Raw genomic sequence first — 72,089 nt, 5'->3', positions numbered from 1 at the left:
TTGAGAATTGTGGTTGCCCTCCATTGATGAAGCTCTTGTTGGCACCATAAATTGGTTTTGCTTCACACTATCTTGATTAAGAGTGTGTGAAGCTTTTGAGAATTGTGGTTGAATTCCTTTGATGAAGCTTTTATTTGCACCATAAATTGGTTTTGCTTCACACTGTCTTGATTAAGAGTGTGTGAATCTTTTGAGAATTGTAGTTGAACTCATTTGATGAAGTTTTTGTTGGCACCATAAATTGGTTTTGTTTCACACTGTCTTGATCAAGAGTGTGTGAAGCTTTTGAGAATTGTGGTTACCTTCCATTGATGAAGCTCTTGTTGGCACCATAAATTGGTTTTGCTTCACACTGTCTTGATCAAGAATGTGTGAAGCTTTTGAGAATTGTGGTTGAACTCCTTTGATGAAGCTTTTCTTGGCACCATAAATTAGTTTTGCTTCACACTGTCTTGATCAAGAGTGTGTGAAGCTTTTGAGAATTGTGGTTGCCCTCCATTAATGAAGCTCTTGTTGGCACCATAAATTGGTTTTGTTTCACACTGTCTTGATTAAGAGTGTGTGAAATTTTTTAGAATTGTGGTTATACTCCATTGATGAAGCTCTTGTTGGCACTATAAATTGGTTTTGCTTCACACTGTCTTGATCAAGAGTGTATGAAGCTTTTGAGAATTGTGGTTGAACTTCTTTGATGAAGCTCTTGTTGGCACCATAAATTGATTTTGCTTCACACTGTCTTGATCAAGAGTGTGAAGTTTTCTACGAGTTGTAGTGTTTGCATTATTACAGAGGGGAAATGTCTGAAGCAAATACAATAGGGCTGAATAACATGATCTTCGTATGCCATGCACTGAAGTTGTTATTAGCTTGCAATAAGGCTTTGTTGGTGACTATAACTCTTGTTGGGCATAAGTGCTCCCCTAGTTGAGTTGTCAAGCTTGAGGGTTTCTGATTATTTGTGAATGTTAGGAGTTCATATGTACAAGTTGTAACACTCGTCTTCTGGTAGGTGGAATGAATGGTAAGTTGATTTCATCACTTAGTTGGTGGTACGAATGTGAGTTCCTTCATCACCTTTCATCACCTTTCATCACATTTCATCACCTGGTTGGTGGCACGAGGATGAGTTCCTTGTTCACCTGCTTGGTGGCATGAATGGCAAGTTGCTAAATGATATTAGAGTACAGGTTGTACATTTCATCACCTACTTTGTGGCATGAAGGAGAGTACGAGTTGTACATTTCATCACCTGGTTGGTGGCATGAAGATAAGTTCTTTCTTCACCTGGTTGGTGGCATGAGTGGTAAGTTACCAAATGATATTAGAGTACTGGTTGTACATTTCATCACCTGGTTGGTGGCATGAAGGAGAGTACGGGTTGTACATTTCATCACCTGGTTGGTGGCATGAAAATAAGTTCTTTCTTCACCTAGTTGGTGGCATGAATGGTAAGTTGTCAAATGATATTAGAGTATTGGTTGTACATTTCATCACCTGGTTGGTGGCATGAAGATGAGTTCCTTTTTCATCTGGTTGGTGGCATAAGTGACAAGTTGCCAAATGATATTAGAGTACGGGTTGTACATTTCATCACCTAGTTGGTGGCATGAAGGAGAGTACGGGTTGTACATTTTATCACCTGGTTGGTGACATGAAGAAGAATATGGGTTGTACATTTCATCGCCTGGTTGATGGCATGAAGGAGAGTACGGGTTGTACATTTCATCATCTGGTTAGTGGCATAAAGATGAGTTCCTTCTTCACCTGGTTGGTGGCATGAGTGGAAAGTTGCCAAATGATATTAGAGTACGGGTTGTACATTTCATCACCTGGTTGGTGGCATGAAGGAGAGTACGGGTTATACATTTATCACCTGGTTGGTGGCATGAAGATGAGCTCATTCTTCACATTTCATCACCTGGTTGGTGAGAATAAGGGCATGGTGTCGAGGGACATTGTAGCAAGTGTCGAAGACACAAAATATGTTGAACCCTTTCAAAGCACAGTTGGCTTATATATGAATGTGTTGGAATGTATGATGTTTATGTATGAATGTGTTGGAATGTATAATGTTTATGTTGATTGATATGAGTGATGCTTATGAATGTTTTGCTATGCATGAAGGAATCCATGCTTTTGATATGTGAACCATGTTGGTTGTAACACTTAGTATCACATACTTTGTGTCAAAGTACGCATGTTGAAGCTCTGAGTTTGAGTATAAGGGTAGGCCAGCGTAGACCAAGTGTTCCAGTGCTTGGAACGCAAAAGACTCGGAAGAAGTTGTCTGAATTCCATCTTCTTTAAATATTTTTCGAATGGCTTGTATGACTAAAGATCTCAAGCGGTTGAGAATCAAAACATTTGTAATGTGTATGCCTTATTATAATAGCATTTCCTTCAATATCTAGTCCTTCACTTTGAAAGAGTGATGCTTGGCCCCATAGTCATAATAGTCGATGGTACGTTCACCCCTGGTTGTCTTGATACGAACTTTTATCCCTCTTGTTGTAATGGGCTTGCTGAGACTAAAAATCTTTCCTCTTACCAAGAGACAGATACGTTTGGTGACTTAGCGAGTAGCTAAATAAGGCAAGAAATGATGCAATGGGTGTCAGAATGGCCAATATCTCCTCACTTGGTAGAACTTGACTTCCACTTCCCATTTGTTGATAGGGGTTAACCATATAGGGGTTCCCTTGGTATGTCCTTGCTTCGGCGGATGCGTGGTTGTAAGCTTGTGCCATCACCTCAGAGTAAGTCTTCCAAGTGTTGGCATTGATCATGTACTTGAAGAAACAATCATGTAGGCCTGTCATTAAGGCCTTGAAGGCGGTCTTGTCATCTGCCTTAGCGCAACGAGAATATTCATGGCTGAAGCGACCGGCATACTCTCGTAGTGACTCGTCCGGCTTCTGGTGAATAGTGTACAAGTCATCTGCAGAATGCAAGTGATCGGTATGGAAGATGTGTTGAGAGACAAACAGTTTCCTCAATTTCTCAAATGAGTCTACTGTCTCAGGTGGAAGACGGCAATACCAGTTTAGAGCTCCGCCAAAGAGGCTGGAGGGGAAGAGAAGACATCGTTCTTCGTCGGTGTGCATCCGATATACCATGGTGGACTCAAAGAGGTTAAGGTGTTCAATTGGATCCTCCATTCCAATATAGAGTTGTAAACCAAGCTTTTGTTTTGTCTTTGCTTAAATGGGGTGTCGATGATCCTTCTTGTGAGAGGGTCAGGCCTGGGTTAGTTCCAGTCAGGTATCTCGTCCTGACGTTCGGCCTTTAACTTGTTTACTTCCTCAATGAGCTGTAGGATAATGAGGTCATGAGTGGAGTTATGTACCACTGGAATTTTCTTTCGTAATTCTCCATTGCCTCTTGGAAGTAGGAAAGTTTGAGCATGGGCGTGTGGTTTTTTCTTGGACTCGCTGTACTGACTTCTAGGGTGAGTCTGTCGAAATACCTCAAAATCCTCCGTACCTTCATGTTCCTCTAGGACCTGTCGTTCCTTCCTAGATTGGCAGCTGGCATGGGTCGTGGGAGGGGACCGAGTCTTTCAGAAACCCTTGGGTCATTGATTTTCGAGCATATGTGGAGGGGATTTTCTCGACGTTGCTTTTAGAAGTCTCGGCAGTCATGATAAACGACTTTCGATCCTTCCAACCCTTCTGCAAGGAGGTGTCTTCCTCCACTTCTTCTACTTCGGGTTGAAGCATCTGGGTTGAGAGAAGTCTCATGTTGATCAATGTTTTGATGATTAGCTCACTCCTCATCAGGGATACCCATGTCGAAGGGAGGTGACCCTCCTTGTTGAGGCACCCAGATGATGGTTGATGTCCACAGGGGCAATGAGCTTGCGTGTTTGAGTATGCCTAGTTTTGTGGAGCGTCTCAAAATGCTTCTCATACTGCTCCTAGAGGACCTCATTCTTCATTGCTATCTTGTTGTTCTGAGCTTCTAACTCATCGACTTTAGCTTGAAGAGCAACCCTTTTTCCTTATTTCTTTCGTTGCTTCGCACTAGGTGCAAGATATGTGTCATTCTGTGTGTTGTGGCTTCCTTCGCTCCCCATGTTGGAAAGAGATGTCTGGTCAAAAGAAAGTGTACGAATGGTGGAAATCAGCTTGGCAAAGCTGAAGAGAGTGGGAATAAGTGTCGTTCCCACAGACGGCGCCAAATGTTGATGCACAAAATCAGCGAGGACTTTGGTACAACAGAAAGTGTTAAGTTTGTTACCTTCGCTAGATTGCTCCGGTAACTAGTGTGGATAAGTAAGTAAATGGATAGGGATAGGGAAGCAAACACAAGATGTACATGGTTCACCCAGATTGGCTACATCCACGAAGTAGATGAGTTCTCATTAATTGTGAAGGGTTTACACAAGTACATAGGTTCAAACTCTCCTTTAGTGAGTACTAGTGAATGATTTAGTACAAATGACATTAGGAAATATTGTGAAAGAATGACTCGATTTATAGAATAAAGTTTCTAGTTTCATTCTGACATTGACACGTGTCGGTTGTGATTGGTTTTTTATGTTGACACGTGTTGCGCTATGATTGGCTTCTAATGTCGACACGTGTCGCGCTGTGATTGGCCTATTAGTTGGAGGGAAACTCTTTTGGGTCCTTGATGGTATAACGTTAATCGATGCTCAGTAGTTTCGGGATTGGTCAAGTATGGTACAAACAAACTCGATCTTTAATTTAAAATATTTACACTAGTGGATACCACAAAATTTTATGTTATACTTAATGAAACTATGAATAAACTCTTAAGTGTTAGTGAATCTATTGTTTTGATGGGATATTCATTCTACGAAACTAGTTTCAACGATCCAACCGTCAAACATGTTTGTATATACTTCGAGATCGCATACACCAAAAATTGAAAAAAAAACAAACATTCAGAGATCAAGTAAAAGGACAAAACTTTTCGACAGTTATAAACGAAAAATCATGATTTAATAGTTATTTTAACTCCGATTTTGATGATTTTTTTACAGCTACACTCATTGACCCTATATAAATACAATGAATGAATTAGATCTTCAATTTAAAATATTTACACTAGTGGATACCACAAAATCTTATGTTATACTTAATAAAAGTATGAATAAATTCTGTAAGTGTTAGTGAATCTATCATTTTGATGGAATACGCATTTTATGAAACTAATTTCAATGATCCAACTGTCAAACTTGTTTGTATATGCTTCACGATCGCATACTCCAAAAATCGCAAAAAATAAACATTTAGAGATCAAGTAATGGGACAAATTTTTTTAACGGTTATCAACAAAAAAATCACGATTTAACGGTTATTTTAACTCCGATTTTGATGATTTTTTTTACAATTACACTCCTTGACCCTATATGAATACAATGAATGAACTCGATCTTCAATTAAAAATATTTACACTATCTTATGTTATACTTAATGAAAGTATGAATAAACTTTTAAATGTTAGTGAATCTATTGTTTTGATGGGATACGCATTCTATGAAACTAGTTTCAACGATCCAATCACCAAACATGTTTGTATATACTTCAAGATCGCATATGGCAAAAATTGCAAAAAACAAACATTCAGAGATCAAATAACGGGACAAAACTTTTCAACGGCTATCAACGAAAAATCACAATTTAACGGTTATTTTAACTCCGATTTTGATGATTTTTTGCAGCTACACTCCTTAACCCTATATGAATACAATGAATGAACTCAATCTTCAATTTAAAATATTTACACTAGTGGATACCACAAAATCTTATATTATACTTAATAAAAGTATGAATAAACTCTTAAGTGTTAGTGAATCTATCATTTTGATGGGATACGTATTATACGAAACTAATTTCAACGAAACCGTCAAACTTGTTTGTATATGCTTCGAGATCGCATACGCCAAAAAAAGCAAAAAAAAAAAAACACACTTAGAGATCAAGTTACGGAACAAAACCTTTCGACAATTATCAACGAAAAATCACGATTTAACGGTTATTTTAACTCCGATTTTGATGATTTTTTACAGCTACACTCCTTGACCCTATATAAATACAATGAATGAACTTGATCTTCAATTGAAAATATTTACACTAGTGGATACCACAAAATCTTATGTTATACTTAATGAAAGTATGAATAAATTCTTAAGTGTTAGTGAATATATTGTTTTGATGGGATACGCATTCTACAAAGCTAGTTTCAATGATTCATCCATCAAACATGTTTGTATATACTTCGAGATCACATACGCCAAAAATTGCAAAAAACAAACATTCAGAGATCAAGTAATGGGACAAAACTTTTCGACGATTATCAACGAAAATTCACGATTTAAGGGTTATTTTAACTCCGACTTTGATGATTTTTTACAACTACACTCCTTGACCCTATATGAATATAATGAATGAATTCGATCTTCAATTGTAATATTTACACTAATGGATACCACAAAATCATATGTTATACTTAATGAAAATATAAATAAACTCCAAGTGTTAGTGAATCTATCGTTTTGATGGAATACGCATACTACGAAACTAATTTCAACGATCCAACCGTCAAACTAGTTTGTATATACTTTAAGATTACATACACCAAAAATTGCTAAAAACAACATTCAGATATCAAGTAACAGGACAAAACTTTTCGACGATTATCAATGAAAAATCACGATTTAACGGTTACTTTAACTCCGATTTTGATGATTTTTTACAGCTACACTCCTTGACCCTATATGAATATAATTACTGAATTTGATCTTCAATTTAAAATATTTACACTAGTGGATACCACAAAATCTTATGTCATGATGATAGGTGAATATTTGAGGATTTTGTAAAAGGAATTGCATGCAAGCTTTGAGTTCCATTGGCAAGGTTTAAACTTTTGAGAAAGGCTTTACAACCTTGAAAACAAAAATTCTTTCATTTTGCATATCCTTGCACATTTAATTTTTTGTAATAGACGAGGAGTATATGGATGTTCGTTTATTAGGCTTTTATTTTCGAGTGTAGATGTAGTACTTAAACGACAAATGTGTTTTAATGTTTTGAAGTAATATTTATGTGGCAATGTGTGGTATGTGCAAATTTAAGAATTTTTTTTTTCTTAACGGGTCCGGTCACTTTACCCGTTGGGTAAAGTGACCCGACCGGTTAAGGACCCGTTAAGATAACGGGTGTGACATGACACGACCTGTTAAGATTATAGGTGTTGCATGAAAATGACACGAACATGATAGACATGACCCGTTTGTCAGGCCTAGTTTTAGGGTTCGAAACTCACTGGACCATTAACTTTGGATTTTTTTAAACCCAACCTCAACCAACCTACAACCTTTTGTTTTTTATTTTGTTTATTTAAACCCAACCTAAACCAACCTACAACCTTTTGTTTTTTATTTTTTAATCCAACCTTATAACTAAGCTTCTGTTATACCATATAAAAATTTATTTTCTTTTTATGGTCTATACAATATAGAAGAATATCCAATTATGTTGAAAGAAAAATCTCATAGGAATAGTTTTGATTCTTGATCTTAAATTTTTGTTTAAGCCTAATCCCTTTTTATCAAAACTCACAAAGAAATTATTTCTTATAATATAATCTTTGTAATACCAAATTTTTCATACAAAGTTTAAAGATCCATCACATGACACACCCCGACCGAGATCAAGGCATGCTGGCGGTCACGTGAGAGTGACGTAGTCATGCGCACAGTGCGGAAGCAATAAAGATAAGAATTATAGGAATAATTAAAAACCGAATTACTAGAGTGCACTACTAAACAGGAAGTGATAGGAGTTAGTTACAACAGTAAACACTCCTAAGCAAAGCATAATAAGTCTAGGTGCAGTCCGGTAGGACAAGTACCAATTATACAGTACCAAAAATGTCCTACTATTATTTAGATAGGTCAGAACCGCCGACGTCCTCAAGCCACCAACAACAAGCTTACTTAAAACCTAGAGGGGCGCAAAACAGAAAACGTGAGTGGGCAAAAACAAGTGTTTTACAAAATCATTTTCTTTATCAACATATCTAACCACTCACTGTAAAACATGTATAATTTTTTCCAGAATCCGAATATAAGCATATACATAATATATAATCATATCAATTTAACTCATGCTTCACATAATCATATTCAAATATATGTCATGCTAATATATAATAGAGTAAGCAATTCAGGTAAGAATAAATTCATAGAAATATGATATGTTAGTCGGAACCCCTGTGGTAGTCTGTACGGCTGAATTCATAGCTTTAAGTCAATCTAGCCGGAGTTACTACAATGACCTATATGGCAATATACTACACATAAGTTGGAACCCACTAAAAAGGTCTGTACGACAAGATTGGGTATAATATAATGCTCAATTTTACTCTCTCATAATAGCCGGGCGATAAATCGCTAGTCACCTACGAGTTGGAACCATAATCAAGGTCTGTACGACAAGACCGTGCACTTAAGTTGGATCCAATATGAGCATATAGTGCGGGAGGTGACATAAATAAACAGACTTGTACTTCATATCCCTAGCTAAATTACAATCATCCTAAGTGCAATTTTATGAGCTCAACATCAATCCATCACATACTACATCATCGATGATTCACATAGCCAAACATAACTTACCTGAACTTACATGTACCTCCACATCACCACATATATATATATATATATATATATATATATATATGTAACCACGAAATGCGTATTCAGAATATAAAAGCATTTGGTATATTATTTCAAAGCATACTTTCCTTAAAAATGCATTTCTGGGAAATATATCAAGTATATAAATATATACTGATAACAAAAGCCCACTCACTGGTATGTCGACGGGTCGTAACCCCCGAGTCGCCCGTGGATACGCTCATCCTCGGGATAAGTCTCACCTATATGCAAATTAACTATAAAAACGTTATTTTAAAGCACATAGACAAAACTAGCTAATAACTTCTCATACATTGCTCAAAATAGGTATATGAATATACCATAGTGACCTACACAACCTCAGGATCATCCCCAAATTTTTAGATTAATTTTTGGACCCCTCACGCGCCGCCATGCGCCGGCGAGCACATGGCAAAACGCGCGGCCACGCGCAGGGAATCCTAACAGATTCCCTAACAGCCGTTAGGAATATTCTTCGAAATATTCCTTTAAGTCCAACTGTAACCGTCCAAACTAACTGACAGCGTCAGCATATTCCATCAAAACTGACGGAATATTCCCCTTTTTTCTCCGGTGAGTCGCCGGTCGCTGGAAAACTGGGTAAAACTTCAAAACCTTTGTTCTCACTCGATTATTCACTAAAACTTATGAAATTTGAACCATTGGAAAGCTAATAACATGAAGAATCACGTTATACCATTTTTAAGCCTTGAAATCCACTAGAATTTACCTAAGGAAGCTCGATAATCCGGTCAACTTTGAAACTAGCTATCTCGATGTCCAAATTTATCCAACGAACCACCCTGAGCCTCCTTAGGACCTCCTAAAGCTCTCTAAGAGCTTGAAATTCCCTAAAATCAACATATTTACGTCCCCATGAATAGTGACCAAAATCGAGGCTAGGGTTTCCACGTGAAATCAAAGGTTTCCTTACTAGAAATTGATACCTTTGAACTCGTAGGGTCCTCACGAATACAATGGTACCATTTTCTTCCTCGATCTATGAGGTTTGAAAGGTCCTTGGTGTTCGTCCGTACAAGAAGAATGAGAGAGAGAGAGAGTCTGAGAGAAGAGAGAGAGAGCATGGGAAGAAGAGAGAATGAGTGAGTGTAGTGTGTGTGTGATCCACGTGGTCACCAATTCAAGACCACATAACAACCTCTAAGTCTCAATATGTCCCACATACACACTACCATTTTCCCGTCCAAGGATAAAGCTGTCATTTTACATCACTGATAAATGAATTTCGGGATGGGCTGTGACATCACATTTGTTTGATTAACATTTTCCATGTAAAAAAAAAACTTAGTTTTTCTCCAATTAATTATGTTCCTATATTTTGTCTAATTTTTTTCATATGGCTTAAAGGCCCCTCCTGGGATCGATTTCTAGCTCCGCCACTGCTGTCACCTCACAATTTAACTTTAATTCACGCGCCAACATTATAGAATATTGTGCAAAAAATATGAGGTGACAGAGAGTCCACGAAGAGTCAAGGTTCTAAAAAGCGTTAGTCACTAGTCAGACGCCGGGCATGAGGCTAAGGTTTTTTTTTTTTTTTAATTTTAAATAAATTTATCATATATATATATATATATATATTTGGAAACATAAATGTAAATTTTAAGGATACATAAATTTTAAAGCTACAATTGAATGAATATATAAAAAGTTGAACCGCCTAGGATTGCTTAGGGCCGCCAGACTTCACTGATTCCTGAACGTCTAGGCCCCAATCGGGAAGGCCGGCCTCCACCTAATGCCTAGGCCGGTTTTTCAAATAGTGGTTAAAATGTCCCCCCAATCAAAACTCTTTTTTCATAAAGTGATATTTTATCTGAAATTTGTAGGGACAAAGATTCAGACTCTGGTGTAGATAAAGCACATTGTTTTAGCCAATTTAACTAGGTCCAAATTATTTAACACTAATATACATTAGGAACATAAAATGGAGAAATGATTTCGATAACGTAACTTTTCTCCTTATACACAACTCTACTGTAGGGGAGAAAAAATGTGTGCACCCATAGAATTTGTCATTTTCATTTTGTCCAATATTTTTTATATACACAAGTGATATTCATCTTTTAAGTTAATCTAAATTGTGGACTGGATCACTATTGTTTATGGGGTTTTGATGCTTTGATGTTGTTTTTTTCTCCTTTGAAGAGGGCTCTAAAATTTAATTTGTTGCGAGGATGAAAAACTGTAAAAGAGCTTGCTGCTTGATAAAGTGGTTAGCTATAATAACTTACTAGTAATTTTAAACAATGTTGTTAACATGGATAAAGTAAGATCCTCAAACCAACAACGCTTGACAAGCTTTATCTCACTATTTTCATCAATTTCGTTCTTTGAGTTTACTGTATAAGCAACTTATGAAATTTGTAAAACACTAACCCTAAAACCTAATTCCCACAATCAGTTCCGTACTATGCTTTGCGAGAACTGTACGTTTGTGATTAATTTAAGTTTGTAGCAAATTAACCTTCACTACTACATAAAACAGTTATGGCAACGAATAAGAAATTGTCGTGAAAATAAGAAATTTGCCCCCTAAAATTATAAACGACGAAAACTTCATCGCCCCAAGTTGGTTGCACAAGGCTCATAAAGAAAGGTATTGCGTGACAAAAAGAAAACACTTCGTCGAGCAAACAGTTTTACAAGACGAAAAACTATGTCATCGGTTAAATTGAAAAGGGGCGAAGACAATTCGTCTTATATACCTATAGGCGCGACGAAACTGAACTCGTCGCATGAGATTAGAGGAAGAAAGGGTTTCGTGCTGCAAGAAGAGAGCGACAAAGATATCTTTCGTCGCATAAAGTTTTAAGGGACAAAGGTTTCTTTATCGTAAGATTTAATTCTGTTGTTAGTGATGACGAATTATTGCATCGCGTAAACAATTTTTAATTTTTTTTTAAATTGTTTATAAACTGAATTTCAAAACAAAATAATTTTATGTGGTTAAATTTAATTAGGAACAGTAATTGATAAAGAAGAATATTAATTTAAAATAAATATGGAAAATGTATGTACAATCGGGGAAATTTTTTAAATGTACGAATGTTTAATTAAAAAAAACTACAATAAAAAGTCATCAGAGTCAGCTCTTGCGGTCGGCTGTGCTGGGTCGGGGGCCTAGGAGGTCGAAGTAGTAGGAGGAGGTGTAGCGGCAGGGATGTTGAAGCCGGACAGCTGAAGCGCGACAATAATTTAGGCCATCTTAGACTCTTGGGCAACAATATGAGCTTCCTGGGTGGCGATGTGGGTAGACTGCGTCGCCATGTGCTTATGTTGGACCGCCACTTGCTGCTCGAGTTCCGCTACTTTCTCCTTCAATGATGCGACCTGTCCTGAGGTAGAGGTGGAAGAGGAGTCTCTAGTCTCACGATGGCGAGCATTTTCCATGCCCCGATACACTTTCCCTCGCCTAGGATCGAGTCTCTGGTCGAGGGTGTCCGTCATGATACAAAGAACCATATCCTCAGGGGGAGGGCATCTCATCCATCGGGGTGTCAGGGGGAAGCTGGGAAGCCACTTCCTCAATGATAGCATGACTCTTCTCCACCATAGTAGCCTATAATTATAAAAGCAAGTTAATTAATATTTATATAACATTTATTTAAAATAAATAAGAATTATAAATTTAAAAATTACAAAAACTTACATAGAGCTCCTCCGTTAACTTAGCCTCGAGCCTCACGTACACCTCATTGAACTTGTCAATCTTTGGAAACTTTGACCCCGCACGTACACCTCATTGAACGTGTCAATCTCTGGAAACTTCGACCCTGCCTGCATTAAAAAAAAATTAAAAATTAGTTATTAGTTGTGTAATTTAGAGTAAGAGTATTAACGTCTTTTTTTTTTAATGTGATTACCTGACATCGCTCCTCCATCCTATATGAAAAGCGTCGAGAGCCGGAGTGGTGGAGAAGCTTCTTCTTCAACCTATTTATTGCATTGGCCTTGGCTCTTTTCTCTTAAAAAGAAACCAACCGTATTAGTGCTAATATTAATTATAAAGTGTTAAAATAAATTAATAAATGGAATTGAAGTATTAATAAAATATTATTAATCTATAATAATTTATATAATTCACTTACCAAGTATTTTTCGTCCTAAAAATGGGTGCTGAGCCAGGCCCAATTTTTAGGGCGCTTCACCAACTCCAAGGGGCACCCATGTGCTAGAGCGTCAGCCGAATCGTCGAATCTCTCGAAATACTTGTGGAGGTCGCTCTTCCACCGAGTGAACCGGCCAGTGAAAAGTTATTGGATGTACTTGGCTTGATTGGAATCAAGGTCCTTGAGGTCATAGTGATGCTTCAAATACGAAACTAATTAAGCAAAGTTAACAGTTATTAAATTTCACAACTTTACTTACAAAATAATGAAAACAAAAACTTTGCTAACCGATAGCTCATGAAAAACGGAGTCCTTGGTCTCTTATGGGACAAGTCTCCAAGACTCCCACTGCATGGGGCAGTGGTGATGCACAATGGAGCCAACGTCGTGGACTAAACGATTGTGCTGCTCCTTTGTTGATGCGCCCCGATGTCGAGCATACCACGTAATCTTTATACACTCCTAGGTGGTGCAGGTGAGCTGTGATGTGCTCATGAGTCTACATGGACCCCTAGTTTTTTTACAACTTGCAAAATGAAATAAGTTAGTGTAAAAACAATTGAAATAATCTACAGAAAATTCGACAGAATGTCGTACCCAGTGCACAAGGCTCCCGCTTTACGCAGGGTCTGGGAGAGGTGAATGTCGGCTAGCCTTATCCCCATTTATGGAGAGGCTGCTCCCAACAACACAAGTACACAACAATTCACAAATAGAGGAACCGAATAAAAGTATATTAAATTTATGAAATTAAAAATTTAGAGAAAATAATGTATTACCTGTGTCTGAGATGGAAGTTGGAACGGAAGGATGAAGAAACCATGGAGGAAGAAATGGAAGAAAACAATTGATTGACTGTAAACCCTAGCTGGTAACTGTACTCTCTTTGTGGGGTTTAGGAGCAAATTTTTCATATATCCTTCCCTTTTTTAACTGTAAACCCTAGCTGGTAGATGTACTTTCTTTGTAATATCCTTCCCTTTGCTCTATGGACAAGGATTGTCTGCCCTCCCACTTCCGGTGCTCTTTCGTGCCCTCTCTTTTTTATGTGGTCACGGTTAAGCCAAGTCAACATTTTATATTGTTTTTTTTTATGGAGATAATAAGACAAAAATGAATAGTAATATAAAATGTTGAGGTGGTTTAACCGTGATCACACAAACAGGAGGGCGCGGGAGGGCACCGGAAGTGAGAGGGCAGACAATCCTTGTCCTTGTTATATAATATTTGATTTTGATTGTACAGCCGCACCACTTGTCACATCTATTTAAACTAAGTTTTGTAAATTATATGATGTGATTGTTGATAATTGGATTATAATTAACGTATTTTTTTTTAGTAGTGATACATCACATGGTTTACAAATTTAGTCTACCTAACATTACTTTTTTTTATAGTAATAGCATTTAAAGTGCAATTTGCATTATTTGGTAGAATTATGAGAGCACCTAGCACGGTAGCTTGCTACCCTTATTTTTCGTTCATCATTTTAGTTCTTTGTTCTCTGTTCCAGGTGGCCATAACGACTTTGTGGTAGTTGTGTAGCTTATTTGATGGAGATGGTTGCTTTACTTTTTCAAGTCTAGTTTCTTTTGTGGTATTCGACTTTTGTTTGCTATCCTAAACTCTCTTTGAGTTATCCTTATCTTACACTAGTTTTTTCTTGCAATGAAATTAACTTTGTTTGACAAAAAAGAAGTGCAAAACGTTTGGCGATCAACCACCAATTAGGTCAAATATTTAATGATAAATATCACTGATACTATTCACACTTAACCATATATCGTTATGCATGAGATTTATCATAAAAGACTTCTATGATATAAAAAATAAAATATCTTATATATAAGTCATATTGTATTTTGTGGAAAAGGATCTTTGTCAGATCATTTTCTTGATGATCCTAGTGATTCTGTGATCGTGAATGTTCATCGTACATCGTGCAGTTAGTTTTCGTTAGATACTATTTATATTTAATTTTAAATTTTGAAATGATTTTTTATCGCACGATGTACGATGAACAATCACAATCACAGAATTCTTAGAATTCCCAGAAAAAGGATCCGTTGAAGATCCCTTTCCGTATTTTGTCATATGTTCGATGTCACATCGCATTAGCGAACATCGTGGTTTATATTGCATGCCTGGATTTGTAACCTGGTAAAATCATTGTGGTCAATTTGAGTTTTTTCAATGAAGAAGAGCATGCCAAAAGCAAAAGGGTGTTTTGTATAATTGTATTGTATCCGCCGCTCTGCATGCTAAAGGAGAAATTATAAAAAGAAGTAAAAGCTATATATATTTAGCTCCCCTGTGGACCATATGAATTGTGATTTTTATATGTTCATATATGATATGAAATGATCATCCATTGACATTGTAGTAGCTGGCATGCATGCAGCCGTACAAAATGTTAGCTTTGATTTCTCATCTGGCGCAGATTGTGGAAGAATTTGGAGAGATTTGGAAGAGGAGCAGAAGTACCTTTTAGCTCAGCGTCCTTAAATGATAGTAATGTTCACTACTTTATTTATAAAATAGTTTAAATTTTAAGATTTATGTTTAGCTTAGCGTCCTTAAATGGTAGTAATGCTCACTATCCTGTTTGTGAAATAGTTTAATTTTCGAGATTTGTGTAGATGATTTACACAAATTTTGAAATTTAAATTCATTTAACGGTAATAAATAGAGTAGTGAACATCATCATCACTTAAGGATGATTAGCAAAAATATTCTCGGAGGAAGGGTGGGGGGGTGGGGGTGGGGGTAGGGGGCACCAATTAGGGTTTATGGGATTTAAGTTTGTATATAATGTGGGGTGGCATGTGACTGTTTATGATTGATTGCACCACAATTATAGGCTGCAAAGCAGCATCATTGCAAACACCACGTTTAACCATCTCTCATAATTATTACATATTTTGTGTGCATGTTTGCACGCCTCTTATGATTGATTAATATTACATTGATTAATTACTTAAGCAGGGTAAATATTCAAGTGTCAATAGCCGTCTACAAACTATCTTTAGTCCTTATTACCCTTCTCTCTTTGTCCTTTTGTGGGAAATTTTAAAACTATGATTATTTTCATTTCTCAATTGTTAAAATGATCAATTTTTAGCAAATCGTCTAAATTTGATGGTTACATCATCAATATTTAACTGATATAACTACTTGATTGATATATTGTCGACATTGATTTCGATTAATTCAACAATTGAGATTTGATTTCTAATCATTTTAGTCAATTTCTCAAAACTCAATTGTTTAAAAACTGATTTCTAATCAGTTTTTCTTACTTTTAGAACTTTAACCACTCGAAGGGGGTTTAAAAACTGCTCGAGGAGTCTCGAAAAGGGTGGGTCGAGTTTTGCTTGGGGGAATCAAGCAACTATATTTCTGATTCTTAAAAATGAATTGGCTGATAACTGTTATGAACCATCACTATAGCATATTGCTAAGTATTTTTCTTCTCAAATTCACCAACTATTACGAAATGTCTCATTTACTGTTTACATTATTGATCACATCTCTCTTAGTACAAAACTCTTCACAACAAAGTTGCTAAATTAAGGTTAAAAAAATGGTAGCTAAATTTACAAAAGAAGACCTTTGATTGAGTGGGATTTGACATGATAACCGGCGTTCTAATGATTATTATTTGGAGAGGGATTCTCACTGACCCCCCCCCCATCATGCCTACTTTTTTTCCTCTCTTTTGATTTTTGAAATTGAGAAAATTGTAGCAATAATTTTTCAATTTTAACTCAATTAAAGCAATGAGCTCTCAACTAAAAATCTATGATTATAAGTTCCTTAATTCATCAAAATGTGTAGCTATAATTATTTTTGTCAACACAGTTAAAATTTCTGTCAAAATGAGTCACGTGTCACGCACGTGAAGTTAATCAAGAAGCAAATATAGATTACCAAATGAAAAACAATTTAGATTTGTTCCCTCAACTTTAACCCAATTAGAGAAATTGTCCCTCAACGTTAACTCAATTATAACAATGGTCCTCCCAACATGAATCATTTTGATTAAATTCTGATAGAGTTGATAAAGAAAGACCATAACTATACTTTTTAATGAATTAGATGACTAATAGTCATAATTTTTTAAGAGTGATACTAAACCCACCCCATTGTCTTACTTCCCCACCCTATTTTATTTTTCCACCGATCAAAAATGTTATTAGAAGAAAACACTATTTTCTCACCCATCATCATTCCTAAAATACCCTGTGATATCGACCATCGACACCCCAACTCCGCTGCAATGCCGCACCAACTTCCAACACCTAACCCAGGTCCCCAACCATCGGAACACCACCATGGCAACAAAACTGCCTCACCACCCATCTTCTTGTTCCCTGCATAGTCTGAATATTTTATTTTTCCTATGAATTTCAAGTCTTGCAGATTGCAATGGAATTCAATGAGTGGGTTATGTATTTATAGTTTTAGAAAGAAGGGAAACGAAGGAGAAGGGAGGTAAGGTTTGGGTCGGGATTAGAAGCAGTGATGGGTGATATACAATTAGTTGGTTCGTATTTGATTTGATCCCTGAAATTAGGATTTTAGAGAAAGAAAAAATGGACGTAGAAAAAATTGTTTAAAAGAGATGGCATTTCGTCCCAAAAGGCACAATAATTGAATTGAAAGAGAGAAGAATTTTTATCTTTCAGAGAGATGGTGAACAGACATAAGGAAATGGGCAATCTGGTTATGTGTAGTAGGCATAAAATGACATTTTTGTTTTGGTCCTTACATGTCATTTCACAAGAGGGTAAAATTGATATTAAAATTTATACTAAAATGTGAGCGGAAAAATAAAACAATGAGATAAGCTTATCATCACATCATCACTTATTTTTAATTGAAAGACTATTGCTATCCTAACACAAAAAGAAAAGCTAAGCTAGCCAGTGCTAATAGCAACAAATACTTCCATCGCTAGACTATAAAACTAGGCCTCTATTGTCTATTCCTTCATTGGTAATTGGATTTACTGCAGCCATGGCTGGAGGTAACTTGAAGAATGCAGTGATAGCATTTCTCGCTCCCCTTCCCTCCATTCTCTTCTACCTCATATTCCTCAGCAACCACCATAGCCAAACTAATGAGAGCTTTCTCTCTCCTCTCTGGGCATGGTGCTATCACCACCCTCTTCTCCTAGCCAACGTCTTCTTCTTCCTCAACGTCAACGTCCTCTTCTGGGTCATCAGCCAAGCTCTTTCCAGCCACTGGGTACGTTGATTTTTCGTTCAAAATCTGATCTTTTTGGGTCTTAATTGCAAATTTGAATTTTTTATGAATTGGGTTGGTGCAGATGATCGATTTGTACTGGACTGTGATCCCTGTAATGCTCGTTCACTACTATCGATGTCACCCTCTGGCGGATTACAACCGGTGGCGGTCGACGATTGCAATTTCGCTGACTTGGGTTTGGAGCCTCAGGCTTTCCCACAACTACTTTAGGCGGGAAAATTGGCAATGGGGTGCCAGGGAGGACTGGCGGTTCACCGATATGAGCTCACAGTACGGCAAGCACTGGTGGTGGGTTTCCTTCTTCGCCGTTTACCTCTCTCAACAGGTAGTGCTCTAAGTGTTTGTTGAATTGCCTCAATGAGCTTCCAAGCTGGTGAAAAATGTGAAAAATGGTCGCTTTTGGTTTTCTGATGGTTGTTTTTAACCTTTGTAGGTTTTTATAATTGGGATATGCCTTCCATTCTATGTAATCCACTCAGTTAATGTGCCACTGAACATATGGGATTCTGTTGCCATCATAGTCTGCATTACTGGCATTGTTGTAGCATACTTAGCTGACACGCAGCTCCATGACTTTGTGAGCCGAAACAACAAGCTGAAAGAGCTTGGAAAGCCCGTTGTGCCGAATCTTGACGAAGGGTTGTGGCACTATTCGCGGCATCCCAACTACTTCGGAGAGCAATTGTGGTGGTGGGGATTAGTCATATTTGCATGGAACTTGGGACATGGATGGGCCTTTGTTGGGTCTCTGGTCAATACAATGTGTTTAGCTTATGTGACTATACTTGTCGAACGCCGAATGCTGAAACAAGATTACCGAGTAGAAGCATACAGGCGGTATCAGAAGACAACCTCAGTGTGGATACCTTGGTTCAAGTCATCTCCAGGAGGAAAAGATAAGAACGCTTAATCGATCATCCTTTCGGTGTGTTACGCTTTGCTAGTTGTTTTTTTCTGCAATCTATCCATAATCTGTGTTCGTGTCTTATAATGTCCTATGTTCAAAAGTTGACATCAACTGGTATTTGTTTGAAAGAAATGAGTGCAAGTTGGATTTTATTTGTGATAATCTCTCTACTTAATAGTAGTAAGAAATTGTACAAAATTGTTCAGAATTTACTTAAAACAGTTTCCTTTAGTTTAGAATGTGGAATTTCCATGAGATCTGGCTTTGTTCTTAAATTCCATTGTGTTACGATAAACATAAGATCGAAATCTATACTGTTAATAACAGCACAAGATGGTTGCTTAAAGAGCTAATTGTATCATGAAGACACGATTCATTCCTGAACTTATTTCAATTGAAATGCATAAGGCTCAACAGCTTCAGTAATAATTATAGTACTAAACCAGGACATCTTTTGCCTACTTTTGTGAAACTTGAAAAACTTCCATTGGGAATGGGATCCCAAGTTACATGGGTAGGCAAGTTTCCACTTTAACATTTGCCTGATTGTCATTGTTCTGGGGAATCTTGGATGAACCATTCTGTTTTTGTAGTTAGTCAACTCATTTGAAATAGTCATGTGTTGGAATATATGATACAAAAGTAGAATCAGCTTTAACCCACCATCACCTCTTTAGCTTTCTTTGTTCATGGATTTCTAGTATGCATCGGTGTATATGTGTGGCCTTTAGATCTTTGACTATTGAATCCTTGATTGCACATCCAACACTTCATTCATCCGGTGTAAATCATACACCGAAACATGGAAAATTTTCGGTGTTTTCAAATACACAATACACATATTTGACTTCTCACGGACACCTAGCTGTTCGCTTTGTCAGTGCATTTAGAAACAGTAATAGGACACCTGTCCCTTTTTTTATTTTTTATTTTTTATTTATTTATAGAAGTAAGAACCTTTTGCTTTTAAACCCCAAGAATCCCACTGATAAATCTGCTGCAAAGGAAGAGGTGTGGTGGTCCTGGCATGTGCTTAGCTATATATGCATACTGGGAAACCATGCTAATGGATCATGTAGACCTTCTGAGAAGTCCAATTTAGGAGAACGACTTATATAGAATGGGTTCATTGTGATGTCCCAACCCACTAATACAATTCCATATATAAGTTTTTGTCCACTCGTCATTGCATTATAGGACCGAGACACCACGTAGCGGTGAACCTGTTCCATGCAAGTTGCTCCCTTGATTTCTAGGAGAAAATAGGATGAACATCTGCAAAAAGTGAAATTCACTTTATGAGCCTTGTAAATTAGAAGAACTGTTTTGAAAGATGAAGCCTTTGAGTATTCTTTTAGAGCGTTTACTCTTGATCTGAAGTTCAGAGTTTACCCTTGTATCCAAATACTAAAAAAGATGTTCGAGTTAGTTATAAAGATAATGTTTTACAGTGAGGTGATTCAATGAGCTTAGCATTTAACCTTCTCAAAGTGTAGGGGTCCCAGTCCCACGCAACTCTATAATTCCTGTGATTGTGAGGGCTAAAAAAGCAGGTGGCGCGGTATCTTTCAAAAGTATGAATGAGATTTGAAAGTGCTTTCTGCAAAGTGCATTCTTTGAATATTGAGGACACATTCAGAAGTCTGTCTAGTGGCATATGTTTGTTTAATCTCTCAAAATTGGATTCTCCTCAAGCTGCAAGACGTGGCCAAATTAAAGTTTCAAGCAAAAGCTGCAAAACAGATACCATGGGGATGGATGTACTAGTTCATTTCATCACTTCACTTTTTATCATGTTTCTGCATGCATTCCGTTCTCAACTCATGTCTTAGTTCGGCTGTCGCCTGATCAACAAGCCAGATAAACTGGCCTTGCTTGAATTCAAGGCTAATATGTATAATGATCCCTTTGGAGATCGTGGAATGAATCCATCACTTTTGCCACTGGCATGGTGTTTCATGTGGTTACTGCCACGAGAGGATCACCATGTTGGAGCTACAATCCCTGAAACTTGGAGGCTCTATATCACCACATGTTGGAAACTTGAGTTTTATCAGAGTGTATAGTCTCTTAAACAACAACTTCCGCCATGGAATCCCTCCAGAAATTGGCCGTCTGCGCAAGCTGCAAACTTTGGTATTGCACAATAATTCACCGAATGGGGAAATTCCAGCTAATTTATCAAGTTTAGCCTAACCTTGAAATTGGTAATCTCTCTTCTTTGTGGGCTTTCTGGACTCACTTTTTCATTTGCCTTTTTAGCCTTCGTAGCTTCCAAAGGAAAAAAAAAAAAACAAGGAGCATCCTTCCAGTGGTTTTGAAAATTTTCCAAAGATGTCTTACCAAAGTCTTCTTAAAGCTACTGATGGATCCTCCTTTGCCAACTTGATTGGTTGGGAAGTTATGGTTCAGTTTATAAAAGATTACTTGATCAAGGTGAAACGACAATTGCCATCAAGGTACTCAACCTACCTTGTTTGACGTGGAGCTTCCAAAAGTTTCAAAGTTGAGTGTGAGGCCATGAATATTAGACACTGTAACCTTGTGAAAGTACTTTTTGCATGCTCAGGATTCGACTGTCGTTGTTCTGATTTCAAGGCCTTAATTTAAGAGTTCATGGTGAATGGGTGCTTAGAGAAATGGATGCATCCAGCTCAGACAAGTAATGGGACAAATGAGAGGGCAAGGAGCTTAACTTTTTCTCAATGGTTGAACATTGCTATTGGTGTTGCAATGGCATTGGACATATCCACCATCATCAGTGTCACGTGCCAATAGTTCGTTGTGACCTATCAAACCCAGCAATGTTCTTCTCGATGATGATCCGATTGGACATGTAGGTGACTTTAGGTTGGCAAGATTCCTTCTCACAACTCTTAAAGATGCTTTTGGTAATCAATCAAGCTCCCTCAGAGTAAAAGGAACAATCGGTTATACTTCAAGTGAGCACTTTTCTATTTCTTTTAGTAGGGCCTTCAGCTGATATTTACACTGTTAAAAAAATTGTATAAATGCAGAGTATGGTAGACCTGGCATTTTCAACCCGATTTGTTAACCCGATCCGTTAAAATTAGTATTCGGGTGAGTACTAAACGGGTCGGATGGTTAACGAGTCAACCCGTTAAATAACGGATCATTTTGGATGAACCTGCCTGTTAACCACCCGTTAACATCCGTTATTGAGGGCTTTTGTGTAATTTCAATATTCCTAATTGAAAACCCTCGCTCTTTGTCGAATTTCGTAAACCTAAGACTACCTACCAAAAACACAAAAACAAGAACTTTAATTAGCACTGGAAACTCTGCCTGGAACCTCAGGTCCTCAACCGCGAACTCCACTGGAACCTCAACCTCAAAACCCAAATCCCTCTCTCTCTCTCTCTCTCTCTCTCTCTCTCTGTTTCTCTCTGCACTGTAAAATCTTTGGGTGTCTCTGACTCTCTCTCTCTCTCTCTGTTTCTCTCTGCACTGTAAAATCTTTTGGGTGTCTCTGAAATGCAGAGACTTTTGCTGTTGCGGTAGAGAGAGTACAAATCTCAGTGTTACAAGCAAAGAACTGAAATGCAAACAAATATAATATATATGTATATATATAGAGGTATATATATGTATATTATAATGATATAAGAATTGGAGGACGAAGTAAAGCGTACCGGGACAGGGTAAAGACTCGGGTTTTGAATCGCATTGAAGAGATTGGTTGGCGGTGATGGAGTCGGCTGCAAGGGAGACTTGGGTTTTGAGGTAGCAGAAGAAAACAACTGTAAGCGCCAATCTTTTCTTGGTTTGGATGAAATGTGCAAAAAAAAAAAAAAATTTGTTAACAGGTGAAATGGATGAAACGAGTGACTTATTAAATTAACGGGTTGGATTTGGATGATCCATTAAATTAACTGGTCGGATCGATTTGGATGATCCATTAAATTAACTGGTCGGATCGAACCGACCAAAACCCAATGAACCCGACCCGTTTACAGGTCTAAAGTATGGTATGGGACATGAAGTGTGGACACAAGGTGACGAGTACAGTTAGGACATCCTCCTGTTGAAAATGTTTACCGGAAAAAGGCCAACCAGTGACGTGTTTCAAGGAACATCAAATCTTTACAACTATGTCAAGGTAGCACTACTAGAGCAGGTGGTTGGGATTGTGGATCTTGTTCTTCTTCACGAAAAACAGGAAGGGGAGATGAGCGCAAACCAACGTCTTACTAAGGCTAGCACAACGATTCACGTCAAATTTGAAGAGAGCTTGATTTCAATCCTTGAAAATGGCATTACCTGCTCTTCAGACGTGCATGGAGAAAGGTTGGACATCGCTGATGCTATGGCTAAGATGTGTCGGATCCAGGGCCGGCCTGAGGGTAGCCCAAGTAGGCACCTGCCTAGGGCCCCCACTTCGGAAGGCCCCTAAAAAAATTTTATATCCTATAATTAACATATAAATACAAAAAAAAAAGTAAGAAATATCATAATTCATTTGTTAGTGCAGTGGAAATGTTGGCTTCATTTTTCTTTGGGGTGTTGAGTTTGAAACACGAAGCTGCATTTCAGTCACTAGATTTTTCTTGTTTTTCAAATTTACTGCCAATCTATATGTTCAACTCCCAATCCATCTGTCCAAATGCATATAAAGTTATAAAACTCAAGTCTCTTTGCAATCTTTTTTCTTTCAACTTCGCACTCTCTTCATTTCTACTGAATGTTTAAACCAACTTCTCATTATCTTCATTTCTATTGAATGTTTAAACCAACAATCATATGGTCTTAAAGGTTGTACTTTAAGGTAATCAAAACTTTGAATTTATATTTTTCTTTTCAATAACTTTTTATTCAATAGATTATTTTAATATTCAATTCGTTAGTGTGATGTTTTTAGAAGAAAAAAAACACAAGAGAAACAACTGGCGTTGAATTTATTATACTCGTCAATCAAGTTTTGTTGTTATTTACTTTCTTGATCATCAAGTTGTATTGTTCTTCACTCTCAATCTTAGACTCTTAACTGCAAACATTCAGTACATTTGTGTCTAAAAAGGTGAATCGTGTAATGTTTTAATAATGTTTGTATATTTATCTTCTTTTGATATTAATTTTTAATAATATTTGATGTGAAAATAGAACTTTTTAATGTATTTAACGAATTCTTTTTTATACAAATCAATATACAAAGAATCAGATATTAGAGAATTTTAGAGCCCCACTTCGAAGGTTTGCCTAGGGCCCCTAAATTCTCAGCGCCAGCCCTGGTCAGATCAGAAACAAACTTCGAGCAGATCATAAAATATACGTTGTGTTAAGCATGTAATAATATTGTTTCCTAATGTGTGAGATGGAGATTTTCTTGATCAATAGAACAGTATAGATGAAGAGATTATCATTTTTTTTTCTTTCTCTAAGGAATCTTGGATGAACCCTTGTGTTATATAGTTATTCCGCCACATGATATCCCGATTTAATCATGCAATGTCATGTAAAGAGAAACCTACAAATATAGTATTATTATATTACAACGCCACAACAACAGCGAACTCGTTTCATGAGAGTCCGTATCTATTGGAATAATAGCTGTAAAAGTGGAATCAGCTTGGGACAAGGATTGTCTGCCCTCTCACTTCCGGTGCCCTCCCGTGCCCTCCTGTTTGTGTTGTCATGATTAACCCACGTCAACATTTTATATTACCATTTATTTTTGTCTTATTATTTCTATAAAAAAATAATATAAATGTTGACGTGGCTTAACCGTGACCACACAAAACGAGAAAGCACCGAAGGTGGGAGGCATACAATTCTTGTCCATCAGCTTGACCCACCATAACTTACGTAGCTTTTGTCTATTTTCATGGGACAGGTAGATGTTAGCTTTTTTGCCAGTATTTTAAAATACAGTTACAGGAACCCTTGCCCCTAATTTTGTAGGAAGTACTAGGAGCCTTTTTCATTTTTAAGTCCAAGAATCCCACTGATGGATCTCTTGCAAAAGAAGAGCTATGGCTGTCCTGCCATGTGCTTAACCATATGTGTACTGTGAAATTAAGCTAATGAATCATGTTCTTCCTTCAGAGAACACTGATTTAGAGGAGAAAATAAGACGAGCATTGGAAAAAAAAGGTACATATTCACTTTTACGAGTGTCATAAATTTAGGACGGTTTCAAAGACGAAACCTTTGAGTATTGTTTTAGAGCGTTTACCATTGAATCCGAAGTTCAAGGTTTAAAAAACTGTTGAGAACTTAACCTTGTATGCAAGTGTAAAAAAGATAAAACCTTTGTGTAAGTTCAGAATGTTTTACTGGGAGGTGATTCAATGAGCATATTAGCCTATTAGGCTTGTTGGGGCCACTCAGCTTTGTATGCTTTAGACGGAACCATAAACATGTGACTGGAATAAAAAGAAAAGAGAAACTTTGTCTTACTAGATTGCCCTTCCCCAACAATTATTATAAGGGAACTTTAACGAAAAGCACCCGGTACTGTTCACTTTAACGAAAAACCACATTTTTACACTAAAAAGTCAATCCTAGTACTATTCACTTTACCCTTTATTTTGTCCTTATTATTAAAACTCAAAGTTTTCAAGTCATTTTCATTAGTTTTCCTTTATTATAAAGTAGTTGTTGCATTTTGTGTATCAATTTTTTTCGCATGACAAAATACATAAGACTTTTCGAGTGTGTACAGTTAGGGGTGGGTTTGGTTTTTTGCCGAAATCGAAAACCAAACCGAATTTACTGTTCGGTTCGGTTTTCCTTTGGTTTTTTTCGGTTCGGTTCAAGTTCGGTTTCGGTTTTTTGCTAAAAATCACAATCTGTATAAACATAATCGTGAAATTAGTCATGATTCCGCATGAAGATGTATTTGAATCGTGCACAAATTCATATCATAATGAAGTAACATACTCCTTATAAAAATCAACAAACTACCCAATAATTTTTGTTCTATTCAAATATTTTTTACCTTGCAGTTAGGAGCTGCATGCTTTTCCAGTGTAGAAGCTTTGGACTTGTAGATGGAAACGTTCTTTGTCATGAAGTCTTTCATTTTCATGCCTTCTTTCCTTGGGAAGCCACCCACCATGACGGTGCATCCATCATATGAATTTACAAGTTAACAAGCAAGAACAAAGTCGTAGATCTAGAAGATCGATTAGGACTTGTTAAAAATTCGAAGAAACTGTGAGATTATGGATTCGATATAGTACCTATGCCCTTAGTAATGAGGATGCAAGCTGGTTCTTTCACCATGGATTCCGATGAGCTGAGGAGGAAGACGAATCGATTGATCCGAAGTGGCGAAGTGGATTTTCAGATGAGAAGAGCTTACAGTGAAAAGGCTCAAAACATTTGGCCTTAAGTTTGCCCTTCAAGACATTTGGGTTTGAAAATTGGGCTTAAAATTGGGCTAAAAACATAAATACCCAATATAAATAAATAAATTTAATATATTTTCAGTTCGATTTGGTTTTCGAATCCCAAAAACCGAAACCGAACCAACTAGATTCGGTTCGGTTTGTTTTTTTTTTCGATTTGGTTTTCAGTCTGGTTTTTTTCGGTTTTCGCTTTTTTGAACCCACCCCTATGTACGGTAATTTTTAGCCGTTGAATCTTTAGTTTGTTAATTGGCCGCACATCTAACTCTAAGGGTGATGCCTTTATTTAATCTATACATGTCATTATTAGAATTTTTAGAATAGATAATGGGTGGTTGAGGTCAAATTGGATAAAATTTTCAATATGTGTTAGAGCATCTCCACTCATCCTCATTGCCATTGTAATTGAGTAAACTTGCCTTCTTGCCCAAAGAAAGTTGCTCCACCGGTGGAAAAATAGGAGGGCAATTGTTGGAAGAGCTGTTGCCCTACCAATTCTTGCAAGAGCTTTTGCCGAGTGGAGAAGCATAGCGAAATGGCTCAATGTTGATGCAACAATAGGGGAATTAGGACCGTTGGATTCTAAAAAATTGCTTCAACGGGCATAATTAATCTAACTCTAATTAAAAAAAAATCATAAAAATTACCAAAAAAATTTACAAAGTTCACACTTTAAAAATAAAGTTCAACACACTTGCAAATTAAACAATTAGAATTACCCAAAAATCTACAACAGTAATAATATGTGGGTATAAGACAAAGAAAACATTTAAAAAAAATATTGTGAATAGCAATTGTCCTTGCCATTCCTCATTCCAAACAGGTAGACTTAAACAATGGTAATTACTATTAAAAGTGAATAGTGAGACAATTGCCTTCCAATGGCTGTTGCCCACCACCATGATGCTCTTAGGCCATCTCTAATGGAGAGGGCTGAAAGGCCAAAGGATCAAAACTTGACCCAATTTGCACATAATCCATCTCTAACCGAAAGCTGAGCTAAAATTTAGTATAACCCATCAAGCCGAAACATGGTCGAAAAGCCATCGAGCTGTCAAAGCTTGGCCTGATGCCCAGCCTGTTTGTCGGCGCCCAGAAGTTGCTGTTGCAGATCTAACGATCTGTTTTGAAAGAATCCAACAGTTAGCTGGAATTAGGATGATGATCTGATATGATGAAATAGTAGGATTTGAGATGTTTTGTGTTTGCTTAGATTATTACAGGGTACAAGTTACCATGTTCACGTTGTTTTTGTTTTTTGGTAATATCTACTCTTAAATTATTTCTCTAATATATAAAAGGGCAATTCTGTTGTAAACATTGGTGGATTAATGAATGTCCACAAAGTAATGTGGACTTAGGAAAAGAATGATGATTGTATTTGTGTGGTACTTTCAAAAAGTGTGTGTTGTAACAGTAGTGCTTTTCAAGATGTTCGTTTGGGGTTGCTCTATAAATAGAGCTCTCCGTGTGCTATCAAAATACACTGCGAAAAGAAAAGATCAATAACATCAATATCTTTCCCTTCCTCTTTTATTTGTCATCCTCTTGTGTTATAGTTACAGTGTGATATTTTACACCTACTTCGCTCATGTCACTAGCAAATGTTATCTCTCTAACTTTTGATTATTTATAACACGTTATCAGCACGACTCTCTAACCAGTTCTCATCTCCCTTCACTGAAAAATGCTTCTTCCAAGGATTTTATTGTTCTTCTGCCTCTTCTGCCTCATCTTCCTGATATATCCTTATGAAGATCTGCTAACACCATGCCTGCTTTTAGTTCTCAATATAACGATTACATATATCTTTGATTTCTTGTTTGGTGTAGTTCCTTATTACTAACTCAGTGTTTATTTTATTGCAATCAAAGATCGTGCAGTACAATTGCCCATCTTGAACTGCAAATTTAATCTTATTGCAATCCAAGATGGTGCGGTATCATTGCCTATCTTGAGTTGCAGATTTAATTTTATTGCAATTTAGGTGGTGTGGTATAATCGCTCACTCTGCTTTGCATATTTAAATTATCCTGTTGCTTGAGTGATGCAGAATAATTGCCCATCCTATGCTATATTTTGTTTTCAATGAGAATGGTGCGGTACTATCGTCCTCCTCATTAATCATGTAAATCTTAAGCCTGAAGTTTTGAGTGCTTATCATTTTGGCCTGAAGATCAAAATGAAAAAAAAATATTGTAAGAACCAGAAGTTCTAACACTACATCCTTCCAGAATACATATTATTGCAAGTTCTTACACATCTCATTTTTCTTTCAGAAAAGAAAATTGTGAACTTGGCAAAGCTTGATTTCATTGCCATGGACATTACTGGGAAGAACTACCTTACCTGGGTAGTGGATGCCAAGATCCATCTGGAGGCAGGGAATCTTGGAGAAACAATCAAGGAGGAGAACAATGCATATTCTTAAGATCAGGCAAAAGCCATGATTTTTATCCGTCGCCACCTTGATGAAGGACTAAAGAGCGAATACCTGACGGTTGAAGATCCATTAATCCTTTGGAAGACACTAAGAAATAGATATAATCACTAGAAAACGGTGATTCTTCCAATGACTCATTATGAGTGGACTTACCTGATGATCTAGGATTTCAAGACGATGGCTGAGTACAATTATGCATGTTCAGAATTAGCTCCCAGATGAAACTCTATGGGGAAAACATCACTGAGGAATATATGCTATAAAAGACTTTCAGCACCTTTCATACGTCCAACGTGCTCTTGCAGCAGCAGTATAGAAAGCGAAGCTTCACTTAATACAACCAGCTGATATTTGTGCTCCTGGTAGTTGAACAAAATAATGAGCTTCTGATGAAGAATCATCAGTCCCGGCTTACTGGATCTGCGCCATTCCCAGAAGTGAATGTTGTTTCCCTCAAAATGAATACCACATCCTTTTGTGGCAATAATTACAAACGAAGACGTGGCTACAAGCGAGGTCGGTGGAACAGGAAAGGCAAGAATCATGGTATTCAGTTTCATAACCAGATTCCAAGGCATAATTCGGGCTCAAGCTTCAAGAATGCAAATCGCCATAAAGGCAAAGCTCATATGAATTACACTTCTAGAAATCCTGAAGGAGTTTGCCATAGGTGTGGTGGCAATGGGCGTACTTGTTGTACCCCAAAACATGTGGTGGATTTGTATCAAGCATCCCTCAAATAGAAGGGTGTCGAGACCAATTTCCTCGACCAGGCTAAACCAATGGCTATGCCTGATCCAGTGTGCAACTTATCAGGACAGTTGAACACAACTCACCTAGATGTCTCGGACTTTATTGTGGAAAGAGGGAATGAAATGTATCGGTCCGATTGAATCATTTATGTTTAATGTACTCTTATTATTCTTAACTTATAGTCTAAATGCTTGCATTTCAAAATCAATAAAAGTGGCATGTCAATTTCCTTTTATTATAAATAAATTAACTGTGATTTCCTTACTCAGAAAACATGGATAAAAACTATGGTCATTCTCAAAACAAGAGTAATGGTGGAGATATTTGCAGACAGCGCAACCATGCATTTAATAATTTGAGATCGAAGGTATTTCTCAAGCTTGATGCTTACAAAAGTAAAGGTAACAACAATACCAGGTCAATCAAATGTAATTGAAGGCTCAAGAAAAGCCCAGATCATGTTACCAAATGGAACAATATTGTCCCTACAGAATGCGTGATGCTACTCGATTTACTCAAAATTTGTTGAGTTTTAAAGACATACGTTTAAATGGATACCACATTGAAACGAAAAGTGAAAAAAATGTGGAGTATCTATGCATTACCTCCAATGATACCCAAAAGCGTATATTGGAGAAGTTGTGTGGTTTGTCGAGTGGATTGTATTATAGATACATAAAGACAATTGAATCACATACTATCATGAGCCAGAAGTTCATTGATTCAAAATTTTACATGCTTTGGCATGACTGTCTAGGACATCTAGGATCCACCATGATGTGTAAGATCATTACTAACTCTAATGGACATCTATTATTGAAAAGACACATTGTTATCTCAAATGATAACCCTTGCAAGGCTTGTTCTCAATGGAAGTTGGTAATTAGACCATCACAACTAAATGTTGATGCTGAATCCCTATCATTTATGCAAAGAATTCAAGAGGATATTTGTGGACATATTCAACCATTTTGTGGACCATTTCGATATTTTATGGTTTTGGTTAATGCATCTACCCGATGGTCACATGTTTGTCTCTTGTCTACTCGAAATGTAGCTTTTGTAAGACTTCTTACTCAGATAATTAAGTTGCGAGCACAGTTCCCAGATTACCCCATTAAGTCAATCTAACTTGATAACGCTGGTGAATTTACATCTCAAACCTTTGATGATTACTTCATGATATTGGGTATTGATGTTAAACACCCTGTTCCTCATGTTCATACTCAAAATGGTTTAATAGAAGCATTTATCAAGCGGCTTCAATTAATAGCTCACACTCTGCTCATGTAAACAAAATTGCCAGTTTCTGCATAGGGACATACCATCTTACATGCTGCATCATTGGTTCGATTGAGACCTATAGCCAACCACTAATACTCATCAATACAACTCATGCTTGGGCATCAGCCAAACATTTCACATTTATGAGTTTTTGGTTGTGCTATTTATGTGCCTATTGCACCGACTCAACACACTAAAATAGGACCTCAGCGCCCGCTGGGAATTTATGTGGGTTTTGATTCACCATCTATCATTAGATATTTGGAATCCTTAATAAGTGATATGTTTACAGCTTGTTTTGCTGATTGTCACTTTGATGAGACAGTCTTCCTGACATTAAGAGAAGAAAATATCGTTCCAGAAGAATGACATGAGTTAACATGGGTTGTACCCACCTTGTCTCATTTTGACCCACGTAGCACTCAAAGTGAAAATGAAGTGAAAATGATCATTCATATTCAAAGAATTGCTAATCAAATGCCAGATGCATTTAATGATGCTATGATAGTGACAAAATCACATATACCAGCTGTAAATGCACCTGCAAGAATTGATGTCCCTATTGGACAAAATAAAGTGGTAGTGAATGATTCATCTAGTGCACGCCTGAAGCGTGGTAGACCCCCAGGTTCAAAAGATTCAGCCTCTCGAAAGAGAACGACGAGGGCATAACTAAATCTGAATGAAATCATTCAGGAAGAGAAACTGAATGACAAATCCACAATTCATGATTCTGTATTTCCAAAAAAGGAAAATGTCCTTGATGAGACACATGTCCCTGAAGAGACAGAGATATATGAAAGCAAACAAATCTCCATAAATTATGCATGTACTAATGAATTGTGGGATCAGAATGAAATAATCATCGACGTCATGTTCGCATTCATAGTAGCAACTGAAATCATATTAAGCGATGACATTGAGCCCCGCTCTGTTGATGAATACAAATAGAGACAGGATTGGCCTAAGTGAAAAGATGCAATCCAGGCAGAATTAAATTCCTTGGAAATACGAAATGTTTTTAGACCAGTCGTCCAAACCCTACCTGGTGTAAACCTTATGGGTTACAAATAGGTATTCACAAGAAAGCGCAATGAGAAAAATGAGATTGTGAGATATAAAGAACAACTTGTTGCACAATGAATTTCACAAAGACCTGGAATTAATTATAAGGAGACATACTATCGTGTAATGGACGCAATTACGTTATGTTACTTAATAAGTTTAATGGTTTCAGAAAAATTTGACATGCAACTTATGGACGTCATCACTGTGTATCTATATGGGGAATTAGATACTGACATATACATAAAGGTCCTAGAAGGACTTAAGTTGCCTGAAACAACTAATAAACCACGAGGTATGCTCTCAATCAAATTAAGGCGATCGTTATATGGGCTGAAACAATATGGAAAAATGTGGTATAATCGTCTCAGTGAGTATATGATCAAAGAAGGATATACCGACAATGTCATTTGCCCTTGTGTGTTCATTAAGAAATCTAATTCTAGATTCGCTATAATGGCAGTATATGTCGATAACATGAACCTAGTTGGAACATCTGAATAGCTCAATAAAACTATTGAATATCTAAAAAGCGAATTTGAAATGAAAGATCTTGGGAAAAGAAAATATTGCCTCGGCCTGCAGATCAAGCATTGTGCTAGTGGAATTTTGGTCCACCAATCAGCTTACATTGAAAAAATCATAAAGCGATTTGGCATGGCCCAGGCTTATCCACTCAGAATGCCAATGGTCATTCGTTCTTTGGACATTAAGAAAGATCCATTCCATCCAAAAGAAGATGATGAAATGGTCCTTGGCCCAGAAGTACCAGATCTGAGTGTTATAGGTGCTTTATTGTATTTAGCACAGTGTACTCGACCAAATATAGTTTTTTTAGTCAACTTGTTAGCAAAGTATAGCTTTGCTTCAACAATTCGTCATTGGAATGGAGTCAAAGATGTATTGCAATACCTTCGTGGGACAACAAACATGAGTCTCTTCTACTCAGAGAAATCCACAAATGATCAAATCCTTGTTGGATATGCATATGCTGGTTTTCTCTCTGATCCCATAAAACCCGCTCACAAACTGGATATGTGTTCATTAATGGAGATACAACAATCTCATAGCGCTCAATAAAGCAAACATTAGTTGCTACATCTTCAAATCACTTAGAAATACTTGCTTTATATGAAGCAAGTCATGAATGTTCTTGGTTAAGATCAATGATCCATCATATCCGGATTCATGTGGTCTACCTTCAAAGACAGACACTTCAATTATCATCCATGAATATAATGCAGCCTGTGTTGTCCAAATGAAGAAACGATTCATCAAAGGCGATAAGACTAAACACATATCTCCAAAGTTTTTTAGTGCACATGAACTTCAGAAGGCTAAAGTTGTTGAAGTCAGACAAATTGCTAGGATTAAAAGCACACCACAAATTAAGAAAACAAAAAGAAACAACACGGAAACAAATCAAACCAGTTCTTAGTCGAAAGTTTGAAAATTTTCAATTTCGTCAGTTTTTCAATCCTTACCCCCAAACCTAAACTGGACATTGTCGCCAATGTCAGAAAACACAATAATGCATAAAATAAAAATAAAATTGTAAGAAATAAAATAAAGCATTTGGACTGAAAACTACCCCAATTTCCATTAAAATCAAGCGATGACCCCCAAACTCCAATTTTACAATCAATTTCAAGGGTGGACATGATCAAACTTTCCGAGAGTAATCATCCAAGGGGGGCTGGTTCTTGGACCTTCGAGTATGCATATACTACGAAGAGTACTTGACATAAAAATAAAAACAAAAACACTAATTAGACAAGAAAAGAAAACAAGAGAGAAATAACTAATTAGAAACAACAATCCTCGGCAACAACGCCAAAAATTTGCTAGGATTAAAAGCACACCACAAAGTAGCACACAAATGTCCTATTGATTTTCCTTATTAAAGCTAAGATTTGTCAATTGTAGCATATGAAAATAAGGGTCTTTTCCGCAGAAAATTGTTTAATCTAACTACTTAAAATGTCACAAAAACTGGGCTGCTGTCCCTACTGATCAGCCACCGAAAAATAATTATTAGATTGACTTACACTTATCTAAAGTCTACAAAATTTTATATGAACACACTAGACACACAGAGCTACACTCACACAAATGTTTGGGATTTTTGGAATTGATTTGCTTTTTAAATTAAATTGAACAAAAACAGGACAGAAATAGATTTTAAGTAGTTCACAAATTAAGAAAAACGAGTTAGGGGAATTGCTATCCACCACCAAATAATCATGCAAACATGTTATGTTTCATTCAACTTCCTTTTATTTCCGGATGAAGATGCTCAAGTTGGCTCAATGTTAGAACTCAACCTATTACTCTTTCTTATGTAGTATGCTAAGAGAATGACGTTTTCAACTTAACTTAGTCCCTAACATACAATCTAGAATGGCGTGTTCATAGATTTAACAAGTAGAAATCATTAAGAACGAAAAGAGTTTGAGTCATCACAAGGTATCGTAAGTACTGGCGTTGTCTTACTTATCCTAGAAATTAGTTCACATGTTAATCGCAATTAACAAGTACTACTCTAGAACATATGTAGGTCCTCATTCGACAAGGGCAGACACACACATATTCATAGCATTAGAATCCTAGATATGCTTACTACATATGCATCCATAGAAAACAAATAAAGAATTCATCAATGAGACAAGTAGTGAACCAATTTTCATCCATTCATAAAAGTAATTCAAACAAAATGTCGTAACAAAATTGCAATCATATTTAGGGCTTCAAAACAGCCCCTAACTACTAAAAATTTAGTTACACACAATCCTTAAGTTAAAACAAAAGATAGACATGAGTTTGAGAAGATAGAACCGAAAGAAATCGACTGAGGCCTCCTCCTCCCTTTCCTTCCTTCCCCAACACTGCTTTTAAACCAATTCTTGCTGCATCCTTTTCTTCTCGTTAACTCACCCACTAATAGCCATTTAGTGATGACAATAAGTGAGAGAAAATGGTAAAATAATTGTAACTCTTTGGGCAGCCTTTATGCCAATTACTCCATCTTAATCCTCATCTTTAATTCCATTCCCTTTTATATTTTAATAAGTGTCAACTGACTTGTTCTTGGTTGCATCAGTTTTGGCTGTTAGATTTATTGGGTTTATTGCTTTCATAACAGTTACAAACTGCTCAACCTCTTGGTAACCTTTCAGTGTTAAAATGGCCATAACTTCTTCTAGAAAAATGATATTAGCAATTCGTGAAATGCTCCAAAAAATAGACATCCTTAGCTTTCCAAGCATATAAGGCTCATTCTCTAATTCATTCTGAGCTGTTCGCAACTTGTTTCCAAAGTCAGCTGATCCGCACAGGCAGTTTTGACGAATTTGTTACTTAAAATCCCACTTGTGCTATTTTTCTTTTCTTTGCTTGACAAATCCCACAAAACACAAAAACAAAGTAAATAACTCAAGAATATAAGGAACAAACTAAGACAAGACAAGTGAATTTGATGTAAAATATATATAAATATGTGCTTATCACAAATCTGTTCCAATGAAAATCTGGCAGACCTATTCATCAAATCTCTACCAAAGTGCACGTTTCAGAAGTTAGTGCAGAGTATCTGATTATGTTGACTTACCAATCAGCTAAATTTGAAGAATGCGGAATCAAGAAGAGATATATATTAGGGGCATCATCCATGATACATGCATGTTGTACTCTTTTTCCTTCGGTTAGGATTTTTCCCACTGGGTTTTTCCTATCAAGGTTTTAACGAGGCAACATAAGCATACATATCACTATATCAACAATCCAGGTAAAGTTGTACACTTTTTCCTTCGCTATGGTTTTTTCCCACTAGTTTTTTCCAAGCAAGGTTTTAACGAGGCAACTGATGTTGATATGTGGACATCCAAGGGAGTGTTGTAAACATTGGTGGATTAATGAATGCCTACACAGTAATGTGGACTTGGGAAAAGAATGATGATTGTATTTGTGTGATACTTTCAAAAAGTGTGTGCTTTTCAAGATGTAATTATTATGATCGTTTGGGGTTGCTCTATAAATAGAGCGCTCCGTGTGCTATTAAACTATACTGCGAAAAGAAAATATCAATAACATCAGTATCTCTCCCTCCTTCTTTTATCATCATCCTCTAGTATGATATTTTACACATGCTTTGCTCTTGTCACTAGCAAAAGTTATCTCTCTAACTTTTGCCTATTTATAACAAATTCAATCAAATATTGGTTTAACTACTTTAATTTTATTTACTGTAAGATAATTAGATTAAAGGATGATAATTTTTTAATTTACTTAGGCAATATGCTCCTCCGATCCTTTAAGAACCCGTTTATATTTCAAACTCAAAAAACTATTGAGATTACAAAAAGATCATGTTCAGACTTTCAATAACATGTGAAGGGCTGAATGCAAAATAAATAGCTGGCATGTATTGACTACAATAATGATAATGTTCAGACTCTCAAGTTGTAACAAGAAGTCAAGACATATATAACGTGCTACTACAAGTTTTTGATTTAATTTTTTTTTTTTTTTATCATGTTGGAGGAAACGGAACTCTTGTCCAAGTGTTTATTTTTTATTAAGATATTGGCGGAAACGGAACGGAACTCTCGTCCTATTCTAATACTCATTACTTTATTCGCACTAACTCAAAAGCCTCAGCTTGAGCGTTTCATACCCGCATCTAATGTTTCCTAATAATAGTTTTTAAATAAACAATTCAACAAAGGCAGGGCCGCCCCTGAGTATTGAAAAGTCATGTGCAAAATTTAGATAGAGATCTTTTATTTTTTTAATGTTATATTTCTTTATTCTTATATTTTTCAATTTTTTTCATCTATAAAACCAAAATATTATAAGTTATTGCAATAAAAATAAGTTGTTTGATCAACCAAATGTTTTTCCTTACCTTTAAAGGTCCTGAGTTCAATACACGTTGGATGTCTTTTTGTTATCTCCTGCACATATAAGATTATCTTTTGAATATAATCTATTTTATATGCATTTGTATACATGTAATGAAAATTTAAAAGTCCTTCCGAATCGGAGCTCTGTGCGGTAGCACTTGTTGCACACCCTCAGGGCCAACTTGAACTAATGATGCATTATTGGTTCATGTTGTTGCTGTTAACTCATGCTTCCTTCCAACATTTTTAAACACCGAAGAAAACCTACAATTATGTTTGTCAAATTAATTGTTAAGGTTGTAAATTACAGAAATTTGATTTGGTAATTAATTTTGGATTTGATTTAGTCAAAAAACTGAACTGAAAACCAGGCAAACCAATTGCAGCCGGCAGACGTAATTTTTATACGTCAAAAAAAACCAATTTCGACTAAAAACTAAAAAACCAATTAATCCATTTTAAAGACAATAATATCCTTTTTAATGTGGCTGAGGTTCCAATGGAGAACTGCCACGTGGCAACAAGAAATCAAAGGGTCCGTGCTGATGACGCTGCATTGCTGCCTATAGGCTATACCTGATCGGCTCTTCTATTTTGGTGCCCTCGCCGTGTCCTCCTGTTTTGTGTGATCACGGTTAAGCTACGTTAATATTTTATATTATTTTTTTATAAAAATAATAAAAAAAAAAAAATAGTAATATAAAATGTTGATATGACTTAACCGTGACCACAAAAATAAAAGGCACAGGGAAAGCACCGCAATTAGAGGGCAGACAATCCAAGTCCTGGAAAATATGCTTACACAGGAATTCTGTCGGTTTAATTAATTGGCAGGCAGACTGAGACCCACTTTGTTTGGTTACCGAGAAAACGTTAAAACTTTGAAAGAATAAAAAAGTGAGAAAAAGAAAGTTCTTTGTTGGTGCAACTCGTGAGTTTAAAATGGTGGTTCAGAGTCGGTGGTCTGGGAGATGAGGTGGTGCAGTGAGGATGAAGAGGGACAGGGAGGTGCTAAGGAGTCCATTTTTAGCGGCGGTTGTGGCGGCGGCGCTGCTGCCGATATGGGTTTTGGCTGCCGCAAAACAACAGAACCACCACCTCCAACGAGGAATTGGGGATAAGAAGCTGACGTTTGGGACAGATGGGCAGTTTAAGATTCTGCAAGTGGCGGATATGCACTACGGCAATGGCAAGACTACGCCTTGTAAGAATGTGCTGCCGTCCCAGTTTGCAACTTGCTCTGACCTCAACACCACCGCCTTTGTACGCCGCATGATCGAGGCGGAGAAGCCGAATCTCATCGTCTTCACCGGTATTTGTTCTTCCCCTTTCATTGTTCTTGTTTATGTTTATGAGTTGTTGGGATGGGATTAGATAGGATCGGATAGGACACGATGAGCATTGGATTTTGTTTAGCAAAGGTTTGATTTTAGCTATGATACTGGGATTTCTGATTGGTTCTCCAATCTGAACTTTGTGCCACAGGAGATAACATATACGGGTTTGATGTCACGAATGCTGCTAAATCTTTGAACGAGGCGTTCGCCCCAGCAATCGCGTCCAACATCCCGTGGGCAGCTGTGTTGGGGAACCATGATCAGCAATCCGACCTCTCGAGGGAAGGGGTAATGAAACACATAGTTGGGTTGAAGAACACTCTGGCTCAAGTTAATCCTTTAGACCAAGATGCTATTGATGGTTTTGGGAACTATAACCTAGAAGTCGCCGGAGTTGAGGGCTTTAGTTTTGAAAACAAATCGGTTCTCAATCTTTACTTTCTTGACAGCGGAGATTACTCTACGGTTCCCTCCATAGGTCGCTATGGTTGGATCAAACCCTCCCAACAATATTGGTTTGAACGAACTTCTGCAAAGCTTCAGGTACTAACCTCGCTACTTTGCTCACCGTTCTTTTTTTATGGCTCACATTTACCTGAACTAGTCATTTCCATCAACCCTTGCACAATATTCATCTGTGATGATTAACTTATTTCTAATTAGTTCTGATGACACCGGCTTTTTCCCTGCAGAAAGCATACATGAGCAAGCCCCTACCCCAGAAAGCGCCTGCGCCAGGGATCGCATACTTTCACATACCATTGCCGGAATTTGCTAGTTTTGACTCATCAAACTTTACAGGAGTGAAACAAGAAGGCATTAGCTCTGCTTCTGTGAACTCGGGCTTCTTCACAACCATGGTTGCAGCAGGAGATGTGAAGGCAGTGTTCATAGGCCATGATCACCTCAATGACTTCTGTGGGGAGCTAACTGGTATAAACCTTTGTTATGCTGGGGGATTTGGATACCATGCTTATGGGAAGGCTGGATGGGATAGGAGAGCAAGGGTGGTGGTAGCAAACTTAGAGAAAACGGTTAAGGGAGGTTGGGGAGCGGTCAAGTCAATCAAAACATGGAAACGCCTTGATGATGAGCACCTCACTGCTATCGATGGTCAGGTTCTCTGGAGCAAGAGCTCTGTGGGTACGTATTCCTTAAAGGAGCACGAAAAATTTCAGTACTGCCCTATTCCTAGTTCTTTCTAGACATTGATAAGTGGTCTTCTAGGAACATAATAAGTGGTCTCTGTTACGTTTATACATAACATAATGACGTAACAAGCTTGTGGCATGGATTCCAGGGATCCATTGACTAAATATGCATTTGCATCCATGTAGGATTTTTACTTGATTTCATTCCATGGATAATTCTTTTATGCCCGTCAATGCGGAGATGTTTTACTGCTCAAAACTTCTGCCTGTTCACTAAAACTTGCAGTTTTCTGAACAGCTTGCAAATTGTTCGATCCCATGCTTATGTGATACTGGATCTAGAGTTGTGTTTTTATCTGTCCAGCAGCTTTGCCACAACAATACAACAGTAAAATTCTTTCTTCCGCTTCTCAACTGCCCTTATTGTGTTGATCACAAGCCATCGTTGCTTGCTGCTGAAGGAATTCCTTATACCATCTTGACCAAACACCTCCCCATTTCTCACTCGAAATCTGAAAAGAGAAACTGGAAACATCTGATCTTGATCTATGATAGTGATGATTCATGTTAAATACTGTATCCACTGCTTCAACTGTCATTACGGTTTGATCCTTATCACAAAGATCAAAATGCATTACTATTTCTCACATGCTGTCGCCCGCTTCATCTCATTTTCTTATTTCATCTATATTGAACAGGTATGCGTAGAAAGAAACCTGTTGGCGGTAACTGAGTAACGACCACAAGCCAGACAGTAAGTAGGGAGAGTTTATAGGCAAGAAACCAGGCATGAGAAAGTTGTGAAAATCCTGGCGAGGAAATTGTCATTTGTTTCTTTGTAACGTAACAGACAATAAATGAAATCTAAGAAAAAAAAAGGGAGGAAATGTACTGTTTGTATGCTATATAAGTGCATTGTGAAATATGGTAAACAGGACCCAGAAAAATGATGTAACAAGGTTGATTGTCATTTATACTACACTGTTTATCTACAATTGGTGACAGTGGCTTGTGTTGATCGTGCAAGCCATCGTCGCCCATCAAATTCTCTACGTCGGACATCTTCTGGAATCGTCAAACCATTTGCAGAGACCAACCATGAGCACTTGTTTGATGTTGGTGAGTGGTGGATCTTCCTGCAAAGAAGGCCGGTTGCTCGGGTTTGGATAGACTTAGCAGTTTCACTTTTCAACATCAGAGCAACTGATGACATGGTTGGCCGATGATTGGCATCTTGTTGCAGAAACTCACTCCGTAATTAAGACCCTGAAGCGTTTGTCCGCAAAACCTTCAATCTTGGAAGGTAGGGTGCGTGACATACTATGACGGTGGCTTCATACGGGATCGATCTTCTTGCCATATTCGTTTAATAACATTAACAAATAAAAATCCGATATGGATGTGTCTCGAAAATTCGTCAGCGCTGCATGAATCTTTGAACAAGGGATCCATCAGCTTCAACCCTTTCCCTTGATTCCACAACTGCCCAGCCTGCATGCGATCGAGGATGTAATAGTAACACAACTAATTAAGTTGATAGATAGGTAATTAATTAGTTGGAAAATATTTTGTATAATCATGCTTACATGATCGCACTTGGTGTGATGGCAAGTGCATTCGCCCATGAGTGGTAGGTCTCGGGTTCGAGACTTGGGAGCAGCCTCTCCATAAATGGGGGTAAGGCTAGCCGACATTCACTTCTTCCAGACCCTGCGTAAAGCGGGAGCCTTGTGCACTGGGTACGACCTTTATGCTTACATGTACTAAAAGAGTAGCTGCACTGTCTGTGAGATAAAAGCCTAAAAAGTGGAAAGGGATTCTCTTTGTATCCCTTCCACCTAATCCTACCAATCAACAAATCCGGACCCTTGAAATTTGATTCAACGGCTAAAAACATGAGGCTCATTTAAAAGTTATAATAATTTTTACCGTTGGATCAAATTTTAAGGGCCCTGATTTGTTGATTAATAGGATTAGGTGGAAGGGATCCGGAAAGGATCCCTTTCCCTAAAAAGTTCCTTCTCCCATCTACAATCTCAAGCATGATTTCGCCGAAGCTAAAAACATCTGGTTATGGAATAAATCTTGCCCATAGCATATTCGAGAGCCATGTAACCGCTAATTGCACGTAAAATATAGTTGCAAAGATGAGTTTATATATATATATATATATATATATATAAAAGGTGTTTGAGATGATTAATCCTAGAGGGATAATTAAGTTGAAGAAACTTACTAAGTACCGACAACTCTTCTTGTGTTTCCTTCAATTTCATCATCAACTCCAAACATCCTGGCCATCCCAAGGTATGATATTTTTGGATTCATATTAACAACTAATAGGATATTGCTCGGTTTCAAATCGCTATGTATAACTCTAAGACTTGAATCTTCGTGAAGATAGAATTCCTCGGGCTATTCCTCCTATTATCATGCAACGTCTCGACCACAGTGCTAATTAACACAGTGCTGATTAACAAAACTATTACATGCTAATGCAACAAATTAACAATATGCTTATTCTAATCCAACATTTTATCGGATCGAAGTTTGTTTCTGATCCGACACATCTCAGCCACAGCATCAGTGATGTCCAATCTTTCTCTAGGCAACTCTGCAGAGCAGGCAAGGCCGATTTCCAAAATTGAAATCAAGCCTTCTTCAAATTTGATGTGGATCTTTGTGCTAGCCTTAGTAAAACATTGGTCTGCGCTCGTCTCCCCTTCCTCTTTTTCCTGAACAAGAACAGGATCCACAATCTCTACCACGTGCTTAGGCAGAGCTGCCTTGACAAAGTTGTGGAGATTTGAAGTTCCTTGAAACAAGTCACTGGTTGGCCTCTTTCCAGTAAACATTTCCAGCAAGAGGATGCCGTAACTGTACACGTCACCTTGTGTCCACACTTCATGTCCCATACCATACTCTGCATTTATACAATTTGTTTAACAGTCTAAATATCTGCTCAAGGCCCTACTAAAATATTAAGGAAAACAGATTAGAAAGGTGAGAAGAAAGTAAGTACTCACCTGGAGGAGTATACCCGATTGTTCCTTTTACTTCGATGGAGCTTGATTGATTACCAAAACCATCTTCAGGAGTTTTTGGAAGGAATCTCGCCAACCCAAAGTCACCTACATGTCCAATCATATCATCATTGAGAAGAACATTGCTGGGTTTAAGGTCACAATGAACTATTGGCACGTGACACTGATGATGGAGATAATCCAATGCCATTGCAACATCCATAGCAATGTTCAACCTCTGAGAAAAAGTTAAGCTCTGTGGCCTCTCATTCGTCTCAATACTTGTCTGAGTTGGATGCAACCATTCATCTAAGCTCCCATTCACCATGTACTCATAAATTAAAGCCTTAAAATCACAACCACGATAGTCAGATCCTGAGCATGTAGAAAGTACCTTCACAAGGTTGCGGTGTCTAATATTTTTCAAGGCCTCACACTCGGCTGTAAAACTTTTGGAAGCCCCATGAGCAAAAAGGTTGAGTACCTTGATGGCAATGATTGTTTCCCCTTGATCAAGTAATCCTTTGTAAACTGACCCAAAACTTCCTGTACCAATCAAGTTGGCAGAAGAGAATCCGTCAGTAGCTTTAAGAAGACTTTGGTAAGACATCTTTGGAAAAATTTCAGAATCACTTGAAGGATGCTCCTTCTTTACCCTCTGAAAGCAACAAACGTACAAAAACGCCAATGAAAAAGTGACTCCAGAAAGCCCGCAAAGGAGAGAGATTATCAGTTTCAAGGTTAGGCTCAACCCTCTCTTGCTGGAATGTCGAAATTTGCATTTTGGCAATTTAAACTCTGGTATGCCCCCACAGAGCTTTGTATTCCCTTGGACTGATGTGGCAGTTGCATTCTGAAAAACTCCTTTAGTTGGTATGACTCCCTCTAAATTGTTATAAGACAAATTCAAAGATTGTAGAAATGTAAATTGCTCCAAGAATTTTGGAATTGTGCCTGACAAGTTGTTGCGAGCGAGAGATAAGAATTCAATACCTCTTAGTGAACTCATATCTGATGGAATTGTCCCTTGGAAGAAGTTTTCTTGCATGTCAAGATATTGTATGATTTTGCAACTTCCAAGACTTGCTGGAATCTCACCAGATAACATGTTTCCGGAAACATCAAAATGCTCTAGATTTATCAAATGTCCGACTTCCTTGGGAACAAAGCCAGTAAAATGATTTCGAGATAAATCCACAAAAATATACGAAGAAGACAGACCACCAAAACCAATGACTTCAGGAGATATGGTACCACTTAAATTGTTTCTGCTAAGAGATAAGATCTCCAAGTTGTGACACTCGGCCAAACTTGAAGGGATGCTGCCTTGAAGGTTGTTATCCTCTAGATATAGATTAGTTAATCGACTTAAATTTCCGAAAGAGGATGGAACATTCCCAGAGAGAGAGTTCATGGCCATACCAACTTGATATAATTTGGGGAGCTTTCCTATTTTGGGGGGGATGGGACCTGCAAACTGGTTGCTAAATATCATTAGGCTTTCCAGGTTATGCAGATTTTCCATCCCATTTGGGATAGTGCCAAATATATCATTCTCGGCTATAGAAAAAGATACAAGAGAAGAAGATAGGTTGGCTATGCATTGAGGCAACGTACCACGAAATTTGTTTGAATGGATATACAAAGATTGTAAAAGGGTGGCATTAGTCAGATCGCAGAGAAAGCTCAAGTCATCACCAATTCCCCCGCTTACAAGATGGTTATAAGCAAGATTAAACCTCCCGAGCTTGTGTAAATTTTTCAAAGAGGGAACTTCTCCATGCAATTGATTAGATCCGAGTCCTAGCTCAAATAGATTAGAGGCATTAGATATTGAAACGGGAATAGTTCCACTGAATTGATTCAAACCAATGGCAAAGGTTTGCAGTCTTGGATAGGCAATGCCTAAGTTTGAAGGAAAAGTGCCATGAAGTTTGTTTTCTACGGCAGCAAAGGTTTCGAGAGAAGAGAGATTGAAAACTGAGGAAGGGAACATACCAGAAAATTCATTTTCATCCAATCCAAGAAAATAAAGATTGGTCAGTCGACCAAAGATATCTGGAATACTGCCACCAAAATTATTAAAAAGTGTAGCAATCACTTCAAGAGATGACAAATTGGCAAAAGAGAAGGGGATTCTTCCTCTAAAGTTGTTGAAGTCAATAACAAATTCTTTTAGCTTTGACAAGGTGCCAAGCTCCTTAGGGATACTACCTTCTAACGAATTGAAGCCAACATATATCCGGTTGAGTTTTGAGCAACCTGATAAATTAGCGGGAATTTCTCCACTCAATGAATTATTTTGCAATACCAAACGTTGCAGCCTGCGCATGCGGCCAATTTCTGGAGGAATTTGATGGCGGAAGCTGTTGTTTATGAGACTAAACACTCTGAGGAAGCTCAAATTTCCAACATGTGGTGATATAGAGCCTCCAAGTTTCAAGGACCGCAACTTCAACATTGTGATCCTCTTGTGGCGGTGACCACATGTAACACCGTACCAATGGCAAAAGTGGATGGTTTCGTTCCATGAAGTCATGATACCAAAGGGGTCACTGGTTATCCTGGCCTTGAATTCAAGCAAGGCCAGTTTATCTGTCTCATTTGATCCGGCGAGGCCTGAACTAAGACATGAGGTAAGAACAACAACATGGATGCAAAAAGATGAGAAAAAGAGAAGTGATGAAATAAACTTGTAAATCCCCATGGTGTGTTTGGGTGAGCTAAGGTTGTCTAGTGTGTAAGTTGTGGTTGTCTAGCTGCTTGAGGATAACCCAATTTATAAGCATGCATCTTTTGGTAAATAAAGGTCGCTGATTTTCAAACACACTATTTATTTCCAGTCATCGAACTAGATAAATCAAGTACAAACAATGAATATGATTAAATATTGGCAGTGAGAGGCTAAAACGGATGTGCGTGTATCAGTTCCTTAAACATGTACAGACTACTAGTCAAAGCATTACTGGAATTCTAAAGAGAGTTGACGTGTAGAGCTAAGATGGAATTCTAGACTAATTAGAGAATTGACTAGTTTTCTTCGCAATTTTTTTTCGACAGAAAGTAGTTAAGGTTCTACTATAAAATCAATTGGTAATATGAGGAGTAGTTAAATTACTTTTAAGCGTTTGCATCACTAGTAAAAAAAAACCCTTGTGCTACGAAATTTTGCGCGACGAAACACACATCGTCGCGCAAAGTCTTGCGCAATGAAACTTTGCGCGATGAAAATTTATTAAAAACTTTGTCCCGTTACTTGATCTCTGAATGTTTGTTTGTTTTTTTAATGTTTTTTGGTGTATATGATCTCGAAGTATATGCAAACAAGTTCGACGGTTGGATCATTGAAACTAGTTTCGTAGAATGCATATCCCATAAAAAAAGATCAAATTTAGTCATTGTATTCATATAGGGTCAAGGAGTGTAGTTGTAAAAAATCATCAAAATCAGAGTTAAAATAACCGTTAAATCGTGATTTTTTGTTTATAACCGTCGAAAAGTTTTGTCCCATTACTTTATCTCTAAATGTTTGTTTTTTGTGATTTTTGGTATATATGATCTCGAAGTATATACAAACAAGTTTGACGGTTGGATCGTTGAAACTAGTTTTGTAGAATGCATATCCCATCAAAACAATAGATTCACTAACACTTAAAGAGTTTATTTATATTTTCATTATGTATAACATCACTAGTGTAAATATTTTAAATTGAAGATCGAATTCAGTCATTCTATTCATATAGGATCAAGAAGTGTAGCTGTAAAAAGTCATCAAAATCGGAGTTAAAATAACCGTTAAATCGTGATTTTTCGTTTATAACCGTCGAAAAGTTTTGTCTCGTTACTTGATCTCTGAATATTTGTTTTTTGAGATTTTTGGAGTATACGATCTTGAAGTATATACAAACAAGTTTGACGGTTGGATTGATGAATGGTGTGTGTATATATATATATTAAGTAGCTTTAAATTTATTTATTTTGTACGTATAACACTTAAGAATTGAATGATATATATTTATTATGTAGCTTTAAATTTATTATTATAGTACGGATTGGGTTTTTGTTAGAAAAATATAATATTGTGGGTTTTATATAAAAAAAATTGAATTTGAAGGGAGTAAAGTCACATTTTCAATAAATTTTATTATTTTCTTTTTTATTATTTATAAAAATTATTTTTATAAATTTTGCGTCATCGCGCAAAATTCTTAAATTTGGACGGGAGCCAAAAATGGGATGAGGGAATTTTTTTTAAGACTTTGCACGACCAAACTCTAAAAATTTGGGTGGCCACCAAAAATGGGACGCGGGAATTTTTTTTTAATTTTTTTCAAGTGGTTGCGCAAAACTCTAAAAATTTGGGCGGGCACCAAAAATGGGCTACGGGAATTTTTTTAAATTTTTTTTAGTGGTCATGCAAAACTTTGCGCGACCAATTTTTCGTTGCTCAAAACTTTGCGCGACCAATACTTCGTTGTGCAAAACTCTAAAAATTTGGGCGGGCAAAAAAATGGGACGCGGGAGTTTTTTTTAAAATTTTTTTTTAAGACTTTGTGCGACCAATATTTCATCGCGCAAACTTGTATCCTTCATCTCGCAAAGTGATACGGTTTTAAAACCAAAATAACTCCTCCACAATTTTCTCAATGTCTTTCTCTACTCTTACCTCTCCTCTCTCTTTCCCTCTCCCCAAATCCGACCCTCTCTCTCACACTCACTCCTCTCACTTAATCTCTCTTCTCTCTCTTCACTACCTGTCACTCTCATTGACTCTCTCATCTCTCTCTCACTATCTCCTCTAATTCTCTCACACTTGCTCCTCCCTCTCATTCTCACTCACTCTCAATCTTTCCAAAATGTATATTCTCCCCACATTTTAATTTTTTTCATTAATATGTGTTTTTGGAGTTAGTTTTGAGTTTGGTGCAAGGTTTGGGGTCGAGTATAGGATGAGGAGTGGAGTTTGGGGTCGGATTTGGGGTATACCAATTTTAGTGGAGATTATGCCAATTTTTTGTTATTTGACCATATATATATATATTTGTAGGGAATCATCGAGACTTTGACGGCTAAAGTTGAGGATTAGGACGCTATCGAAACATATCCCCCACCACCACCACCACAATAGACTTGTATTAGAATTTTATTATTGTACCTTGTTAATTTATGTGTACATTTTGAATATATTATATATATATTGGATAATTTGATCACTATTTTTCATATGCAATTTTATTTTGAATATGTCAATTTAAATTAAAGTATTTAAAAAAAATAAAATCATACAATTAAATTAAATTAAAAAAGTAAAAATTCGAAAAATCTTGCACTACCAAATATTTCGTTGCGTAAACAATTAATATAATTAAATTAATATAAGAGAAATAATAAAACAAAAAGTCAAAAACCTTGCGTGCCAAAATATTTCGTCGCGCAAAATATTAAATTAATTAAAATATTTTAAAAACAAAAATTTAAAATTTAAAATATTTCGTTGCATCAAGCTTTGCGCGACAAACTACTTCATCGCGCAAAGATACTTTGTGAGACAAACTAATTCGTCGCGCAAAGTAGCTATGCGTGATGAAGATTAATTTTCGTCGCGCAAACCCTATCGTCACAAGCTTTGCAAGACGAAACATGCGCGACCAAAATTTCGTCGCAAAAGGTTTTGCGCGAAGAAATTGTACTTTGCGAAACAAACTTATTTCGTCACGCAAAGTGTTTTTTGTAGTAGTGCATGGTCCCTCATTTTCTCGATGTGGAATTGATACTCTCAACAATCATTACATAAGTTCGGGGACATCTATGACTTTTCTCCCATCTTAAGAGAGAACACAAGGTGTATATAGAAAAAGAGTTTGAAGCATTTTATTTTCATAAAAATAGAAAAATATAGGGTTTGTAGGAAATCAATTTTTTTAGGTAGTCGTAAATGTTATATATTATCACTCCTTCAAACTAAAACAGTGATAGAGTGCACTCGTTTTCAAATATGTTGTCCCGTATGTCAACAGAATTTAGTTTAATTTTGTATGTTGAACAAAGTAACTTTGATGTTATCTTTCTAAATAGTGTTGCATCTAATTCCAACTTTCGTTAGTGGAAGAAAAAATATGCCCTAATAATTCTCTCTTGGTGTTGGGAAATTTCATGCATTGCGTTTTAAATCAACCATTAACGACCTAGTGCGTTTGGAAAATATTTTCTGCATGACTTTTCTATCTACTTCAAACTTAAAAGTTGGGGAAAATAAGTACTTGCTGTTAGGGTTTGCAATGTCTGCTGCTACATACTTTTGCAATTAGATGGCAAGTTCTTACAATTTGAGTTGAAAATATTTCAGATTTTTCTTCATGTTTCGGTCCTTATTTTGATCGAAGTTAGAATCGAAACAAAGATTAATTAGATAGGAAATATATATGAAGGATTATTCGTAACATCTTTTCAAAATTGCAGAAAGAACAAATAATTGCTTAACAAATCTCAATTATGTTTCAGAGTTCTAAAAAAGAAATTGTTACTAGTACTCCAAAAATCTTATTTTAGACTCTTCACAAATGTATTTTTTTTTCAAATTATAAAAAGTTGGAGTGCAGAATGAGATTTTGGAGTGTCAATAGCAATTCCCTTTGAAAAAAGAAAGAAAAGTTGATAAACCTCTCTTCATCACAAAGAGCTTGTTTACTTCGTCAATTAATCCGGCTAGTCTTCCTTATCGCATTAATCAAGGTGTTGATAAACCCCCTGCTTCATTAGCGAGTTCATTAGCTTATCGGGACAGAACTCGCTAAATTTGCTCTTTCCATCTACCCCAAACCTTGAGTTATCAAAATGTATGTAGCTATGTCTGTGGGGAAAACCTCACTGAAGTAGCCCTTCTTGGCAAACAAACTCATTATAGAAAGGCATAGAAGTATAACGACTCAACTGGACGAAATAGTAAATCGACTTCAGACAAGTTATCAACTATACTGTTTATATTGATCAAGAAAATCTGAAAACTTCTACTTTCACATAAGGCCATCTCCAACCGAATGAAAGCTAGATGACTCGTTTTAACTCTTTGTCCCTCTAAGAAATTAATATTTTAATGAAAAGTGCATGATCATATTTCTTACCATCTCCAACCAAGGGGCTAGAGGGCCATAAGCCAAACACAGCCCTGTGACCAAAAACCATCTCCAACCGAGGGCCAAAGAGCTATAGTATGGAATGTGAAGAATTGAAATAAAATGAGGTAAGATAGTATGAAATGATGAAAAATATGTGAGAAATAGTGTAGGAAAAAATTAGAAATTAAAAAAAAAAAAAGTGGGCTGAGCAAAAAAAGAAAAAAAAAAGTGGGTTGGGCAAAAGAAAACCCTAAACCCTAAACCCTAAAGTGGGCTGGGCAAATGGAAAAGAACAGAAAAAAAATAATAATAAAAAAAAAGTGGGCTGGCTGGCTGAATATGGCTAGCTCACTGGCCTGATTGATTGGTTTTGACCTGGTGGGGCCCACAAGTTCTTTGGCCTAGCCTTCGGTTGGAGACGGTTTTCATGTTATTTCGGACTATTTTCGGCCCTATGACCCTCTGGCCGGATCGGTTGGAGATGGCCTAAGGAAATAAGATTATTACGTACATGCTAATACTTAATAGTATCAGTTTGCTTATTCTAATCCAACATTTTATCTGCTCGAACTTTGTTTTTGATCCGACACATCTCAGCCATAGCATGAGCGATATGTCCGACCTTTCCCCAGGCACATCTGCGGAGCATGCAACACCAATCCCTAATTTTCCAAATTTTAGTTATTTAAATTCCTAATTATATGAATTTTTGTTAGTTTAATTTAAATTAATTTATATAGTTTAATTTAGATTAATTTATATGGTTAATTGATATAGTTTAATATAATATAATTAGTTAGTTTCTATTGACAAATTATGAGCGACATTAGTATCGTCTATTATCTAAAATGATTTAGTTGTCTGGATTTTTTTTACTTTTTGCCCTTTTTAAATTTCGTCCTTCTCCCTATAATTTCTGACTTCGCCACTAACAGTGTCTAATATTTTTCAACGTCTCACACTCATCTTTGAAACTATTGGAAGCTCCCATCAAACGGGGCAGAATTCCTTCATGGCAATTGTTGTTTCACCTTGATCAAATAAATTATTTATAAACTGACCCAAAACCTCCCGTACCAGTCAAGTTGGCAGAAGAGAATCCTTCAGTAGCTTTAAGAAGACTCTGGTAAAGACAACTTTGGAAAATTTTCAGAATCACTCGAAGCAACCTTAGACTAAGAGAGTACAACTGACTAAGAAAGCATCAATGGAATTCTTAGACTAAGTGAGTTGACTAGTCTAGAGCTAAGATGGATATCAACATCCATCACAATCCTGACAACTTTCTTTGCCCCTCTTTCTCTCGGCAGATTCTTGTGTATCAGCGAGGCATACCTTCGTATGAAAAACATCTCTCTTTAAATAATCTGACATGTTATGTGATCATGTACGTTGTCAAACTAGAATGGTAATAGTATGAACTCTTTCTTCAATATGTGGTCCAAATTCATGTAATTCAGATACTTAAACAAGTAAAAGAAGATAAGTTAGATATCAAAATAGAGTAATTTTCTACGAGGTTTAATTGTATCTAATTCCAACTTTTGTTAGTGGAAGAAAAGGATGCCCAATAAGTGTCTCTTCGTGTTGGAAAATGATGCAAGGAAAAACAAAAGTATCTCGAAAAGATAGGGATAGAACCTATGAATCACTCAATCAGGGCAACAGAGCTTGCTCGACATTGCTAATCGTAGATTCACTCAATCCGGTTAAGCCAAATGCTTAAGAGAAAATTACTCTCTTCTTAGATAAATTTTAATTCACTTGTTCACTAATGAACAATGATTAGCTGCCAGAGAGGTGCACATTCACTTTCTAAATTTCTAACATATTAGTTGATTCTTCTTAACAATGTAATCGAGTATCATGTATAGAAGACTTCCACATTCTTTCTTCAAATGGATATGGTCGAAATGACACATGACCCAGGTGTGCAAGGCTTCTCTTCTTCAAATATTTTCAACTAAATCACCACGATAAAGAAATTTATCCCATATATAATTATGAATTTCAAAGTAAGGATTTTTTGCTTACTATAGAAGTTGAGAATTTAAGTATGAATTTACCACCTCGTTCATAAACTCTAAAGTTTCCTTCACATACACAATCTTGACTTGGTGCTCAACCCTAGGTTCAAAAATCTTATTGATCTAGTGAATAACAATATCAACTTCTAAGAAATCATACAAATTTGAGGAGTATAACTTGCTTACCTCTCTACCATCCTCATCAACTTCATTTACAGAAGGATGGTTGACTTCATCGTTATCAACATGCTCATCAATTGGTGGTGAATTCCAATCGGCGAAACTAATTTCTTTGACAGTGTGATCTTTTAACAGATTGTAAATCACAACCATGGTCTTCAAACGCAGCAGAAAACCTACTCTAATGCCACTTGATGTAGGGAAAAACCAATGTATCTCGAGGAGACAGGGGATAGAACCTGGGAATCATTCAACCAGGGGCAATGGTGCTTGTCAACGTTGTTAATTATGGAATCACTCAACACGACCAAATCAAATGCTTGTTTTTTTAAGGAGAAAAGCACTCTCTTCTTAGATTAATTTTTAAATCACTAATTCACAAACTTAAGCTTACATATGGAGCCCTTTGAATAAGGAGATACATTTCATTGATACAAGAGATAATTAAAACCAAGGAAAACCTCTTGTAGTTACAATGACCTAATTAAGATAGCCTTAATCACTTTTTTTTTAACAAACGATATTATCTACACTAAAGAAGTGGGGGAATGGACTAAAGCCTAACAATGGGCTAGCAATAATATGGTTCAAATTTTCCTTTGATAAGAATCGAGCTCAATATCTCGCATTTACAAGTGAAAATGAATACCATTAGACCGTAAAGTGTTCATTTCACCGAAATTTACATGTTTACACTTGATATTTCCAAGGTAAAAGAAACCAATGAGATACAAAATTGTCTAAACCTTGAAATGAGAATCTGATATGGGGTTGAGAGATCATAACATATGAACGTGCAAGAATTAGAAGTCGGTTTTCCATATTCGAATTGCTTTTGAATTCAAGGCATTTTTCACTTCTATTTGGGCGTTTGAGTGCAAAGTGCAAACAAATAAAGAATGAATCACGATTGAAAAACCTAACTATTGTATGGAGAACCTAATCTCATCTGCATCCTCTTTCAGAGTTCGATTGGCTGCACTATTCCCAGTTTACCTCTTTTCCTTTCTTAACTTCAGAGTTTGTCACCCAAATAATTTACTTTTAAGAAGGCAAAAAATTGTAAAATACTATGAATCAACCACTGAATGTATATGAATGGTTGAAATTTAAAGGTTATTAGAAGGGAAGCCGAATCTGTTTGAGAGGATCCGTACCATTTTAAGAGTTTTCATATGCATATGCATTTGAGATTCCAATTTCTGCTACATATTCTGCTATTAGACGGAAAGTTCTCACAAAGGCGGTTAGAAATATTTCTGATTTTTCTTCATGTTTAATTCATTTTTTCTATCAAACTTGGAATTGAAACAAGAATGAGACGAGAATTATATTTTGGGTTGTTTATTCACACTCGACATAATGTTGAATACGCTCACATATTAAGTGCACTTCACAATTAATTTTTTAATTCAAATTTATCCTAATACACCCCACATATTTTTTTCATATTACTTGCACACCCCGCACTTTCATACATCCCACACTCTACATGTGCAGCCCCACATCAAACTGTATTCCGTATCTGTGGTGGAGCCAAGGCCGCACACCAACTGTCAACAAGAACTATTCAACACCACACACAACACCAAAACACCACCCCCCCCTGCGCCGAAAACACACCCCACCACAGATTCACTACATACCTTCTAGACTGATCGGTTATGAAATTCTTCTACAATAAGCACAAGAATAGTTGAAATTGTTCTTCTAAAAGGAGTTTCATAACGCAACTCAAAAACAGTAAGAGAAATACAACCAAATAAATAACGAAAGAAAAGTCATCCTATCAAGATATCAACTAATTAGTAGTCTTACTGTCAATCATGGTTCTCTTTGACAAAATGTCTATTGGCAACCTTAATACACATATGATGTCATTGAAATCACTAAGAGAACGAAACATTTGAAGTCTTATATCATGAGAAGTCGCCAAACATTGATCGTCAAAAAATAACATTTTTTATCAACATGTTTATACTTTATTGGTTAGGGTGTTATTTTACAATAGTGGATGAGAATGACCTTGAACACTTGAAAAAAAAATAGTCTTAGGTCATACACATTGAAAGTGATTTGCAGTGTATTTAGAAATTTTAATTTACTTTTAAAATCTTATGGGGCCTAAATAGTCATTTTATATAAGGGTATATAAGTCATTTACAACAAGTTTTATTGTGGGTTGTATTTGGCAATATGTAGGGTACTAATAAAAAAGAGTGCTTCTGAACTCATCTCATTGTCTTATTTCCCTACCCACATGAGAATTTCACCCACCATAAAATTTAAATGGATTTATAAATCCATGAATTTTTATGGAGTTTAATTGATTTGTAAAGATTCCATATAAAATTTTGATTCAATTCTCCCGACATCTCATGGAGAGAGGTAAGATTTGTGGAAGTTTAAAATACACTACGAAATCTCTCTAATTCCCTCTAATACCTCAACCTTTTCAAATTCTTTAAAATCAAATTCTAATTGGATACACCTGAAATGTTATAAACTTCTTTAAAATCTTAATTAAACACACTCGGATTTCTAAGGATTTTAATAAACTAACTTAAAATCCTGATTGAATACACATTGAATTTTAGAGAATCACTTAAAATCTTGACTGAATACACCTAAATTCTTTAAAAGAATTAAATCTATCCCTACTACCTTAAGTTGTAAAAAATAAGAACAAAAAGACTAAAAAACTAAAACTATAAACCAACAGCCACAACACCACCCACCCCAGCCGACGACAATAAATCTGGCACAAACCCTGCTGGCGGCAGCTCCTTTACTTTTATGCTGCCCTTTGTTTTTACGGCATTTGGCATGGTTTTCCAAGATACTAGGTTGTGGTTCCTCCTCGCCTTCATATATTTAGAAAACTACTACAATTCAATGCATATAATGACAAGTTTAAAATCTTGTCTTGCTTGAAAATTGTCCTCGTCAATGGGTTGGCTTCTCTCTCTTTTGGGTCTTAGGTTTTACTAGAAATCGATGCCTGCGCGTTGCTGCGGGATTAAAAATTGTATGGAAGATTGTGTAAACATATGAAAGATTGTAAGAAGATTAATACTATTTACATTCAAAAGAATCTAAATATATCTTAATCTATTAATCCCTATAATAATTGGGATTACTAACATAGTGTCAAGTAATGATTGGACAGAAGAATATGGGTAAACATGTGACAGAAGACAGACTTACAATAATTCAGCCTTCAATCTTAAGGTCCTTCGGATCGGAGAGCTGAACCTTAATGCATTCTTTCTGCAATTTTCCAGAAAATACGAATAAAAAGTTAAAATCCAAGTATAAAAATTAACCGATATCCCAACTGACACACCCTAACCCGAAGACTAGGACGTGCTGGCCGTCACGTGAGTGTGACGTAACCATAACGCAAGCGGAAACGATTTAATAATAAAATACGAATTAACGAAAACCACTAATTGCAGTTATTTACAACCTAGCATTCTATGTGCATAAGAGTGTACTAAACACACATAAACAGAGCATAAGCATCTAGGTGCAGTCAAGTAGGAACATAACTAATTTACAACACCCTCGGGTGAATCCTACATTTATTTAGTCTGTCAGAACGCCGAAGCAGTCTCGTAGGCCACCAACGCCTCAACTATCAACTAGAACCTGGAGGGGCGAAAAACAGAAAACGTGAGTGGGCGAAAATAAAGCTTTTCCAAATCATTTCACAAATCCACAATTATAACCCCTTTTTGGAAAACCGGTATACTTTCCCAGAAAAATAGTATATAGCATATATATCTCAACTGTCTCAATCATCAATCTTATAACAGATTCAATAAAGAATGTACCATGCCAATTTCAACAGTTTAGTATGAATGCATTAACATAATATATTCAGGTAAAAGATAGAAATCAATCGGAGGCCCTCTAATAGCCCTGAACGATTGAACCTAGAGCTCAACATCTATCAATCTCACTCTCTGCCGGAGTCACTCCGCGTGACCTGTCCGGCCTTCTGCACATAAGTCGGAACCACCTAATGTAGTTTGAACGACTCATGGTAATATTCGCTCTAGTGCTTCTCTCATCAATCATCTGTATACAATAACCTAAGGTCACCCACCAGTCATAATCTCACTAACACTCTACGACTGGCCCGTCGTACCCACTCCGCGTGGACTGTACGACCAGCATCTACTTGGATCCAAGGCGAGCGTGCGATGCGGTGAATACTATAAGCACTAAACCATGGTGCAGGATATGAGCTCAATATATCATCATCATCATCATAATATTAATTAAATACTTACCTGTGCTTCCATAGCACCATCATACATATATGCATCATACGACAGTTCATAATATCCATAATATTCTATGCATGGCAATCACATCATAATTCATTTCATTTCAATATACTTTTCATTTAAATTTGATTTCTGGGGAAATCGAGTATATAGGTATATATATAGAAAGCAATGCCCACTCACTGGTATGTCGCCGGGTCGTAACCCCCTTGACGCCCCTGGATGTGCTCGTCCTCGTTAAATGTTCCACCTAGAAGTGAAATAACTTAAAACAATCATTTAACGCACAATTAACGCACCTAAACCAAACTAGGTAATTAATTCTTCATACGATGCTCAAATTGGGTATATGAATATACCACAGTGACCTACACAACCTCAGGATCATCCCCAAATTTTTAAAATAATTTTTGGAGTCCTCACGCGCCCCCACGCGCCTGACGTGGCACGGACCTACGCGCGGCCCACGCGCGGCCACGTGACATGCACACTGACGGCTACAGTGAACGGCGTTAGAGAATATTCCGTCAAATCCTAGTATATTCCGTTAAAAACTAACGGTTTCCGTTAAAGTTAACTAACGGCGTCGGAATATTCCGTCAAACTTGACGGAAGATTCCCTGTCTTCTCCGGCGAGTCACCGGTCGCCGGCGACTGTTCGCCGGTTTCTGGAAAAATTTCAAATCCACTATTCTCCTTCGTTTTTCAACCAATTTCTTCGCATTTTATACCAAAATGAAGCATTTAACATGTACTATCACGTTGGAAGGGTTTTAAGGCCTAAAAACAACAAGATCAAACCTTTCAAAATTCTTCAATTTCGGCCAAACTCGAACCCGACGATCCCGACGTCCATTTTGATCAAACGAGGCACTCCGAGCCTCCTTGGAACTTCCTAAGACTCGTGGTGATCTTTGTTTAACCTAAAACACAACCAAAATTAAGTTCGTGAACAGTGCCATTACACGGGGTGTTTTAAAACTAGGGTTCTCGAAATAGAACTTACCTAAAACTGGTATTCCCGTGCTCGTGAGGTCCTAAGGAGTGTCGTGGTGATCTTAGATCGGACGTTGGTGCAGGATTGTGATTGTTCTTGGTGTTTGTCCGAGAGCTTGAGAGAGAATGAGAGTAAGAGAGAGAGAGTGTTTCTGAGGGAGTGTGAGAGAGACTGAGGGAGAGACGAGGAAGAAAGAGAGAATGAGACATGGATCCAGAGATTAGGGAATGATTTAGGGGGTAGGGTCCCACCTAAAGTCCAAACACAGATAAATTAACACATACTAATATAATTCTAACCCTAGTTTAAGATCTTAGTGTAAAACAAATACCAAATTTACGCACCTTAATCCCGTTTAAGGGCGTTTTAGTAATTTCACGTCCTCGGTAATTGAAATTCTGGGACGGGCTGTGACAATCTCCCCTCCTTATAGAATTTCGTCCCCGAAATTCCAATCACTAACCAGAACATCAAAAGTCATAGAATAACCTCGGATACATATCTCTCATCCGATCTTCTGTCTCCCAAGTAGCTTCCTCAGCTGAATGGTTTCTCCACAATACTTTCACCAAGCTCACGGTCTTATTCCTCAAGGTCTTATCTTTCCAATCCAGTATAGTCACTGGTTCCTCATCGTACGTCAAATCCGGATTAATTTCCAATGGTTGAGGAGGAATCACATGTGAAGGATCTGACACATAATGCCGAAGCATCGAGACATGGAACACATTATGTACCTTAGACAACTCTGGAGGTAGCTCCAACCTGTAAGCAACTTCACCAATCCTCTCAGTGATCTCATAAGGTCCAATGTACCTGGGACTTAGCTTTCCTTTCTTTCCAAAGCGAACCACACCTCTCCAAGGCGATAATTTCAGAAAAACATAGTCGCCCACATTATACATTCTGTCCGTGGTATGTCGATCCGCTAGGCTCTTTTGTCTATCCTGGGCCACTTTCAGGTTAGATTTAATTACCTGAATATTCTGAGTAGTCTCATCCACAATCTCTGGCCCTTCAAGTATTCTTTCACCAACCTCTGACCAACATAATGGCGTACGGCAAGCTTTACCATAAAGTGCTTCAAATGGAGACATTCCAATACTCGAATGAAAACTATTATTGTAGGCAAACTCCATCAAATCCAAGCGATCATGCCAAGAATCACCAAATTGCATCACAGAGGATCTCAATATATCCTCGAGTGTCTGAATAGTTCTCTCTGACTGACCATCTGTCTGTGGATGATAAGCTGTACTGTAAAGCAATCTAGTACCCAAAGCTTCTTGAAAAGCTATCCAAAACTTAGAAGTAAATCTTGGATCTCGATCAGAAATAATATTCACTGGGACACCATGATACTTTACAACCTTCGATATGAATAACTGAGCCAACTTATTTAAAGAATACTTCTCCCTTACTGGAATAAAATGTGCTGATTTGGTAAGTCGATCTACAACCACCCAAATGCCATCAAAACCATTTTGTGTACGTGGCAGCTTATACACAAAATCCATCGTTATATTCTCCCATTTCCACTGGGGAACGGGAAGTGGTTGCAATCTCCCAAACGGCTTCTTCCTTTCAGCCTTAACCTGCTGGCAGACAATACACCTACTCACATACTCCGCAATCTCCCTCTTCATACCCGGCCAATAGTAGAATGGTCGAATGGTATGATACATTTTAGTTCCTCCTGGGTGCATAGCATAAGCCGAACAATGTGCTTCATCCAAGATTTCCTTCTTCAGTTCCTCATTATTAGGCACATACATCCTGTTCTCTTGCATAAGCATACCATCTGATCCTCGGATCTTAAGATCTTTCTTCTTCCCTTCATTTCTTAACTTGATCAATTCTTGAATTTCTTCATCCCACGATTGAGCTGCAAGCACCCGATCAATTAAAACTGGCTTGACTTGAAAACTGGCAAGAAAAGCTTCACTTTGCTCTTCCAATTCTAACTCTACTCCAGTAGATCTCAACTCTGCCAGAAGAGGAACACGACTGGCATACAAAGCATTAAGTCGCCCTTGAGGTTTTCTACTCAGAGCATCAGCTACCACATTTGCACGACCCGGATGGTACTCAATCGTGCAATCATAATCACTTAACAATTCCAACCATCTTCTCTGACGAAGATTAAGATCATGCTGAGTGAAAAGGTACTGAAGGCTTTTATGATCGGTAAAGATCTTACATTTCTCGCCATAGAGATAGTGTCTCCAAATCTTCAAAGCAAACACAATAGCTGCCAACTCAAGATCGTGAGTCGGATAGTTTCTTTCATGAGTCTTCAACTGCCTAGAAGCATAGGCAATCACTCTACTATGCTGCATCAAAACACAACCCAAACCATTCAAAGAAGCATCACTATAGATCTCGAAGTTACCATTATCATCAGGAAGTACTAACACAGGTGCATGAGTAAGGCAATACTTCAACTGCTGGAAACTTTGCTCACAACTTTCATCCCACTCAAACTTAACATCCTTCCTGGTTAACTTCGTTAATGGCAAGGCAATCATAGAAAAGTCTTGAACAAACCGTCTATAATAACCTGCCAAACCAAGAAAACTCCGCACCTCAGTGACCGTTCGAGGTTGTTCCCAATTTTCCACTGCTGCTATCTTTTGAGGATCCACTTGAATTCCCTGAGCTGATACCACATGTCCCAAAAATGCCACTTGATCCAGCCAAAATTGACATTTACTAAATTTGGCATATAACCGGTGTTCCCTCAATTTCCTTAACACCAAGTTAAGATGTCGAATATGGTCTGATTTCGACTTAGAATATACCAGGATGTCATCAATAAAAACAATAACAAACTTGTCAAGATATTCCTGGAATATTTCATTCATCAATCTCATGAAAGCTGCAGGAGCGTTCGTTAATCCAAATGGCATCACCAAAAACTCATAATGCCCATAACGAGTCCTGAAAGCTGTTTTATGAACATCCTCATCTTTAATCTTTAATTGATAATACCCAGACCTCAAATCGATCTTAGAAAACACACAGGCACCTTTGAGCTGATCAAACAAATCATCTATACGAGGCAAGGGATAACGGTTTTTAATCGTCACCCGATTCAATTGCCTGTAATCAATGCACAATCTCAAAGTTCCATCTTTCTTTCTTACAAACAACACTGGAGCTCCCCAAGGTGAAGAACTAGGCTGAATGAAACCTTTATCAATTAACTCTTGCAATTGAATTTTCAACTCTCTTAATTCCGCTGGTGCCATTCTATAAGGAGTCAAAGAGATAGGATTCGTACCTGGAAGCAATTCAATCGAAAATTCCACATCTCTATCTGGAGGCAACCCAGGTAAATCATCTGGAAATACATCAGGATAGTGTCTGACTACTCCGACTTCCTCCACACTACCGGAATCAACATCATTCAAAACCACATGTGCCAAGTATCCCTGACAACCCTTGGATAACAATTTCTTTGTCCTTATGGCGGAAATAACACCATGCCTCACCCCACTTCTTTCACCCACAAATGTAACCTCGGGTAGTCCAGGACGAAGAAAAGTAACTGATTTCCCGTAACAATCTATATGGGCGCGATTATAATGCAACCAATCCGCCCCTAAAATCACATCAAAATCCACGATGTCTAACGGAATAAGATTAGCAGGCATAATGACATTATCTACCATCACTGGACACCCAGAGTAAAAACTATCAACATAACATTTATCCCCTCTAGGCATAGCAAACTCTAAATCAAACCCTAGAGGTGAAGGATGAGGTTGCGTTATTTGAGCAAATGTATGAGAAATCACAGAGTGTGTAGCACCACAATCAATCAAGACTCTAGCAAAATGACCAAGAACATTCAACGTACCCATAATCAAGTCTGGATGGTTCTGAGCATCTTGCAACGATATGTGGTTAACGCGTCCCTGAGCTGGCTGTCGTCCTCCACGACCTCTGCCACTCTGGTTACCTCGTCCCTGATGAGTACGTCCTTGACCTGCCTGGGCAGGCGGCCTAAACGACCCTGTACTACTAGCAGCAACTCCGCTCTGTTGGGGCTGACCCCCCTGATACCACTGAGATCCGCTAGCTGGCATAGACGGATATGAAGTATAACCTCCCTGATCCTGAGAATATCCACTCTGAAAATAAGGATCCTGGGAATAGTGATACTGTCCCGGAGCATAAGGAGCAGCATCACCCTGATAGTGATAAGCACCACCACGACCACCCTGGCCATAACTGCCTGAATTAAAGTTCTGTTGAGTCGGTGCTGATGTTGGCATAACAGGCTGCTGGGGCCTCTGCTGATTCTGGGGACAATACATAGCTCTATGTCCTGTCTGACCACATGTAAAGCATGCACCACTGCTTCTCCTACATTCCCCATGATGTCGGAAATTACAACGGCGACATAACGGAGGACCCGAACTACCAGTATTACCAAAGCCTCTCTGACCAGAAAATCTAGGTCCATTACCAAACCTACCACCTCCTCTCCTCGGACCTGTGGCACTAAATCCACCACTGGAAGAACTCGAACTCATTCCACTTTTCTTGAAATTCTGCGTCTGACGAGGTCCTGGAATGGAAACACCTTTACCTTTCTCATTTTTCTTCTGACCATTACCCTTATCCTCTTCATCCTCACTGTCCGGAAGATTATCAGAGTCTTCCATCCTGACCAGAATCTCAAAATACTCATGATAATCGGCACAGGGAAGTGCATTGGCAAACGTTCTGTACTTCTTCTTAGATCCTAGCTTGAAACGACGAAGCATTTCTGCTTGATTACCCGCTAAATCAGAATCATAACGGGATAAATCAGTAAACTTCCTGTAGTACTCATGTGCAGACATATTTCTCTGCTTCAGACTGGTGAATTCCTGTTTCTTGCGATCTATATATTCCGGAGGAACAAATCTCTTCATAAAATTTTCTTTAAATACCTCCCATTCGGCTGCCCTTTCAGGAGTCATGTGCCTCGACTGATTTATCCACCACGCAGCTGGCTCACGGCCCAAAAACCAGGTGGTGGTCTCCACCCATCTATTAGCTGGCAGGTTTCCCTGACTTTGCATCACTTGAAAGGTCTGCTCAATTCGATCCAACCACTTTTCTGCCCCTTCATAACCTTCATTTCCCTCAAAAGTTTCCAATTTCAGATTATACATCGTCTCTACGGGCGTTCTCTGAGGAGGACGGATATTAGCCTGAAAAGCTTGAGCCATTGCTGCCCCTAACTGAGTTATATCGGGGAAATTAGGCTCAGCAGCACGGCGAGGATCTCTACGAGGCGGCATAATTCTGACAGAAAACATCCAAAAATCAATAGAAGAACTCATTAGTTATACAGGACTGCAACCTATGCTCTGATACCAAACTGACACACCCTAACCCGAAGACTAGGACGTGCTGGCCGTCACGTGAGTGTGACGTAACCATAACGCAAGCGGAAACGATTTAATAATAAAATACGAATTAACGAAAACCACTAATTGCAGTTATTTACAACCTAGCATTCTATGTGCATAAGAGTGTACTAAACACACATAAACAGAGCATAAGCATCTAGGTGCAGTCAAGTAGGAACATAACTAATTTACAACACCCTCGGGTGAATCCTACATTTATTTAGTCTGTCAGAACGCCGAAGCAGTCTCGTAGGCCACCAACGCCTCAACTATCAACTAGAACCTGGAGGGGCGAAAAACAGAAAACGTGAGTGGGCGAAAATAAAGCTTTTCCAAATCATTTCACAAATCCACAATTATAACCCCTTTTTGGAAAACCTGTATACTTTCCCAGAAAAATAGTATATAGCATATATATCTCAACTGTCTCAATCATCAATCTTATAACAGATTCAATAAAGAATGTACCATGCCAATTTCAACAGTTTAGTATGAATGCATTAACATAATATATTCAGGTAAAAGATAGAAATCAATCGGAGGCCCTCTAATAGCCCTGAACGATTGAACCTAGAGCTCAACATCTATCAATCTCACTCTCTGCCGGAGTCACTCCGCGTGACCTGTCCGGCCTTCTGCACATAAGTCGGAACCACCTAATGTAGTTTGAACGACTCATGGTAATATTCGCTCTAGTGCTTCTCTCATCAATCATCTGTATACAATAACCTAAGGTCACCCACCAGTCATAATCTCACTAACACTCTACGACTGGCCCGTCGTACCCACTCCGCGTGGACTGTACGACCAGCATCTACTTGGATCCAAGGCGAGCGTGCGATGCGGTGAATACTATAAGCACTAAACCATGGTGCAGGATATGAGCTCAATATATCATCATCATCATCATAATATTAATTAAATACTTACCTGTGCTTCCATAGCACCATCATACATATATGCATCATACGACAGTTCATAATATCCATAATATTCTATGCATGGCAATCACATCATAATTCATTTCATTTCAATATACTTTTCATTTAAATTTGATTTCTGGGGAAATCGAGTATATAGGTATATATATAGAAAGCAATGCCCACTCACTGGTATGTCGCCGGGTCGTAACCCCCTTGACGCCCCTGGATGTGCTCGTCCTCGTTAAATGTTCCACCTAGAAGTGAAATAACTTAAAACAATCATTTAACGCACAATTAACGCACCTAAACCAAACTAGGTAATTAATTCTTCATACGATGCTCAAATTGGGTATATGAATATACCACAGTGACCTACACAACCTCAGGATCATCCCCAAATTTTTAAAATAATTTTTGGAGTCCTCACGCGCCCCCACGCGCCTGACGTGGCACGGACCTACGCGCGGCCCACGCGCGGCCACGTGACATGCACACTGACGGCTACAGTGAACGGCGTTAGAGAATATTCCGTCAAATCCTAGTATATTCCGTTAAAAACTAACGGTTTCCGTTAAAGTTAACTAACGGCGTCGGAATATTCCGTCAAACTTGACGGAAGATTCCCTGTCTTCTCCGGCGAGTCACCGGTCGCCGGCGACTGTTCGCCGGTTTCTGGAAAAATTTCAAATCCACTATTCTCCTTCGTTTTTCAACCAATTTCTTCGCATTTTATACCAAAATGAAGCATTTAACATGTACTATCACGTTGGAAGGGTTTTAAGGCCTAAAAACAACAAGATCAAACCTTTCAAAATTCTTCAATTTCGGCCAAACTCGAACCCGACGATCCCGACGTCCATTTTGATCAAACGAGGCACTCCGAGCCTCCTTGGAACTTCCTAAGACTCGTGGTGATCTTTGTTTAACCTAAAACACAACCAAAATTAAGTTCGTGAACAGTGCCATTACACGGGGTGTTTTAAAACTAGGGTTCTCGAAATAGAACTTACCTAAAACTGGTATTCCCGTGCTCGTGAGGTCCTAAGGAGTGTCGTGGTGATCTTAGATCGGACGTTGGTGCAGGATTGTGATTGTTCTTGGTGTTTGTCCGAGAGCTTGAGAGAGAATGAGAGTAAGAGAGAGAGAGTGTTTCTGAGGGAGTGTGAGAGAGACTGAGGGAGAGACGAGGAAGAAAGAGAGAATGAGACATGGATCCAGAGATTAGGGAATGATTTAGGGGGTAGGGTCCCACCTAAAGTCCAAACACAGATAAATTAACACATACTAATATAATTCTAACCCTAGTTTAAGATCTTAGTGTAAAACAAATACCAAATTTACGCACCTTAATCCCGTTTAAGGGCGTTTTAGTAATTTCACGTCCTCGGTAATTGAAATTCTGGGACGGGCTGTGACACCAACTTTGTAATAAATTGTGATGACAAAATCAACAAAATAGAATGAAAATATGACTTACAAATTTAAGGCATACTTGAATCTTGATCTAAAGTCGGTGGTGAGTCAATTGGTTGTCACCAACTCTAAATGAGAATTCATCAGAACCTAGAAATTTAAATAAAGAATTTTACAAAATCAATATTTACTAAAACCCAATTATTTTGTTTATCATGTATTATGGCCACAGTAGAAAATATCGATAATATCGGCGAAATATCGCCGATATTATCGTTTTTTAGGGACCCCGATATTTTAGTAACTATCCAACTAGTTTTCGTCATAATATCGCGATATTATCGATAATATCGATAATATCGCGATATTTTCGAAACTATCGCGATATTTGGTATGGACTCGTCGGAGAACACGGCCGGAGCAAATAATCTGAAACCCTAAATCCCCAAATGCTAATTTCCAGCCTAATGAACTGAATCTACAATACAGGATTCCGACAAGAACGATTTCATTACAAAAATCAACATGTTTACAAGCCGAGAAGAACGATTTGAGTACAAAAATCAAAGCAAATGAACCGATCCCTAAATCCCCAAATTCGGATTCAAAGCAACTGAACTGAATCCCTAATTCCTAAATCCCTAAAATCTATTTCAGTACAAAAATCAAGCAACATGCAGATAAATCGCAATCTGTACAAAAATAGAACCCTAATTCCTAAATCCCTAAAATCAATTTCAGTACAACAAAGGTGTGCAACATGCAGAAAAATTGAAATCTTTACAAAAATTGAAATCTTTACAAAAATTTAAAGTAACAAAGGTGTGCAACATGCAGAAAAATTGCAACATCCCTAAAATCCTCACGAATCCAAGACGGCTGGGACAAGTTCGTGGTCCTCAGTGGTGTCGACGGCTTGGACTACGGAGACAGAGGGAGACAGGGAGACACGGAGACACGGACGGTTAAGGAGTGGTGTCGACGGCTGGGTTTAGGGCGGGTGAGATGGGAGGAGCAGAGGGAGACAAGGAGACACGGAGACACGGAGACACGGACGAGGACTGAGAACTTCTCGGTGATGATGTCTCTGTGTGTGTGTGTGGAAGAAGTGGAGAAGGGGGAAGGGAGGGAGAAGACTGAGAACTTCTCGGTGAGAACGAAGGCTCAGACCGACCTCAGAGAGAGAAGAGAGAAGAGAGAGACTGAGAGGATTCGGGAATAGGGTAGTGGAGTGGGAAATGAAAGATCGAGACTGAGAGGATTCGAGAGAGACTGAGAGGATTCGGGAATAGGGTAGTACGTGTGTGGTGTGCGTGTGTGGTGTGGTGGGGGGGGGTCTCGAAGTGTGTGTGTGGTGGAGTGTGAGTTATTCAGTCTTTTTTTACTGTCTGAGTGATGGCATGTTAGAAAAAAAAAGCATCCAATGCTCCAAATTATTGAAAACCAAATCATTCCAAACCTATGTCTACCTCTCTGATACAATAATCCAAAGAACTTTTTGCAATTTCAGAACATGCACAACAAATACTACTGCTTTAATAAAGAAAGCGTGTGACAGTCTTTCATATGCAAAACAGTGTCAATGTCTTTCACATGTAAAACAGTGTCAATGTCTGTTATATACTTACATTCTTTCATCATCAGAGGCATTCACCGAATTTTAACTTACATTCTTCTTCCCATACCATTTTCAAAACCATTCCAGATCCTTTCCAACGCCAAGCAACACAAAGGCTTCCATATTTAAGGTAAGTTTACAAACTTAAATTTATATTATTGTAATTTATACAAAAACAAAAAAATTTGTGTGCACTCGTATGTTAATTTTTTTAAGTAATTACTTGCATGTTAATTATGTTAATTTTTGTAAGTAATTAAGTAATGTTAATATTAATTGTTTTAAGTAATTAAGTAATGTTGTATAATTATTCCCTAGGATAATTTTAATATGTTTAATGTTATTTATTATTTTATTTTCCTTACCATTTTCAAAGTCATTCCAGATCCATTCCAAAGCTTGAACACAAAGGCTTCAATATTTAAGGTAAGTTTACAAACTTAAATTTATATTATTGTAATTTATACAACAACAAATAAATTTGTGTGGACTCGTATGTGAATCTTTTTAAGTAATTAATACTTGCATGTTAATTTTTGTAAGTAATTAAGTAATGTTAATATTAATTGTTTTAAGTAATTAAGTAATGTTGTATAATTATTCCCTAGGATAATTTTAATATGTTTAATATTATTTATTATTTTATTTCCCTTACCATCTTCATTATCAAATTGGATTATTATTCATTAATATTAGGTTTTTTTATTATCAAATTGGATTATTATTCTTTAATATTAGATTTTTTTATTATCAAATTGGATTATTATTCTTTTATATTAGGTTTTTTTATTATCAAATTGGATTATTATTCTTTTATATTAGGATAATTTTTTTATCAAATTGGTGGATTATTCATTAAATTGGATTATTATCAAATTGGATTATTATTCATCACCATGTTTTAATTTAGGATAATTTTTTTATCAAATTGGTGGATTATTCATTAAATTGGATTATTATCAAATTGGATTATTATTATCAAATTGGATTATTATTCATCACCATGTTTTAATTTAGGATAATTTTTTTATCAAATTGGTGGATTATTCATTAAATTGGATTATTATCAAATTGGATTATTATTATCAAATTGGATTATGATTCATCACCATGTTTTAATTTAGGATAATTTTTTTATCAAATTGGTGGATTATTCATTAAATTGGATTATTATCAAATTGGATTATTATTATCAAATTGGATTATTATTCATCACCATGTTTTAATTTAGGATAATTTTTTTATCAAATTGGTGGATTATTCATTAAATTGGATTATTATCAAATTGGATTATTATTATCAAATTGGATTATGATTCATCACCATGTTTTAATTTAGGATAATTTTTTTATCAAATTGGTGGATTATTCATTAAATTGGATTATTATCAAATTGGATTATTATTATCAAATTGGATTATTATTCATCACCATGTTTTATATTAGGATTTTTTTTATCAAATTGGATTATTATTCATTAAATTGAATTATTATCAAATTGGATTATTATTCATTAATATTAGGTTTTATTATTCCATATTATTTGTATAATTACTTAACTTTTTACAATCATTTTCTTTACTTTGTATTTAATTCTTCTGTAGAATAACTTTATTATTTAGGTTCTCTTATTTTTATCAAAAAATAATTGTCTAATTTTAATGAAAAATAAATATAGGTACGTTTAAGATGTCAAGTAAACGTGATCCAGCTTGGGAACATGGAGACCCAATAGACGGAAACAAACATGGCACAATTTGCAAATATTGTGGTCGGGTAATGAAGAGTGGTGGAGTGACACGACTGAAGTATCATCTTAGTGGATTAGATCCATCAAAAAATGTCCAACGATGCGATAATGTCCCCCCAGAAGTGAAGGCATTCATCAGCACATTATTAAAAAATAAAAAACAGCAGAAGGAAAAGATGACACAAGGAATGGAAAATATTCGAGCTGGGCTACGGGGAGAAGTCTATGGCCAAGCGGTTGACAGTGATGAGGATGACGATGAGGACGAATGTGATGATGACATGGGACCTGAAGAACGACGCAGTTTGAAACAAGCATTACGTGCCTCCAAACAGTCAGCATGGGAAAGAGAACACCTTCATAAAATTCCTAATAGGGGACAAGGTTCCGGGACAAGTGGTGGTGCACAAATGAGACGGGGAGGCAGTCTTAGAGAATCACAACCAACACCACCAATAGCCCCAAGTTTATATAAGTCATCCAACGCACGTCAAAAGAGTGTTTGGAGTTATTTCAAGGGAGGTAATGTGAAGGAGGGAATGGGGCGTCTAATTAGCAAGTTCTTTATCTATGAAAATGTCCCTGCTGCGAAGGCTTCATCACATCATTTCAAAAATATGGTAGTGGGATGTCAACAGGCCGGTGTTGGAGTACAACCTCCCACTCCCTATGAGATAAGAAACAAATATTTGGATATGGAGTATAAAGACATTGGCGAGTATGTTAACAAGTTGAGGTCAAAGTGGGAAACTAATGGTTGCACAATCATGTGTGACGGATGGACCGGCCCGACCAGATTATCTATCATCAACTTCATGGTATACTCCAAGGGCAAGACAATTTTTCTGAAGTCTGTTGATGCTTCAGACCATATAAAGAATTATAAGTATATTTACAAATTATTGAGGGATGTAATCATGGAGGTGGGAGAGCATAATGTTGTCCAAGTCGTGACCGACAACGGTTCTGCATTTGTCAAAGCTGGAAAAAAGTTAATGAAGCATCATAATGTGTTTTGGACATCATGTGCAGCACATTGTATTGATCTTATGTTTGAGGCAATGGGGAAGAGAGAGAATGTTGCTACTGTGGTCAAAAGAGCTAGAACGATCACTAATTATATTTACAATCACGGTTGGTTGTTGGCAAAGATGCGTGAATTTTGCAGAGGAGAAATTATTCGTCCAGCTACCACTCGATTCGCCACCAACTATATTGCATTAAACAGCCTACTCAAGAAGAAAGCAGGGTTGAAGCAACTATTCACCAGTGATGATTGGGCCAACCACAATTTTAGCCGCTCAAATACAGGTCGTTTGGTGGAAAGTATAGTGCTTGATCATGCTTTTTGGAGTCAAACAGAACATGTGTGTCAAGTGTTTGAACCTCTTTACAAAGTTTTACGGATCGTTGACACAGAAGTGTATCCTACTATGGGGGCTGTATATGAGTTGATGCGTGTAGTGAAGGATGAATTGGAAAGAAAACATGGTGCAAGGTGGGTCGTAAAAATAATTGAAGACCGATGGTATAAAACATTATACCACGATTTGCATGCAGCAGGTATAAATTATGTCATAATTTGCAATTCATTTCTTTAGTTGCATAAGTATTATTTATCTTATTAGAGTATGTGTTTCTTTGAACAGCATATTATTTGAATCCCCGATACCAATACAGACCCGGTGTTGGAGATGATGGTACCCTTATACGTGCTGTACATAATGTATACTCTAAATTAGACCCTGCATCACCAGCAGTTGGCCAATTTGGAAATGAGGTACACAATTACTTAAATTATAATAATTACTTTGTTGGATTAAACTAACACAATTTATTGTATTCAGCTAACATGGTTTAAAGATGCAAGAAGAACATTTGGAGAACCAACATCAGTTGCTGCTCGAACAAATATGTCTCCTAGTGAGTATAAACATATTTCACTATAAGTTTATAATAGAATTTGTTGGAGTTATTAGGCTTATCAACATTATTTTTCATTGTAGCTGAATGGTGGATCATGTATGGGACCGATGCACCAACTGTGAGAAAGTTAGCAATAAAAGTATTATCACAAACAGCTTCCTCATCAGCTTGTGAAAGAAATTGGAGCACATTTGCACTCATCCATACAAAGCAAAGAAATAAGTTGGCTCATAGTAGCTTGGAAAAATTAGTTTATTGCTACTACAACATGAAGCTTCAAATTCGAGATAAGGAAGCAGAAATCGATCATGTCGACCGTGGTGACCCACTAGATGTGTTTGATATTGTTGGTGAAGATGATGATACGGAGGGTAACCAACTTTTTCAATGGATTAGACCTCTTCATTTAGATGATGATGAAGGCAACCCAGCTCCCAGAGTTGCTGAAGAAGCACGTAATGAAGGGATAAATGTAGAAAGAGTATTAGAGGAGGAGGTGGGATCTAGCAGCGCTGACTCTGTCGAAGAACTTTTGCACCCAATGCCAAGCAACACTGGAATTCCACCTTTTTCCAATCCTACACAACCACAACATCGTGCTGATACTAATGATAGCTCTAGTACAAGATCAGGAGACTCACCTACCACAGGAGGTGGGAATGATGAAGGAAATAGTGGAGCTGGAGGTAGTGGAGCTGGAGGTAGTGGTGGTGGATATGGAAACTATTATGGACCACCACCTCCCGGATATATGAGCCCCTTCACTGGTGAGGCAAACTTCACGCATGCAACACAAGATGATGACCATGGCAGTAGGCGGGCAGGACCAGGAATTGGTGCCATAGGGAAGGACTATACTCGCAGAGAAAGAGGCAAAGGGATTTTGTCAAGTCAAGAAGATGACTCGTTATCTAGAACTTCAGACTCTTTTGGATTGGGAAGTAGTAACTATGGTTATACTCATAACCAACCATTTCCCTACCCTTCATATCCCATTCCTGTTGGGATGGAATCGAGCGACTCATGGAATCAATCCCAGCCTCAATCTTCAAATGATTTTTCTTATGGACAACCTCAACCAATCTCGGATCCATATGGGTGGCATATTAACAATTACATGCAAAACTATTTTGGGGATTTATCATTTGATAACTACTCTTCACAATACACTCATTCTACACATAGAGATGATGAAGATAGTGACAAATTTGAACCTCATAGGAACTCTATGTGGTACTAAAGTGTAAAATATTGTACTAATTCATTATATATAAATGATTATGGTGTGTTTAGACTTCTTTCATTAATTACTACATATTTTCTACACTCATAATATTTGTCAGATCGCTATATAATCAACTTGATAATGTTAAATCCATCATGCAATGCATTTCCTTCTAATTTTTTGTGATAAACTAATAGATAATTGACTAAATAAACATCCTACAAAGTTTCAATACAAATTTCCAAGTTTTTCTTACAATTTCCGTGGTTTCCATGTAATTTTTATCGATATCGATATTTTACCGATATTTCCATCGATATTTCCGTGTTTTCGGACTACCGATATTTCCGATATCACCGATATTTTCTTCCTTGATTATGGCTTGCCAAAGACTGAATAAAAAAAATGCACAATAAAGAGTCAAAACTCAAAGTAAAAAATCCATCTTCAAAGTACTATTAAAAGCCAGCATTTACCCAATTTTAAGAAATTGAACTGTTAAAATTTAAATACCATGATCAATTCACCTTCCTTAATCTTTTATAAAGTTTCCTCGCACCCTTCTTTAACTGCTGCATAATAAATAAATAAAAAACACATATTACTCTTTAAATACTAAAATTGAAGATCTTAAATTCATAAATTATCCAAGACTTAATAAGCTCATCAAAATAAGCATCCATCATAAAAATAGCACTCAAATCTTGTTCCTTTGTTTCCCAACATTTTCTCAGCAACTAAGCAGAGCAAAATTGTGTTAAACTAAACAGGTAGCAGTTGTAAGTTCGGTTTCACCTCTTTAAATTCATAATATTTTACATGCATGTCCATAATTATTTCTTTAATTTGCTTTCAAAATGGGGTAAGATCATGTCAGTTTAAA

At 37.2% G+C, this 72,089-nt stretch overlaps 5 protein-coding genes across 37 annotated transcripts in view; 3 read left to right on the top strand and 2 right to left on the bottom strand.

Moving 5' to 3' along the window:
* Nucleotides 1-17,697: 17,697 nt before the first annotated feature.
* On the top strand, nucleotides 17,698-19,258 carry LOC103439473 (uncharacterized protein C594.04c). The gene is made up of 3 exons (XM_008378035.4): nucleotides 17,698-18,075; nucleotides 18,158-18,421; nucleotides 18,530-19,258. Exons 1-3 carry the CDS (start codon nucleotides 17,845-17,847, stop codon nucleotides 19,004-19,006), a joined length of 972 nt encoding a protein of 323 aa, XP_008376257.1. The 5' UTR covers nucleotides 17,698-17,844; the 3' UTR covers nucleotides 19,007-19,258.
* An 18,324-nt stretch (nucleotides 19,259-37,582) lies between these two features.
* On the top strand, nucleotides 37,583-40,302 carry LOC103439472 (probable inactive purple acid phosphatase 29). 2 transcript variants are annotated; one of them, XR_529968.4, is made up of 5 exons: nucleotides 37,583-38,131; nucleotides 38,305-38,699; nucleotides 38,849-39,299; nucleotides 39,606-39,910; nucleotides 40,006-40,302. XR_529968.4 is itself a non-coding variant. In XM_008378034.4 (4 exons), exons 1-4 carry the CDS (start codon nucleotides 37,810-37,812, stop codon nucleotides 40,038-40,040), a joined length of 1,203 nt encoding a protein of 400 aa, XP_008376256.3. In that variant the 5' UTR covers nucleotides 37,583-37,809; the 3' UTR covers nucleotides 40,041-40,302. The 2 variants fall into 2 exon arrangements, 1 of the variants encoding a protein (XP_008376256.3); XM_008378034.4 differs by lacking the exon at nucleotides 39,606-39,910.
* A 1,527-nt stretch (nucleotides 40,303-41,829) lies between these two features.
* LOC103439497 (probable LRR receptor-like serine/threonine-protein kinase At3g47570) lies at nucleotides 41,830-51,805 on the bottom strand. The gene is made up of 5 exons (XM_008378057.3): nucleotides 51,659-51,805; nucleotides 51,512-51,595; nucleotides 49,452-49,533; nucleotides 42,334-44,949; nucleotides 41,830-42,230 (listed from the first exon to the last, which is right to left on the bottom strand). The coding sequence occupies exons 1-5, from the start codon at nucleotides 51,803-51,805 to the stop codon at nucleotides 41,830-41,832; spliced, it is 3,330 nt and encodes a 1,109-aa protein (XP_008376279.2).
* Nucleotides 51,806-54,243: 2,438 nt separating this feature from the next.
* The window catches only part of LOC103420713 (uncharacterized), a 20,087-nt gene continuing 2,241 nt past the window's right edge, over nucleotides 54,244-72,089 (bottom strand). For 5 of the 32 annotated variants that reach the window (XR_011582817.1, XR_011582827.1, XR_011582823.1 and 2 more), the window contains 8 exons: nucleotides 71,720-71,778; nucleotides 63,463-63,529; nucleotides 62,567-62,635; nucleotides 60,807-62,245; nucleotides 56,131-56,197; nucleotides 55,235-55,303; nucleotides 54,860-54,922; nucleotides 54,244-54,663 (listed from right to left, as the gene is read on the bottom strand). Coding sequence is in view for 2 of the 32 variants with exons in the window: in XM_070824820.1 (XP_070680921.1) it covers nucleotides 55,297-55,303; nucleotides 56,131-56,197; nucleotides 60,807-62,241 (1,509 nt within the window). In the remaining 30 variants the exon portion in view is untranslated. Of the gene's footprint in view, nucleotides 54,664-54,859; nucleotides 54,923-55,068; nucleotides 55,304-56,130; nucleotides 56,198-60,806; nucleotides 62,246-62,566; nucleotides 62,636-63,462; nucleotides 63,530-64,080; nucleotides 64,203-64,285; nucleotides 64,528-64,620; nucleotides 64,685-64,752; nucleotides 64,839-71,460; nucleotides 71,599-71,719; nucleotides 71,779-72,089 lie in introns of those variants that run through there. The other 27 variants (XR_011582820.1, XR_011582829.1, XR_011582832.1 and 24 more) reach the window with 22 other exon arrangements.
* Nucleotides 68,110-71,288, top strand: LOC139197425 (uncharacterized). Its single transcript, XM_070824819.1, has 4 exons — nucleotides 68,110-69,618; nucleotides 69,705-69,835; nucleotides 69,903-69,978; nucleotides 70,062-71,288. The coding sequence occupies exons 1-4, from the start codon at nucleotides 68,232-68,234 to the stop codon at nucleotides 71,219-71,221; spliced, it is 2,754 nt and encodes a 917-aa protein (XP_070680920.1). The 5' UTR covers nucleotides 68,110-68,231; the 3' UTR covers nucleotides 71,222-71,288.

Source organism: Malus domestica, chromosome 07 (genome assembly GCF_042453785.1).
Source record: "Malus domestica chromosome 07, GDT2T_hap1".
Classification (NCBI taxonomy): Eukaryota; Viridiplantae; Streptophyta; class Magnoliopsida; order Rosales; family Rosaceae; genus Malus; species Malus domestica.
The sequence above is the reverse complement of the archived record's forward strand: the minus strand, read 5'-3'. Positions and strand labels throughout refer to the sequence as shown.

Bases quoted from the DNA above. Each gene is read 5' to 3' on its own strand.
- LOC103439472 (XM_008378034.4), top strand. From the start codon at position 37,810: ATGAAGAGGGACAGGGAGGTGCTAAGGAGTCCATTTTTAGCGGCGGTT. The intron at 38,132-38,304 runs GTATTTGTTCTT...TTTGTGCCACAG, and splicing joins GAATCTCATCGTCTTCACCG to GAGATAACATATACGGGTTT. The intron at 39,300-40,005 runs GTACGTATTCCT...TATATTGAACAG, and splicing joins CTGGAGCAAGAGCTCTGTGG to GTATGCGTAGAAAGAAACCT.
- LOC103439497 (XM_008378057.3), bottom strand. From the start codon at position 51,805: ATGGTTGTGATTTACAATCTGTTAAAAGATCACACTGTCAAAGAAATT. The intron at 51,596-51,658 runs GTAAGCAAGTTA...GTTATTCACTAG, and splicing joins TTGATGAGGATGGTAGAGAG to ATCAATAAGATTTTTGAACC. The intron at 44,950-49,451 runs GTAAGAAATATG...GTCTTAGTTCAG, and splicing joins TAGCCCCTTGGTTGGAGATG to GCCTCGCCGGATCAAATGAG.
- LOC103439473 (XM_008378035.4), top strand. From the start codon at position 17,845: ATGGCTGGAGGTAACTTGAAGAATGCAGTGATAGCATTTCTCGCTCCC. The intron at 18,076-18,157 runs GTACGTTGATTT...GGGTTGGTGCAG, and splicing joins AAGCTCTTTCCAGCCACTGG to ATGATCGATTTGTACTGGAC. The intron at 18,422-18,529 runs GTAGTGCTCTAA...TAACCTTTGTAG, and splicing joins CCGTTTACCTCTCTCAACAG to GTTTTTATAATTGGGATATG.
- LOC139197425 (XM_070824819.1), top strand. From the start codon at position 68,232: ATGACACAAGGAATGGAAAATATTCGAGCTGGGCTACGGGGAGAAGTC. The intron at 69,619-69,704 runs GTATAAATTATG...TTCTTTGAACAG, and splicing joins CCACGATTTGCATGCAGCAG to CATATTATTTGAATCCCCGA. The intron at 69,979-70,061 runs GTGAGTATAAAC...TTTTCATTGTAG, and splicing joins TCGAACAAATATGTCTCCTA to CTGAATGGTGGATCATGTAT.